At 41.9% G+C, this 60,948-nt stretch overlaps 1 protein-coding gene across 1 annotated transcript; it reads left to right on the forward strand.

Annotated features, from left to right (window-relative positions):
• Positions 1-12,736: 12,736 nt before the first annotated feature.
• On the forward strand, positions 12,737-52,470 carry znf507 (zinc finger protein 507). The gene is made up of 7 exons (XM_061737316.1): positions 12,737-12,826; positions 15,419-17,680; positions 20,541-20,655; positions 20,745-20,853; positions 31,255-31,359; positions 44,067-44,201; positions 48,298-52,470. The coding sequence occupies exons 2-7, from the start codon at positions 15,422-15,424 to the stop codon at positions 48,710-48,712; spliced, it is 3,138 nt and encodes a 1,045-aa protein (XP_061593300.1). The 5' UTR covers positions 12,737-12,826; positions 15,419-15,421; the 3' UTR covers positions 48,713-52,470.
• Positions 52,471-60,948: the final 8,478 nt, after the last annotated feature.

Here is a 60,948-nt window from a genome sequence, read left to right on the forward strand (position 1 = left end):
TGGAGTGCAGTTCTGTTGTAATGACAATAATTTTATAGCTGGCATACGATCGGGCTCAAAGCCAGCTAACAAACTCATTTCTGGGGATAAAACCTTGAGCATGTTGCTGGATATGAGACACTTTTAAGTCTACATGTGACACAAACATGGACATTCACACATTTCATGTTGAAGTCTTTGATTTTCCTCACAAAGCTTTTCTTAAAACACATTTTAAACAAACTTTAACATTCAAAAGAAAAATCAACGGGTTTACCTGCTGATTTTCCTTTTTTGCACATTTGTCAATTTAAAGCTCGGCACACAGTCCCTCCCTCTCATCCATCCTTCCTTCCTTCCCTCCTCTGCCTTTCAGTGGGAGAAAATATCTAGAAAAATAGCTTAAACTGAAGTATGACTTTAATACCTCCATAGAAATAACCTGGTTTCAACATTTTGAAAGGAGCCGGCTCAGTTGCCCGAGGCTACGCTGTAATGTGTGAGTGGAAGTCTGTGGGCTGTCACTTCAGATTAGAGGCCGGCCTCCGTGTGCCTGTGATGGAGAGGCAGCCGGGGTAATAGGAGGTGGAAGGAATTACACTTCATGAAATCATATATGAGTGGCGATAGGAACATTGAAAGATGTCATTTTCAGCTCACGCTTGTTTTACACTATTTGGGTTTGAATTACAATCCATTTATCTGTGTCTGTTATTGTAGTGTGTGTGTGTGTGTGTGTGTGTGTGTGTGTGTGTGTGTGTGTGTGTGTGTGTGTGTGTGTGTGTGTGTGTGTGTGTGTGTGTGTGTGTGTGTGTGTGTGTGTGTGTGTGTGTGTGTGTGTGTGTGTGAGGCTGGAGGGTGGAGGTGGGTTTAGGTTCAGCATAGGGTCAGTGCAAACGTTTTAACTCAGGAAAAGTTCAAAGAAAGTCATTATATAAGTTACTTTCTGCATAAGTATGAATGTCTTCGCATCTATCTCACTTTCTAGCTTCCAAACACGCTTCACTTAATATCCTGGAAAAGAAAAGAAAAGAGAAGAAAACTTGGCATGAAATTGAAAATGTACTGTAGATAATAGTGAATATCCTATGTTTTTATATACAATTGAATTCAACTGAAATTCAAAAAGACTTTATTAATCCCTAAAGTAAATGAATTCATTAATATCAGCTATTGATGAGTGATGGAGGGACTTGAGATCACAGCCATCCAGCTCAGACCTTCACTAACTATTTTATTTTGATTTTGATTTTATTAGGATCCCCATTAGCTCATGTAGTTTACATCAACTACTCTTCCTGGGGTCCGATCAATAAAACAATAAAATAATATGATTAAAAAATAAGAATACTGTTCAGAAATACACTAACAAACATCACAAAAAAAATTACATAGACAACATACAGTCTATAAAAGTAACAACATTTAACAAATCAGCAAATTTAACGAACATCACAAAAAGATTTACATAGACAATGTACAGTCTATAAAAGTACCGGCCATTAGCAAATCAGCAAATTTAGCAATTCATTTAGCAAGCAAATAGCAGCAAAGCATAGTCTTAACATCCAATCAGATATAGTCCATGTGATTTTGTGGGGGATCATCACACATATACAGTGTCTATTAAATTAACTAACTATTAAATTCCTCCAGATTCCTGAATTATGTGCAAAATAGAGGGAGGTTTAGAAAACCCTTCAAATCTGTCTATAAACACCTTTGTTTTAAAATATGTGAATCATTTTCGCCTGCATATGATGACAAAGTGCAGATTTTCTGCCCATTATGTTTAATAAGATCTCAACATGATCCCCTCTTTTACCTCCTGAGCAGCACCAACTGCCCTGACATGTGGGAATAAATACAAGTTTAATGAAGTTGCGTTTCATTCCGTTTTCTATTTTTATATCGTCATTTGCAGGGGTGGAAAGTAACGAATTACATTTACTCACGTTACTGTAATTGAGTACTTTTTATGAGTAATTTGTAATTTTCTAAGTAGTTTTTGAAATATGTAATTTTTACTTTTACTCGAGTACATTTTGACCCACGTATTTTACTTTGCTACATTTGAACCCCCTCACGTTACTGAGTACAAAATTTACGGTGCAGGCATGCAGATTTTTCCCAGTGGCCAGCCGCGGTACTGCAACAAAAAATCCCATGGGGCCCAGAAAGCTTTTTTTCCCATAGACTGCAATAAGAGAAGCCTCTAAAACTGTTCACAGGACACCTCCAGCTGTAATCATCGTCAATTAATAATCTTTGTATTCTATAGTTTTAAGTCATGGACTTTATATCCGTCAAAAAAGTTTTCTAACGGCCAGAAAAGTCAAAGAAAAGTCTCTTTCTGGGCGTGACGTCACGGCTGACGTCACAGCCGTGTCCGTGCACTCCACAGATGTTTATATTAATATATATTATGTCATTATATTATATAAATACATTAATAATATATGTAATACTATACATGTAATAATATACATTAATTAATATATTATATTAATACATAATATATAAAAACTCGCGTCATTGCCCCGGGGCATGATGGGAGGCCCTAGAGCATCATTGATTAAAACAACTTGTGCTGGATTTGATTCGTTACTCGTCCTTTTTTTGCATTAAATAACTAAAAGTAACTTATACTCAAATTACATTTTAAATGAAGTACTTTTGTACTTTTACTCGAGTACATTTTTAGATGAGTACTTTTACTTTTACTTTGAGTAGAATTTAAGCAAAGTAAAGATACTTTTACTCAATTACAATTTTTCAGTACTTTTTCCACCTCTGGTCATTTGTTTGTAACTGAAATCAAATAATTGTGTTCCTTGTTCCAGGTTTTGTATTGAAATGGCCGTTAGGGGGCAGTGTTGAGCTGCAACAGGATCTCCACTGAAACCCACAACTTCTAAAACAAACAGCATCTGTACATATGACACAATACAAATATAATAAACTGTCACTACTTTAAAACACTAATGTTCAGGGGGAAAAAATTAAAATAATAATAATGTTTCTTGGAGGTTAATTTAGATAAACTGTATGACTCCATGGTCTCCGTCCCGCCACTGCTGGCTTCAGGAAAGACAAACTGTAACGTCTCAAATTCACTTTCAGTGTCACCTGGACAGGAATTGTGTTGAATTTAGTTATTTCCTCGGTAGTTGGATCTTCTCTTTGTCCGTGTCACTGATGAAACCACATATTTGTTTGGCCAGTAACCTCTCTCTACACTCAAAGACTTTAAAAAGCTCACTCGTGGCCTTTTGCGCTCTTTTAGAAAACTCCCGGGGAAGTTTCCTCCAAGACTCGCTTTGTGTAACTTTCTCCTATAGAGCCAGATCTCTGCCCTCGTGTTGGCCCTTTTCCAAGCTGAGCCCACCTCAATCAGCCGAGTCAAGGTGTTGGCGCGAGCTGCTGCTCCACTTCGTCTTGTTGCCGTTCAGCTTAGCTTTATAACACAAGTGCTCTTCTGCATGGCTGACTTCAACCTCCCAGCACTCCTGCAAGCCCTTCATCCCACTCAACCCGTTCGGTTCATCAGCCGAGGCTCTTGCGGTCTTCTTTTCCTGCTTGTGGGCACGCAGGCCCGGCTGCAGGGACAGGCATTTTTCATCTCTTTTTCTCAGGTCTTGATTGAGCTCCCTCCCTCAGGCCATTATGTCTGCATAATAAGTCTTCCCTGAGAGCAGGGAGCTGGTGCTGAAGACAGATTTTTTTTCCTGTCTCCTCCATCACTTCTTATGCCCTCTGGAAATGGGCCCTTAGCTCTCTATTCTTTAGTTTGGTGGCAGACAGTTTCTTCTGGGTGGTCCCGTTGTCATTGAGAAGCTGCCTCCTAACTATTACTGAACACGGCTTTTGCTGCAGCCCTTAACATTGGAACAATTTCTTTCACCCGAGACTCTATTTGTCTTATACATTCTCTGTTGAAAGAAAAAAGAATACCTTTTCACAGTGGGAAACATCATATCAACAAAGGAGCCAAAGGTAAAGCTAGCCTCAGCCAGTGATGTGTGTCCACCAGACTGATGTGAAAACGGCGCAGAGAAGGCACTTATGTTAGTTTGCAAATGTGCACATGTTGATACTTTTTACAAAAATAATATGAGCAAACCTTTATTAGTAACGGCCGCAGATCCGGGGCTTCTGGTCAGCAGAAGTAAACAATGCACTAATCAGACAAGTTAAGCAGCAGAACTGGGCTACAAGCCTGCACAAACCTTTTCAAAATGTGCCAAACACAACTCCAATCACAACTAATTATACTTATATAACAATGAAATATGTAGTTTTTCACATGAGATAATGCAGATGGCACAGATGGTGCCAACTGTGGCAAGATGGCCAGCCCTCATTTGGACTTTCTCAACTAAACCTCTCTAATTTAGTTTTGCTTCCCTTTAGTAGAGGAGGCTTTTGCAGCGATTATGTCAACATATTGTAATATGATTCGATAGAGATTTCGAGCACCTGGTGCATCATTCCAAAGAGTTGCTGATCCTGAAATGAGACAAGGCAAGGTTTGCATTTTTGCTGTGTGCCATAATTAATTCTTCACCACACATATACTTTGATTTACACATGCTGTCAAATCTCACAAGGGTTCCACCTAATATGACAAACCAAGTATTCAAATACACCTTGCGGTTGCAGAGATATACTCATTTTATTAGGCGTATGCAATTTCATGCAAAATAGGCTTAGGGGCTGATATTAAAAGCATCTTCCCCTGCTGACTTCATTTTCCCCATGGTGATACCAGATGATGTTGGAAGTGATTCAAATGAATTTAAAAAGAGGCTCAGAAGGGAAAGAAAAACAACAACACGACTTTGACTAAATAACAGCAGGGTTCAACAGGTGTGTTTGAGAAGTAAAGAAACGTGAACTATCATGCAGCATACTCCTGCGTTCTCATGCAGAGATCAGGTGGTGGGGACAGTTGTATACTAACTGTTGGGTCCCCTCAGGGACATTAATAATCCCATAATTATGTCTTTTACATCTGTGTTTAACCCTTGAGTGGTGGTCTTCAGATTTTTGTTATTATTACCTAATAATAAATAGTTATATTTGTATTATTACCAGAATTGTTGTCAAATACGGAAATTTACTACGTACATTTTGGACTTTAAATTAATTTCCCTTGTGAACTTACATTTTTCCTAATTTCACATCTTCTTATTCTGTTTTGTATACTGCAGGTTTGCATCTTGGCCAGCTCCCCTTGAAAAAGAGGCTTTATCTCATGAGACATCCTGGTAAAATAAATAAATAAAAAAAAAAAGTCACATATGTTTGCATATTTTCAGATTCTAAAGTGTTATGAAGACATTAGAAATATTAATTTCTTCCAAACTAAGGGTGGGCAAAAATATTGATATGACAATATATCACAATAGTTTGTCGGCCGATTCGATATCGATATTAAAAATTTGAATATCGATTTTTTTTCTTCCCCCAAATAATAAATCATGTTTCAGACGGGTTGTTAATCCAGTGCGACTTTATTTTATACATTGACTTAAATAATATTGTTAATGTTAATTTCCTGTTATGCAAATAATATGAAAAACATATGCAAATATGTTGCAACTTCCGCTTATAGTTACAATAAAACAGCATGGATAATTTGAATTACATTGTTTTGACTCAGTTTGTCCCATAAATGAATCCATAATCTGATGTACGTGCAACTCGGATTTTAAGATGCGCAATAACTTTTACAGTTTTCAGCAAACTATATCGCAATATATCGCAATGACGTATCGTGACTCAAGTATCGTGATGTGTATTGTATCTTGGCAATACCTCTATTCCAAACCCATTAAAAGGATTCCTTCCAATGGGTTCTGAAGGAGTTAATACCATTTTTGATATTACTGCACAAAAATGACATACCTAATTTGAAATGTGTGTATTTTAGCCACTAGGGACATGGGAGGCTACAACAGGTGTGCAAACTGTAGTATGAATATTAGATTGTCTCAGTTTGACAAGATATTACAAATTTAAAGCGCTTATTTCTTTGGATTAATATAGTGACAACCTGAACCCCCCAGAACTCCATTTGATAATATCTCACTGTTTATACAATCTACATAGTTTTTCCTATTATGATTTTTGGGAATGTGTATTGTTTTTAGATGAATGTTATATATTTTCTATTACAATTAATTCATTTCCCTTTGGGGATTGATAAGGTATTTTTTAATTAGAATTTTGTAAATGGACTTCCAAATTGGCTGTTTTGGCACATTTTCAGTCACATACATACACTGAGGTTTTTCAGTAATCAGATTGTATAACTTTTTTTTTATTTTAAAGTGACTAAAAGTTGTAATTCCTTTAAAATATAACTGTTAATAGGTGTTTCTATCATTTGCAATGTGTTTTCAGTTCACGCATCACTTTTGGCACAATCCAGACTGTATGTTTGTCCAAGATGATTGGAGGTAATTCAGCTTTTGTACTTTCTTGCCAGTATTTGAAGCAGTCTAGGGGATGAAAAGTGATTTTGATCCGTCACAGAGACGTCGTATTATATGAACTGTGTGGAATGTTTCCCTGGAGTAGGATTTATGATGGTGAAACCTCAAACGTAAAACTTAATTCAGAGTTGGGCTGTAGAAAGAGGAGATTTTTCTTTTGTTCAGCGACTGGGTCAGTGAGCTTTTGCTGCAGAGTGATCATTCTTACTCTGTTGCAATCTGTGTCGTCTCAGCTCTCAGCATTTATTCATTCATTTGTTTGTAGAATGCAGCAGCTGGTTTTCTTTTTTATATGATTACTTAGTCGCTTGCTGTTGGATGAAATCTATTGGTTTCCTTAGACAGGCAATAATCATTATTGTTATTTTACTGGCTTTGTATTAATTGCACTGCTTTGGAACAAGCTAAACTGTATTGTTAAAGTGCCTTGAGAGGACATTTGTCATGATTTAGTGCTATATAGATAGGGCTGAATTGAACTGATTTGAACTGAATTGAATTAAGAAGTTGGCCTCCTCACTAGAAACTATTCACTCAACGCACCATCAGGGAGAGAGAGGTTGGTGTTGTAAACAGTAGCTTTCAGTGGGTTCCGGATCTGGAATAGTTGTTTTTAAGGAAATGTGGCTTGTTGATTCCTCCCAATCTCAGGTATGAGCCTGATCTTCAGACCGAAATGGGCAACAAGTAAAGGAATATCCTACCTTTCCACATTGAAGGCAGTCACACGTCTGTATCATCCTCCAGCGCTAAACCCTTCCCGGTTGCATGGGCTCATTTCAGGGTCTGCATCCGCTGGGTCCATGACATATGATGGCCAGACTGTTCTGAACCCAATAGCACACCGCAAACATGTCCACAGTTTAAAGTTGACTAACCCTAAAACTTGCAAATGATATAGAGATTCGGTTGGAGGAACATGCACACACACAGACACATTGAGAGAAAACCACAACAACAGAGTGAACAGGTGAGGAGAAAAGAAAAAGGAAGACATGCCAAGAAACCTGCTGAGACTGAAACACTAAACTGGCTCCAACAATCTGGCTTATTCAATACCAGCTACATGGTTCGTGGGGTTCTTATCTCTAAAAGGCAATTCTCCCAAGAAATTGCTAGAAGGACATTTGCAGTTGTTGCTTGGGGAGCTGATATTCTTTGTGAGATCCTGAGATGGATTTCTCAAGGGGCTCAGCACCCCACGCATTGGCTCCAACTGATGTGTCCTGAGTACGACTGAATAAAAGTAGTTGTAGTTACGTGTTACACAAGTGGATAGATTTGTTGGTACCTTCCTATTAAAGGAATAAAACCTGCAATGCTCAATGAAATGTAGTGGAAAAACAGACTAATTCAATTCTCTTCAATGCAATTTTATTTATTTAGCCAGTCTATTCCAATACAAATTGTCTCAAGGTGCTCTCCGGAGAACAAGACCGTGACCCCTGAGCAAATATTACGAGAAACGATGGGAAGTAAAAAACTAACCTAGTGGTAGAAAAACCTTTAAGGCAAACAGCAGCAAAGAAAATCTCCTTAAGAAACCTTGAGTAGGACCTGGGTGATAAGGGGGGACATTCCTGAAAGCCGGCTAGGTAGAGGAAGAAAAGAGGAGGGGGACAGGACATAGAGGAGAGACAATAATGTGTTGTCAATAATAAATAGGTCCAAATATATTAGTACTCATTATCGGTTAGCTGGAGAACTCGGACTTCTATATACTTAAATCACAACTAATACATGTAAGTTGGTGTACTACAGAGATGGTTAAATACACAGGTGCAGACAGGTAACCCTGGGATAATCAGAGGGGGGACTGCAGGGCAGCATGCAGCTCCTGAAGCTCTGGCCTGCAAACATAAACAGGAGAGAAAAGAGGGGAGGGGGCAGACCCAGTAACAAACTACGAGAACAATGGAGAACAACAAAGCTATGTTTGAGACAAACTATTGTAGTCTTGTTGTATAGCTGCAGCTATGACTACTGACTCTAACACCCTAGAGTTACACTAACTAGAGATTTACTAACACTAACTAGAGGTTTACTGAACATAGGCTTTACTAAACAGAAAGGTTTTAAGTTTAGTTTTAAAGGTAGAGGTGGTGTCCGCCTCCTTAACCCAGATTGGAAGTTGGTTCCATAGTAATGGTGCCTGATAGCAGAACGCCCGCCCTCCAAATATCCAAATGTAGATACATTTGGATACTCTAGAAACTAGGAGTAAACCTGCACTCTGAGAACGGAGAGCTCTGTTAGGAACATACGGCGCTATCAGGTCTTGCAACTATCGCCGAGCTAAGCCGTTTTAGGCTTTATATGCAAATAATAACATTTTAAATTAGATTCTGAGTTTTACGGGGACCAATGGAGTGAGGTTAACACTGGAGAAACGTGGTCTCTCTTGCTGATTCCTGTCAGCACTCGCGCTGCTGCATTTTGGATCAGCTGGAGGATATTTAAAGAATTACTTGGACATCCTGCTAAGAACACATTACAGTAATCTAGTCTAGAAGATACAAATGTGTGAATTAGTAGTCAGCATCACTCTGGGAGAGGATGTTCCTAATCTTTGCAATATTACGGAGGTAAAAAAAAAGGCTGTCTTGAACACCTGATGAATGTGCTGTTTAAACGACAAATCCTGGTTAAAAAAAAACATCTAAGGTTTCTTTAGGTTGTAATGGAGGCCAGCGCAGAACTGGCAAATCCTTTCCTAAAAAGTTTAGGATCAAAAACTCTGTTTTATTGAAATTTAAAAGCATCCAGTCCATTTCTATGGAACATCCATAATTTTACTATTGTCACCAGTGGGATTAAAGGGGTTAATGTCCTAAAGACGTGCCTGAAGTTTGACTAAATGTTCCGTTACACCTGGCTTCATAGACAAATACAGCTGCGTATCATCAGCATAGTAATGGAAATTGATCCAGTAAAAAGGAAAATCAGACATTGCTTTTTGCAGTGTGGTTCAAAGTAGATAGATGGAGCGAGTGAGCTTCTCCAAGCTTGCTCGGACATGAATATATGAGGAGTCTATTGGCATCCCAGTCAATGATAAGACAACTTATTCTGTCTATGATGATTAATTATCATTTATATGTGTACACTACAGTTATTTTAGACTTCATGCTGTTAGTCTGAATAACCCAGTGTTTCACTCACCCACCAACCCTGTGTTCTCTCTGTGTTAGGTGTGTGTGGCTCCTCCCACAGCCCAAAAACATGTATGTCTGGACAATATAGGATTTTAAATCATCCACAGGAGTGAGTGTGTGTGGTTTGTTTGTCTATATGTGTGACCATGCGATGGACAGGGAATCTATCCAGGGTGTGCCCCTGCCTTTCACCTGATGACAGCTGGGAGAGGCTCCAGCAGACCCCTGGGACCCCGAATAGGAAAAAGTGGGTATAGATTATGTAATAATGGAAGGATGGATAACTAATAAGGGAGCAATAGGGAATGAATTGAAGCTCATGTTCTGAGCTGCTTGGTATTTGAATCCGAGTTAATCAGGAATGATTAGTAAAAAGTGCAGGAACATTCAGCCTAAGACTCATTCTGAAAAACTAGTCCGCTGCAACTGGGTCACCACACTTCTTTATAAGTTACATTTCACAGTTTCTCTGAAAATCTTCCAGCTGATCCAGAATGCTGCAGCTGCAGTTCTGATGAGGACTATGAGGACGCATCATATTTCCCCAGTCTGTTTTCTCAGGTCTCTGCCCTCCCTGAATCGAGTTCTGCTGGTGGACTGAGCTTTGATGTTACTTTTTCATCAAAAATAACACACAATTTAAAAGAAAACACCAATATGAACAAAATCAAATGGAAAGACAAACAGAGGAATCTGCACAGGTTACTAGGGCTCAGTCATAAGGTTCACAGTTAAAAACAAAAGCGTCTCCAGGTGATTTTGCTGACACTTTAGTGCTGAATGTTTTTATTGTAGACTTGACTGCAGTTTAAAAAACTGAATGACAATATATAACCTAATCGCCCTTCTGGAAGAACAGCTACAGGGTATTTGTGCTGTGCTCATTAATATATTCATGAGTTCACACATCCCACAGATCCCACAGATCTATAGTACTTCAAAAAGACTTCTGTTAGTCTATCAGTGTGCAATAGACACGTCTCTATCAACTGTCAAAGTCAAACAAACACACACACACACGCACGCACACACGCACGCACGCACGCACGCGCGCGCACGCACGCACACACACACACACACACACACACACACACACACACACACACACACACACGCACACACACACACACACACACACACGCACACACACAAAAGCTCCATCAGGTATAAGGTGTCAATGTTGAAGTATACACAGCAGGGTAAAATCCAGGTTTCTTCTCAGGTTCCACTTCCAGGTGCTAATGTGAAAGACTGTTGTTGTTGTTGTTTGTGCTGATGGGCTGGTTCTGGTTTTAATTAGCACTAAAGACCGTCAATCAAAAGCAGTAACTGCTGGTGAACATCCAGGGCTTGGACATTGAGATAATGGACTCTTTGAAGTACCTGGACGTTCACCAGTAACAAACTGGACTGGTCCATCAAGACCACTGCTTTATACAAGAGGGCCAGAACTCTCTCTCTGTCAGGGATGTGGTGGACAGAAGGATGCTGGCCAAGCTGACATCCATCACTCCGTGATGACATTAAGAAGCCCCTTCAGCACAAGAGTCTTGTTTCCCCAGTGCAAGATGTAACAATAAGGCAGGTATTTCCTGCCCACAGCTATCAGACTTTACAACAGTACACAGCAACACCCATACAAATGCACGTCATGTTCACCAATGGTTCATCTCCTCCCTTCACATGTAATAACCAATGCCATCCACACTACATGTATTTGCATTGCAAATTATTTTTTGTCGCTAATAGCGCCTTTGGAAATATCATGTATACAGGACTGTCTCAGAAAATTAGAATATTGTGATAAAGTTCTTTATTTTCTGTAATGCAATTAAAAAAACAAAAATGTCATACATTTTGGATTCATTACAAATCAACTGCAATATTGCAAGCCTTTTATTATTTTAATATAGCTGATTATGGCTTACAGTTTAATATTAAGATTCCCAGAATATTCTAATTTTTTGACATAGGATATTCGAGTTTTATTAAGCTGTAAGCCATGATCAGCAATATTAAAATAATAAAAGGCTTGCAATATTTCAGTTGATTTGTAATGAATCCAGAATGTATGACATTTTTGTTTTTCTAATTGCATTACAGAAAATAAAGAACAATATTCTAATTTTCTGAGACAGTCCTGTATATATGTATAAAAATATTTTCTGCTCTGTTGTGAATTGTATATTTGCTTAGACATGCATTATATACCTATGTATACACACACACACACACACACACACACACACACACACACACACACACACACACACACACACACACACACACACACACACACACACACACACACACACACACACACACACACACACATATATATATGTATGCATGTATGTATGTATGTATATATATATAGAGAGAGAGATACACACACACACACACACACACACACACACACACACACACACACACACACACACACACACACACACACACACACACATATTTTATTATTTTATTATTGTCATCCTTTCTCTTTTTTTGCTGCTGTGACAACTGATAAACACAGTTTTAACTGATCTTATCTTATCTTAGTTCATCTTATGTACACACATATGTGACGATGCATTAAAATTTTAAAACAAAAGTACACATCTATACATCAGTTATATCTGCTGCCTCTATTGTCAGTGAGGCAGATAATAGTTCACCTCACATGTAGGTCTGTGTGTACAGTAGGCTATTATGCGTGTTTTTGGACTGCAGGGACAGATGGAGACTAGGTTCAAGTCCAAAAACTTTTTGTAGTAATGTAACTTCAAGCATGGGCTCATCAAGTGCACATATTCGGTTAAAGTACAAAATATAGTACAGTATAGTGTTTATTTGCGTCTGGTTGATCAGACCCACTTCAAGAAAGACGTCGTACCTGAAAATCAGACTTAAATATGCTGGCGAGGCCGACACGCCTATATTAATAGGCCATCTGAACGCATGATGGGACCAAGGTCAGTCGCCACGTTGCCGTTTTTCCGAGCAGCACTTGAAAGCAGCCTGCCAATCGCCGGTTCGGCGGCGGTCACCTGACTCAAACTCCGAGTCACGTGACTGATATTCCATCCTCGCCATTTTGCAATGTGGGGCAGAGAGAGGCCACTTTTTATGGCGAGCGAATAAAACCCAGCAGCTTTATGTGTTGAGGACAAAGACCGCCCGAGCGTCTGTGTGTTCGTGAGTACATCCTAACGCCGGCACGGCCACGCCGGCCCCTGTCACTCATTGACCGCACAAACACATAAACCTCCCTCGCGTGTTACAGAGACTCGTGTGTTTGAATAGCAGGCGGCTAACACTGGGCTCAGTCCCGGGCTTTAAACACCACACGCAGCTCAAAGTCCTATCTGGGTCACAGTGGCGTTAACTTACGGGCTAATATTAACCGAGCAGTGCATTTCTGTCGGATGTGTGTTTGGGCTCAGCTTTATGTTGTGGGAGAGAGGGAAAGTGGATGAATATTTTTAGACCCTGACATAACAGGTGCTCTTCTGGGACGGGTTAGAGCACATGATGAGGCTGAGGGGATCCCAGTCTGAGGAATTAAAATGATGGAGATGGTTAGAACATGTGAAAGAGAAAAGTGACTTACTTCAGATGTGCGATCAGAAGTTTGAACGGTTTTAGTGGCTTCAGTCCAGCCCGGTCTCGGTCTCTGCGGCTCCTAACCCTAATATGATCCCGCGTTTCTGGTGTGATGATGTGATGCACAGAAGCAGAAGTGGCAGAGAGAGGAAGGAGAACTGCGGTCAGAAAAGGAGAAGAGGGAAAGTGTCGGATTCGTGAAGATTAAAGGAGTCTGACCGCATGAGCCTTGTAAACAGAGGCACATGGTGTGTGTGTGTGTGTGTGTGTGTGTGTGTGTGTGTGTGTGTGTGTGTGTGTGTGTGTATTGTCTGGCCTTATCATGCACGGATTAGGCTGCTCCTCTTATCACTGTGGTCAGTTTGGTTTTCCTGTTAAAAAAATCAATTCATCCATTAGTCCCTTTAGTAAATACTGGAGACTCGTTGTCTTGAACGTGAACAGATAATGACCTTTCCAGATTCAGAAAAACATTATTTATCCCCGAGGGGCAATTGCAAGAACAACTGAGCAGCAAGACGTTGAAAGTACCAAATAGAATAATTGAATAAAATAAAAGCAGATAAATGAGGTATGTCTCGTATGTACAAAGAATATATAAAATATAAAAATATCAAAAAAATGTAAAATAGAGTGACTTTCCAGCAGGAATACAGCCGCCTGTCGCCATGGTGACAACTCCACTCCAGCAGCAGGCCTTGTTTCATGTCATTTCCATCTGTCTGACAAACAGACAGGCTGTTTTCAACTTTCTCACTCTTTGTTTTTGTTTTTGTTGCACACCAAAACTGCTTCCTGCATGCCTGCAAACACACACACACGCGACAAGTGCACGTAGTTACCATGGAAACGATCTCCCCGTGGTCCAGCCGCAGGAAAGGTGATGGATCATTTCCCCTGACACACTGCCGTTATTGGCGGGGGGTGCTCCGATATGGTATCAGTGAGTGTTTACATCAGCGCACCAGCTGATACCAGCTTTTTGAAACACAAATCCATTTCCTCCATGTCGCTTTGAAGGCCTGGGGAATATTCAATACTGCCCTGGAAGTTTACAGGTGCAAAGCAGTGAAACATGAGCTGTTGGACTCAGCTAGCTGTCTAGTATTAACATTTTCTTGGTATTATTGTGTTATTTTAGGCTGGAAAACCTGACACTGGTTGCACAAGGCTGCAGTTTGCAGACTAAATCCAGAGCAACGATGGACAAAACTAGAGTTGATCGATGATCAGCACCTGTTGAAAATGTAGCTGAACACTTGGACCCATTTGACCTGGAACAGAGTCATCTGTCAGGGGGTCTTGACTGCTTTTTATTTTAGAGATATTCAGATTTTAATGGGGAAAAAACATTGAATTTGTCAGGTAGAGAAATAAAACCTGTCCAAACCTTGGGAACCTATGGGACCATTTCTAACGATGTCTTTTACCTGTTCTCCTCAAGTAACTGATGTTTTTCTATTTTAATCTTAAAACCTGAGTGTGATTATTTATTGTTGGAATCGAAAAATGATTTTAATCGGTAAAGGGAAAAGTTCTTCTAGAAATGATCACTTAAATCAGCAGCTCAGAGTTTTGTATAGTACTAGATAGGGCTGTGCGATTAATCGATTTTAAATCTAAATCGGATTTATTAATCAAGACGATGTTAAAAAAAGGAAAATCGGAAAAACGATTTTCCTTTTTTGCAGCTGGCTGCATTACAGACAGAGCTCGTCTAGTCATCTTTGTTTGGTCAAGAAAATTATAAATGTTGTCACTTTACTAAACTCAAGGAGGATTTACAGTATCTTTCAATTGCACTTCATTCCCAATAGGGAAATTTGTTTGCTATTTTTCTTTAAAAATAAAGATAAAATATTTGAAACAATTTATTCCATTGTCTTTTGTAGTTTTACCAAAAAAATCGAAATTGAAATCGAAAATCGGGTTTTCAGAGAAAAAAATTGGGATTTTATTTTTGTCCAAAATCGCCCAGCTCTAGTACCAGACTTCTGGTAATATGTATATCTAATGTTATTGATCCCAAATTAGTCATATAGGTAATCGAGATAAATCTGATAAGTGACTGAACAAGAAAGATATTGACAGTTGCATTTAAAAAGAAGATATTAGTAATCAGGAGACAACTTGTGCTTGCGTCTGCACTACGACTCACTCTCCTCCTTGTCTGCTTCCCTCCAGGTCATGGATGAGAGCAGCGATGCCGCTGTCCTCGTCACGCGCTCCCCCGCGGCCATCTCCCCCTCCCCGGCCGGGTCGGTGCCGGGGCCTCGGCCAGCCGGGGCCCGGGACGCCCCCCACAGCTTCCAGCAGAAACAAGCCGACGACTCGCTCATCCAAGTCATCGAGAAGCTCAGCAAGATAGTGGAGAAGCGGCCGCATCGCCGCTGCACCCTGGGGGCCCAGAAACGAGGGGTCCACCTGCTCTCCTCCGCCAGGGGGGGAGGCGTGGAGGAAGGGTTGGGCTGTGGAGAGTCTCTTTCCAAGAGACTGAAGGACGACTGTAGCGAGGGGTTTGAAGCCGACGGCAGCCCGGCGGACGGTTCACCTGTATCAGGTGACGATAACAACAACATCAGCTCCGCGGAAGCGGACGTCACCGGCATCTCCAGCAGCAGGCGGACGGTGACGTGCTATCAGTGCAGCCTGTGTCCCTACCTCTCCCAGACGCTGCCCCAGCTGAGAGAGCACCTGAAGCAGCACAACGAGCAGCACAGCGACCTCATCCTCATGTGCTCCGAGTGCCACTTCACCTCCGCGGACCAGGCGCAGCTGGAGGCCCACGTCAAGCTGCACTTCGACGACAGCGGCGGCATCGACGTGGCGAGGAATCCCTCCCACCTGGATCTGAGAGGAGACGTTTTCACCGCCGATCACTGCCCCGTGGGACCGGAGATGGTCAGGAATCCCAAGGAGCGGCCGCAGAAAAAGAACTGGTACAGCTTCGAGGAGTACGGCTTGTACCGCTGCCTTATCTGCAGCTACGTGTGCAGCCAGCAGCGCATGCTCAAGACCCACGCCTGGAAGCATGCCGGCCTCGTGGACTGCTCCTATCCCATTTTTGAGGACGAAGAAGGAGCGGCCAAAAGGAGAGAGGCGCCAAGCGCCGCCGGCAACGTGGCAACCGCAGAGAATTTGGTGGTTCTTCAAGATAAAAGCCTCGCGAAGCTCCCCGGCGCCTTCAAACTGCAGCTGTGCATGCCCGTGGCCGCCGAGCACAAGAAGGACGCCCTGAATATTCCGGTTTCCAACCTCAGCGAAAGTATCAAAACAGAGGAAGACAAGGAAGCCGTGTACCCCAAAGAGATGAAGTCGGAGGACGGCGTGATGGAGGTGCAGGTGACGACGGAGGCGGACGCGGAGGTGGAGGTGGAGAGTAGCGCCTCGGTCGCCGACAGCCTGCTGTCGTCGGCTCAGAAGATCATCAACAGCAGCCCCAACAGCGCCGGCCACATTAACGTCATAGTGGAGCGGCTCCCTTCGGCCGAGGACGCCGTCATGGTGAGCAAGCCTCTCCTCCTCGGCCCAGACGTGGCCAGAGACGAGGAAGAAGCCGATGGGGAAGAGCAGGACCGCATGGCAGGCTTGAAGAACCCGGGGGTTGTCGCCTGCGCCCCAGTGAGCACCGACAGTCAGCCGTTAGGAGGCGACGGTAAACACTCGGTCGGTAAAAGTCCTGACTCCCCGAGGGATGAAAACGTCCCCCCCGCCGGTCGCAAGAGGACGCACTCGGAGTCGCTGCGTCTGCACTCGCTGGCTGCGGAGGTGCTGGTGGCCATGCCCATGAGGACGCCGGAGCTGCCCGCCCCCAGCCAGAAGGTGGAGAGCCCTAACACGGGCCAGGCAACGCACCAGGTGAGCTCGGGTCAGAAGGGCCCGGACCTGGGCTCGGCTCGGCTGCTGGACCTGGAGCTCCGCGGCAGCTGCAAGGAGGAGGACCTGGGACCGCTGGGGATCGGGGAGGGAGACGAAGAGAGCCCCTCCACCAAAGCCGGCATCAGCCTGTCGCTGCTCACCGTTATCGAGCGGCTCCGAGAGCGTACGGACCAAAACGCCTCGGACGAAGACATTTTGAAAGAGCTTCAGGATAACGCGCAGTTTCAGAACGGCGCCGTGGCCGGCGTGGTGGCGGGGAGCGGCGCCGAGAGCTACATGTGCGGCCTCCCCGGCATGGAGGGGTTGGTGGGCTCCCCCGACGGGGGCTTGGTGGACTACATCCCCGGCAGCGAGAGGCCGTACCGCTGCCGCCTGTGCCGCTACAGCAGCGGCAACAAGGGCTACATCAAGCAGCACCTGCGGGTGCACAAGCAGCGGCCGCCGTACCAGTGTCCCATCTGCGAGCACAAGGCGGAGGACAGCAAGGACCTGGAGAGCCACATGATCCACCACTGCAAGGCCAGGATGTACCAGTGCAAGCAGTGTCCAGACACCTTCCACTACAAGGTGAGGCGGCGGCTTGTCCGTCATAGTCATGCAATCCATTAATCCCGTTATCCGCGGTACATTATAACCTTCAGAATATTAAAGTGGTTGAACTTAGGGTTTTCACTATTGTAGGACGGACAGATATTCAGTTGATGCCGATAAATAAACAGCATTCAATTAAATTAAATTTTATTTTATATAGCGTCTTTTACAACAGAAGTTGTCTCTAGGATCTTTCCAGAGACCAGAACATGACCCCCGAGCAATTATTACATAAAAATAACATAAACAATAGCAGGTAAAAACTCCCCTAGTGGTAGAAAAACCTTAAGCCAAACGGTGGCAAAAAAAAAAACCTGGGTCATAAGGGGGGGACCCTCCTGCCGGAGGCCAGACTGGGCAGAGCAGGAAGAGAGAGATCAGACAGAGAGAATGAAGAACGGAGATAGTAGAGACACAGATACAAGGCACAGCATGCAGCTCCTGAAGCTCTGGCCTGCAATCATGCACAAAAGAGAAAAAGAGGGGAGGGGGGCAGACAAGCACACTAAAATACAATACAATGCAGAGCAATGGTGGTGATCAGATACTTATAATTAATAAGTGAAAAAGGAAAGAGAAGAAGGGAAGGGGCACCCCTCAGTGGATCATGTTGGTGTCCCCCTGCAGCGTAGGTCTACAATAAAGCTATGTTTGAGACTAAGTATTATAGTCTTGATCTATGACTACTGACTCTAACACACTAGAGGTTACACTAACTAGAGGTTTACTAACACCAACTAGAGGTTTATTAACACTAATTAGAGGTTTATTAACACTAACTAGAGGTTTACTAACACTAACTAGAGGTTTACTAACACTAACTAGAGGTTTATTAACACTAACTAGAGGTTTACTAACACTAACTAGAGGTTTACTAACTATAACTAGAGGTTTATTAACACTAACTAGAGGTTTATTAACACTAACTAGAGGTTTATTAACACTAACTAGAGGTTTACTAACACTAACTAGAGGTTACACTAACTAGAGGTTTACTAACACCAACTAGAGGTTTATTAACACTAACTAGAGGTTTATTAACACTAACTAGAGGTTTACTAACACTAACTAGAGGTTTACTAACACTAACTAGAGGTTTACTAACTATAACTAGAGGTTTACTAACACTATCTAGAGGTTTACTAAACACCAACTAGAGGTTTACTAACACTAACTAGAGGTTTATTAACACTAACTAGAGGTTTACTAACACTAACTAGAGGTTTACTAACACTAACTAGAGGTTTACTAACACTCAGTAGAGGTTTACTAGCACTAACTAGAGGTTTATTAACACTAACTAGAGGTTTATTAACACTAACTAGAGGTTTACTAACACTAACTAGAGGTTTACTAGCACTAACTAGAGGTTTACTAACACTAACTAGAGGTTTACTAACACTAACTAGAGGTTTACTAACACTCAGTAGAGGTTTACTAGCACTAACTAGAGGTTTATTAACACTAACTAGAGGTTTATTAACACTAACTAGAGGTTTACTAACACTAACTAGAGGTTTACTAACACTAACTAGAGGTTTACTAGCACTAACTAGAGGTTTACTAACACTAACTAGAGGTTTACTAACACTAACTAGAGGTTTACTAGCACTAACTAGAGGTTTATTAACACTAACTAGAGGTTTATTAACACTAACTAGAGGTTTACTAACACTAACTAGAGGTTTACTAACACTAACTAGAGGTTTACTAACACTAACTAGAGGTTTACTAACTCTAACTAGAGGTTAGAGCATAGGGACAGTATTTGTGCGTTTCTATGAACCCAACATCACCGGCTGTCCCCTCGGACGAACTCGCTCACCCCGTGACACTCCCTCTTCACAAAGTCCAGATTTAATTGTCATTGTTCTCATTATTTTTTTAATAAGCAACTTTACAGACAAGGGGACTGGAATGCTGCTGACTTGATTGGACCGAGGTTAAGATAATAAAAAAGCCTTTTCTATTTTTCATTCCACTAAATTGTATTTGAGTAAATGAAGACAGGAAGTGATGCTGTCGGGACTGGGACGTCGGTTGTCATAGAAAACCTTGCAACCCGTACTTGTTTTTGGAAATAATACCGACAACGATAAATGATGACTTGGTAAATCCTCCAGCCGCGTCACGTGCACTCACACCTGTGCATGATGCATGCATTTTCTTTTCCCCTTAAATGTGTCATATTAAAAATGAACTCCTTTTAACACAAACAAAACCAAGGACTCCTGCTGAGGGGAATAAATTACAATAAAATCATAGTAAACTTGCTCAGTATTAATAAGTTAAAGTTCTCTCTCTCTCTCTCTCTCTCTCTCTCTCTCTCTCTCTCTCTCTCTCTCTCTCTCTCTCTGCGTTAGGAACTGGTAAATAAAATGGAAGATTTGTCCGGAGGCGGTGAAGCCGTTTTCTTTCTTGTCAACATCTTTGTGTTTGTCAGTAACTAAACCTTAAGCCGTCAAGTCCTGACTGACCTGTGGGATGTGATTGTGCGTGTGTGTGTGTGTGTGTGTGTGTGTGTGTGGGAGAGAGAGAATGTGTGTGTGTGTGTGTGTGTGCTTGATGATAAGGCAGAAGGATACCACTGCAGCTTCTCTGCTATCGTCTGCAGCAGAAATGATCCGATTAAAACTTCCTACCTGTAGATGTGGGAGATGGGTTCAGAGTTTCCAGCTGTAACACTTGAAGTCCGGAGTGCTGCTGCCACGTCTGCAGCAGAGCCGGTATTAGGCCGTGAGATGACTTAGCAAACGTGCACCGTGAAGATCAACTCCAGCTCGTTTGAATGCGTACATTGTCGTTTCTTTGACACCAAAGTTTGTTTTTCTCGCAGAGCCAGTTAAAAAGCCATGAAAGGGAGCACCACAGCCTCGGCAGGGACGCGACGGCACTGGCAGCAGTCACCGAAACCACCGCCGTGGAGGAACCTGAACAAACAGTGGATGAAGGTACGCAACTGGTCCGCTGGTTTCCCCTCGCACTTAAAAGTGTCAGAGTGGTCCTCCATTAGCTGTCCTGACCTCTCTCTCTCTCCCAGAATGCAGTGTGCCAAAGATGTTTAAATGTGACGTATGCAACTACACCAGCTCCACGTATGTCGGTGTGAGGAACCACCGGCGGATTCACAACTCCGACAAACCTTATCGGTAAGTTGCTTGACCAAGGCTTATAGATGAACATCTACCAACGTAATCCTGGCAGTCGTGATCTTACTGTGGTACTTTTGATGGATGTGCAGTAACCCTCCCCCAAAACTCTGCTTGTCTGGGACCCAAACAACTATCATCTCACCATAATGTAAACAAACCGCAGATTTCACATTTCCTTTCATTTAATACCAAAAGGATTCAATTGGATTATTGTTTTTAAGACCGAGTTAATCAAGCATACATTTATAAATACTACAAACAGGGGGATTAAAACAAGCCAATGTATGTGTCCTGAGCTGCTAAAAGAAAAAAAGGAAAAACATAGGAAGTGGTGTTTTTACTAATGCAAAGTTCATATTTAAACTTTTTACTCAGAAATGTCAAGTTTCTTTTTTTGTTTTTTTTTCTACCTTGTCTGCATATATATTAATGGTTAATACCAAGTTTGGTAAAACCTAAAGTATATATATGCATTTTAATCTTCTTAATGTCTTTAATCTTTTTTTTCTTTTGGAAAAGTTAACAAAGACTTGAGCTGGGCGGTTTTCATTTTTCTATACTGCAGTCAAAAAGCGAAAAAAAAAAATACAGCAGTTAGACTGTAAGACTTTTTTTTTTTTTTTAACCTTTTTTTATTGTTGGCCAATAAAAGGTTTCAGATTTTATTGACATCTTAGCTGCATGGCAACAGAAGACGCCAGGGATCAGCTGATTGATCCAACATCAGCTGTTATCTTGAGACTTGTGGGTATACGATGGAGTTGTGGTGAAACACACACAGAGGATGCAGGGGAACAAGGAACTAAGGAGGTGTAGACTGGCTTTGAGACGCCGTCGGCTGATCGACAAACGTTTAAGTCGTGTGTCCACGCGGACCGCAGCAGGAGGGGCAGGCGGGGGACATGAAGGGTGCTGGGTGACAAACATGCATATAGGTTTACAAATTTGTAGTGTTTGCAGGTGAAATGGGCTCAATTGTTGTGACCACTGGTGATAACCGCGGTACGTGTCCTGTGACCACAGTATGTGTCCTGTGGCCGCGGCTTAGCGGTATTGGGTTACCGCGACCAGCACTACGTGTGCAGCTTTAACTGTCGCAGCCCCAGTGACTGAACTAATACTTATGAACTGGAATTGAGTTCAACGAACATGTTGGAGGTTCTGAAACTCTGGTTCTTGACATTAACTTCATCAGTTGCAAACAGAGCCGGCCCAAAACCTCCATGGGGCCCTAAGCTAAATGTGATACTGATTATTGATCATTCACACAACCACTATAAACTTATTTCATGTTCTTCCCTGTCATTACAAATACACTTTTAAAACTATATGTAAGAACTTTTTATTGTAGTTAGATTGTAATCCACAGTGATTAAGACATGGAAGCAGAACAACAGATTAACAAACTTGCAGAAAAATCTTTCAATTAATATTTTACAAAGTCAGCAACTGCCCCTACTGGCCACACAGAGAAGCAACAGGTCAAAGGTCAAAGAGCTGCACAGTTGCAGCAGTGTTGTTTCCATCATCCTACTGTCAGCCTGGCAGGTTTTTACCCATCTATGGTTTTTAATCTGAAATTGAGCAAATTCAGCTACAAGAGCGGCCTGGGGTTGATTTACACTTAATATTTAATTATTTATTTATATAAATAATAAATTATTTATTTATTTATTTATTTATTATTTAATTATATATTTAATCGCATAGATCATTTATAAACCATTTACTGTAAACACGTTTTCTACTTTATTTTTGGTTTTAAATAAACTGCAACTAAACTAGTCAATATGCCAGCAGTATCTACTCTAGTCTATTAACATAATATTGTTTATGTAATAATATTAATTATTCTGTTTTTGTCCAATAACATACCTTTGATAATGTATGAATCATCACTCACACATAAAAAACTAATTTTATCTTTTTTTTTTTTTTTTCAACTCTTGGGCGCCCCCTAGTGGTCACGGGGCCCTAAACAGCAGCTTAGTTCGCTTATGCCTTGGGCCGGCTGGTTGGGAAACATAATGTAAATAAAGTTTTTTGTAAAACTAGCAGGAGCCAGGCGAGTTGAGAGGATTTCAGATTTTCTATGTTTTTTTCCTGACAGATCTATCTTGGATTGGTAGAATAGTTAGTAACCTCCTGCTGTGTACCGACGAAAATAGGTTTTTCTGACCCAAGTACATTTCTTCAGATTTCTTTATTCATTGACTTTGCACCGAATTTGTCTGGTGCTTGAGAGCACACTCTGCCTACGGTGAGCAGGTATTCTGTATTCTGCAGCACTGAGCTGAGCGTAAGAGGAGCTGCAGGATTGCCAGTCGTGCAGCTGGATTGTGTGGGAGAAGTTTGGGAATCTGTTCACACACGGGGATGCAGGTATTTCTAATAAGTGATCCGGCAGCATTGTCAGACACCTGCTGGAGTGATTGGATTACAAAGAAGTGAATAGAGAAAAGGGGCCTTGAAGAAAAGCCATCAGCTCTGTTTCAGTGCTGCAAGTGGAGACAAAATAAAGCAGCTGAGTGTGACAGTGGGTTTGCTTTGTCAGCACTTGACAAAAGCTTATTGAGTCCAATAAGGAATTGGATGTTACTGATACTTTCATCCTGAGCATCAGCCGGAATAATGCAGTCGCTCATTATAACAAAAACTTTGGTAGATGTGGGGTTATTTCTTTTCTTCTGTCTTGGATTTCACAACAGTCGTTATCATTTTTTGCTTTTATATTTAGAGGAACTCTTTAATTTTATGCAGAACTTGAATTAGCCGCGGCTGATGGGCTCAGTTCGTCTGCCAGGGCTCAGAGCATTTCCAGAGTTGTTATTTTAGAGAACAAACATTCACAGTGACGTTAATCTTTATGGAGCTGCAGCTCTGTTACGACAGAATAAATCCATTTTATGGTTTTTAATAAGATTGCTTGGCGTGAATAGTTTGGAAGAGATATCTGATGTTTAAGAGTCCTCGTTTGATTGTCTTTGGAGCTGGCTGCAAGTGAATGTGGGATTTAGTGCTAATGCTGAGGAGATTTTGGTGGGTTTACTCGGATATTCTGTGAGTTATCCAACTGAAAATAATTTATTAAGTCATACAATGACTCTCATCAGCTCCAGTCTATATAAGGTTACAGACAAAGGCAAACACGAAGGGGAAGAAAAACCTACAACGGTCACTAAAATAACTTGAAACTTACAAAAATTGATGCTAGATAACTTAACCCCCAAAAATAACCAAGGAAAATTAGATATTGCTTTTGAGTTGTAGGTCAACAGGATCATAAAAAAACAGACAAATAAACTAATAAAACTGGCCTGGACAGATTAATCAGTCCCCTGAGCTCAACCTTTTAAGATAATGGCTGCAAGCGAGTGATTTCTGTAGCTTCTGCACCTGGAGACGCGTGTTTTGGTCTAATCGTCATCAACGAGACGCTCCGGTTGTCTCAGGGTTGAAGCGTTTGTTCTCCAGACGGCAGGTTTCAGCTCTCAAGGCCTTCTCACACCGGGCAGCACATCTCACTTCAGAGTCTTGAGATCCCACTGTACCTGCACAGATTCCAAACAGCCCGTACCAGATGCAGCAAAGCAGCGCCAGAACATAACAAGATATGTTGCCATAACTACACACAACTGGACCACATCACTCCAGTTCTGAGGTCTTTACACTGGTATCTCAGAGAATAGACCTTAAAATACTTCTGTCAGTTTATAAATCACCGTGGTTTAGGACCCAAATACATCAGGGACTTGTTGTTTCCATAGCAACCAGCCAGACCTCTCAGGTCTTCTGGTTCAGGTCTGCTCCGTGTCCCCAATTCAGAACCGAACATGGAGAAGCAGCATTCAGCTTCTATGCTCCACAGATCTGGCACAAACTTCAGGTCCTTTAAATCCAGATTAAAAGCTCATTTGTTCACAGCTGCCTTTGGCTGAATAACTTAAACCCTGCTGGCTTTCGTCTAACTTTTCTTGATTATGCCTTTGCACTGTAACTCAGTCTGTTTTTCTTCTCTTTACTTTTCATGTTTTCATTATGTAAAGCACCTGAATCGCCTTGCCTCTGAGATGTGCTACAAACACAATTCCCTTGCCAAACCTGCCATCTGTTCAAGGACATTCCTCCAGAAACTTTGTGGCTAGTAAATATACATTTTGACAAATTCTAGTCGGGCTTCTTTTTTTTTTTTTTTTTTTGATGATTTCCCGTTAACCGTGGCGTGCTCCTCGGTGGTCCACTTTGACTCAAACGGCAGATGTCAGCTTTGACCCCGATGCACCTGGGAGTTGGAGTTCACCTTAACTCTTTGGAAGTTGCTCAGGAGTCCGAGGCTACTGTTCGTATTATCCGTCTCTTCAGTTTGTCATCAGTTTTCTTCTTAAGGGAGTCTAAACTTCTGAATAAAACTGAAGTCACAGGAAGATTAGACCAAGGCGATGGTTTTCGAGCCACTACCTTTAACATGCTCCTCAGAAAACTCCCTGTTGCTTCATCTGGTCCATGTCCAGCGTGGCAAACACCGCGACACTAACAGCAGAGTGACGACTTTTCAGCCTTTACATAGTCAGACTGACTGAAGATTGAAGACCCCTGTGGTTAATTTACAGCAGACACTTTAGATTAACACGTCACTCTGGTCAACTGATTGCCAGCCTTTTTTCTAGGGGTGCCAACTTAATTGTCTCGGCCAGTTTCTTTTATCTGTTCTTTTAATAATTCTGTTGAAACTCAGTTCAAAACAATGTTTTATGTTTATTGTTTTACTATCCCTTTTTTAAGTTCTGTGTTATTTCAGTGAGCGTTGTAGGGTTGTTCTCTTTAATCAAAGGGTTCACGTGATCCTCCGATGGGTTTGATAGAAAGCTCTGATTGTGGCCATAGTCCAAACAGAAGCAGGAGGTGGAGGCGATGCCTCCAGAGACCAGTAGGGGGCGCCTCAATCTGGGATGGAAGCTACAGGGTAGAATGAGGACGAGAATGTGGGTTGGTAGAGAAATGTGAAGAGGACAATGCAGCATGGCGTAAGATTGGGATTAACTCTTCTATGACGAGGCAGATCCAGTACCTGGCCAGCTGACCAGGGGCCTCGTGTACGAAAAGTGCGGCGCACAAAAGACGTGTGTACGCCACTTTCTACGCTCACGTTCGGATGTTCAAAAATGATTTGAGCGTGGAAAGTTGCAGCCTTTCACGCACACATCAAGTTAGTCAGTTCGCGAAACTTAGTGGTGATGCAGTGATGTCCAGAATATGAGGAAATATCCACAATACCAACTATAAGACTCAATACACGTGTACATTGTCTTAATCCGTTAGTTTATTATATGTGTGACAGCAGAACAGAAGGAGGAGCCGTTTTTCACCAACTGTAGTTTTGGTGTCGGTTCTTAAAATAAAGACAATAAAACAGAGTGCAAAGATAAACTAATGCTGGATATAAACATTCACAAACCTGTACGAACATAATAAAACCATGACTCTTCACGGAACGCAGACTAAAAAAGGGAACAACGATAAAACTACTACAACACAACTACAGCACGTTACTCTGGTGTCTTTTACAGCCTAAATCGGAGGAAATGCCCCCAAATAAATTTATATTTCCAGGCTCAACTTCTGACAGGACTGTCTCCAGCTCACGGTCAATGTTTTTTAAAAACTTTTCTTTAACTTGTTTTTCCAAGTTCCTTGTTAAGATGAGCAGTTTTTAATAGATGTTTATCCTCATTTATCCTCATCCTCATATTCTAATTGATCTACTTGAGGGAGGAGTGTTGTGCTCCTGCAACCCCGTTCCATTTCATGTTGGTTGTGATGTTCAAATGAAACGTGCGTGGATTTGGGCGTACGCAGTTTTGAACATCAGAATTCTTTTCTGCGCCCGGAAGAATTCCATGCAAGGATTCACTTTGAAATCCAGGCACTCTTTGTCCGTGAGGCCCCTGGTGTGAAGAGAGGCTGCTCAGGCCGCTGAGGGGGAGGAACAGACGGAGGCCGACCAGGTCGGACTGGTTTCAGGGTGTGACGTCTCACAACACCACACACTAAAATACAAATGTTGCTGTAACAAACTTCACTTTTTTCTTGTAGCCTTTTGCAAATACAAATATTGGCGTTCAAAAGATCAAGAATGGAATAAACTCCAAAAATTACATTTCCATAATTTTTATAACAAAGTAAACACTAGTTTGACTCTTTGAGTGAGCAGCTGTTTAGAATCAAACTGCTGGGGGGTCACCGAATGACACCGTACCATCTATTAAATAAAAATATCAAGGTTTTTGTTTTTATTAATGATCTTTTTCCCTTGAAAAACATACATTTCAATTACCTCTTTCACTTTTCAGTCAGTTTCCTGGGAGAATACTGTTACTGCACTGCACATTATCAAAATCAAATTAGTCTCAATGGCAGTTGGGGGGGAAAGTTATCTCCCGAGTTTTGTTTTGTAATTCTCTGTTTTGAAGGTTTTAGGAGTTAATTGTGTTGTCAGCCATGATGTTTATTTGAATATGCTGTTGCGTGTGTAACTTGTGACACTTCACTGCTCTGACAGCACGTTGACTGCAGGTTCCGAAAAGGAAACAAGTTTACAGAAGTTATTTTGCATAAATTAGTCTTGTCTAGTCTATGAGTCTAGTCACTTTAATGGATTTCATGAGGAGATTCACTGATCTCCACAAATAAAAAAATAAAATAAATTAAAAAAATTCCTTTCTTATTGAAAAAAAATCCTTTCTTATTGAAAGTAAATGCACTATCTTGTTTTAGGTGGATACATCATATGTGCTTGGTCCATTTACGTCAGGTTCTTGATGCATGAGCTGAAGTTGTAGTTCTAGAAATGGCCTTTAGATGGCAGTAAAGACCTGACCATCAGATCAGCATGTGTGTTTGTGACAAGCACACTTGTGTAAACTAAAAGCACGTATTGCTGTTTCTGTCAGGTTTTCCTTTTTCCTTTCAACAGTGTGTTGCACTCCTACAGTGCTGTTATAATCCAGCGGTCCAAAATTAAGGGTAGAATTGGGGAATATTGTCTGATACGGATATTTATCCTCAAACTGGGCCGGTTAAGAAAATTGCTGTAGATATTTGAATCGGCTGTATGGAATTAAACGCAGGCTGGCCAGTCGTGAGATTAAACTGTGTGCGGCATACTTCTTGTTGATTCCTTGCCCCCTCAGTTTACGTTAAGACGCGCTACGCCTAACAAGTCTCAGTGAGTTTTAAAATACTTTATGCATTCACAACTTGATTCTTCCTTGATCACGAACATGAAATCAAAGATGTCCTTGACTTAGGACAGCTTGAAAAGCACTTGAAGAGAGGAAATAAACAATTTTCAGTTTGTTTTTAGTAGACAAATTGATTATATGAGAAAACGGTGAGCAGAATGATCCATTTTGGAGTTGATCTCAATAAAATGTCGACATACAAAGATCATCTTTTTGTTTTTGCCGCGTTCACATGCAGTGCTAGATTCCACACATTTACACTGAATTATCGCCAGAGGAAGCGTTTTTATAAAAGTGTGCATGTCATATCTGCAGGAGCATCAGACTTTCCATCCGCATGGATGTCATATCTGCAGAATCAGTTTTTAGAGCAATATTGTTGTTTGTTTTGGGGGTTTGTTCAGCTGACGTTGGGCATTAGGCCCAACGCTGAAGGATGATGAGAGGGATCTGCCCTGTTTTCCGCCCCGTCTGGGTGTAAACAGCCTGAAATGAAACCTGATGGTCAGCGCTTCACTGTTAGGCACACGGAAATGTGCAAGTGTCAAAATGTATATAGACTGCAATGCATTTCCATTACCGTATTTACCAGAAGCAACAACGTGTCACATTGGCAGTTTGTCTCATTTAAAAGACAGCTGTGCATCTATTTTAGCTGATGCAATAATTAAAAAAAAACTAAATAAAACAAGGGGGGAATTAGTTTAGTACGAGGCTCCAACAATTCACATTTCCGTTCTGGTCCAGTAATGGCGCTTTTCCACTAGTACCTACTCAGCGTGACTCTCCTCGCCTCGGTTTGGTTCTTTTCCACTAGGGGTCTAACGTGCCGGGTAGATACTTTTCTGTAACTATTCTGCCGAGGTTCTAAGCTGCTGAGTTGGCTGTATCTGACATCATCACACTACAGGCCACCGATTGGTCGGGGGGTTGGAGTCAGACGTCTGAGTCAGGATGTGACATCAGTGAAAGAGACTCTGACGGCTTCTTGTTCATTTTATTCAACCAGCAATGGCAGCAAAAGTCTGTTTCATGATCCAACTCTGAGGTGCAGATGTTCATAAACCTGGTGCTGAGGAGAGAATTAAAAAGGGATCTAGACGGGCGATAAGGAACGACCAGATCTGCCAGGAGATCTGTCACTTCTTAGCTGCTTGAGACAAACAAACAAAAAAAAAAAGCTTCGTGTCTTGAAGCTTCGCTCACTCTCATTTTTTAACTTGATATCGTGCACAAGCCACAGACCCAGCAGCACATCTATCATCTCCTCCAGGTTCTACATCTTTAGTGTTGTTGTCTTCTTCGTTTAGATCACACAATCAAATACGTCACAGCAGCTTCGCTCCTACTACTTCTCATCTGGGTATTGAAAAGAAACGAGGGCAAGTCGAGACAAGTGGGGCTGAGTAGGTACTAGTGGAAAAGCGCCATAAGGATACGGTCTTTATGATTACCTGAAATCTTCATCGCTCACCACAACAGGACACCCGCTCCATCACTGCTCGTCCTTAACGACGACCTCAGCGCCGCCACGGCCGCGCTGCCGTCACGTCCGCTCCGAACGTGCAAGACGGACCGAGGCTCCATTGATTTCAATCCCTCTTCGCACTTGAAGCGATCACAGAGAAGATTTAATTCGTGCTTATTTCTCAGACCCCCGCCGCAGAGGTGGCTGTGATAACTCAATCTTTTTTTTACGCGGGCAGTAATTAACAAGATGCCCGACGCTCTGCCTCGCGGTGTGCTCACGCCCAGCTAAACTATTGATGAGCCTTCACATGTGAGCCACTGCTTAAAGAGAAACTTTTTGATTTCACCACCACACTTTTCATCTGCAGTGAAATTGTCGTAGCGTTCCTTTTGATAGCTTCTCTGACTTTGGACAAGAGGGGGGAACGAGACTTTGCATTGTGTGATGTTTTATTCAGGACCCCGCATGTTCTTGTTGCACAAATCTAATTTTGACAGCCTCGGTTAGGTGGAAGCTTTCCTTATTCCTCTGTGACTGTTGGCTCAGACACCAGGTTTGGGAGCATCAAGATTCTGAAATCCAGCTCCTCTCGCCTCCCAGCACCTCTGTTTGTTATGAACACGCCGTTCATTCTGTCTTTAATCACCGGCATGGATAAACGGCAGAAAACGGTTGTAAAGGAGATCATGTTCTCTGCTGTCTTGGTTTTTTTGTTTTTTTTTTGTTTGCCAGGCGAGAAATAATGACCCTTGCAAGATAACAATGCCTGGGGTGACCTTGGATTCAAGAAATTACAATGAAGTCTTGTGGGGGGGACAGGCGGAGGGAACGGAGCAAAGCTGGCGCGTCTGCACCCCACTCTCCACGTCTGCACCCCACGCGGGTCTGAACATTAAAATTTCAACCAGACTACGCTGCCTCCACGTCAACATGAGAGGGCATGTCATTAATCTCCAAACCTTGATGCAAAAACATCTTTTCAAGTTTTCATGAGCTCCCTTCAGGCAGGGCTGTTTCATTTTGTAGCTGCGGTGATCGTGGACTATTTTTAAAAAAGTATTGATTCAAATAAACTCCGTCCTCCCTTTAACTCCATGTTCTCCACATGACGTCGGAATAGTAACGTTTGAAGCGACTCCCGCCTGGCGATTTTTGCCGGGTTTTGTACGTAGCGAGAGAGAAGGGCAACGTGATGCACCAGTTAACCCAGAACACGTGTAGGAGAAGGAGCATGAGGCCGGTTATTTCATATTTAACAAGCAATCTCTTTGCTTTTTATTGGCAGAATGGCCCTCTTTAATGTAAGCCGTTGTACACCACCGAAGAAAACTGTCCTTGAACTTTAAAATCTTTTTTTATTCATCTAAAGGTGTGCAAATGACCAGCAGCTGAGTGTAGCCCGCGTCCGCAGCCCCTTGAACAGCAGCGTTGGCCTCCGAGCAGCAGGTCTCATCTTTTAACCATGCATCTATAGCAGCAAGAAAACACTGTTTTGTTTTGTTTTTCCTCCTAAAGTGGCAATTTCCTTCCTTTTTTTTTGTTGTTGCTGTAAAATCTCTGTCCTCCCTCCAGGCTGCAAGTGTAAAGAAGCATCACATTGACCTCAGAATGCCGCTCGTTAAAATGCCCCTCCGCCTTCGTGCTGTCCTTCTTCTTCTGCTCCTTTAATCTGGGTCCGTCTTCCAGGTGCTGCAGCTGTGACTTCGCCACCACCAACATGAACAGTCTGAAGAGCCACATGAAGAGGCATCCTCAGGAGCACCAGGCCGTGCAGCTGCTGGAGCAGTACAGGTGAGACACGGCGAGCCGACGCTGCACCGACCGCGGTCACGAACAACGGCATCCAGAGTTCTGAATCGTTAGCAGAATGTGACCAGAAGAGGTTTATAACAGATGATACGCATGTGTGTCACAACAAAATACTCAGGGTACCCTCGTGCAGCTAAAGTTGCTTTCGTCAATGAAAATTATGACTAAATATTGTTGTCAATGAACCCTTATCACCTGAGAAAAAAGAGACGAGACGCAACGAAAATGCTGGTTATGTGACGATAACGATGATTAAATGTATAATGGAATATCGTAGAGGATTAAAAAACGAGACTAAAATGTAGATTACGAAATAAAAACTGCTAAAATGGGTCTTCATATTGTTGAGATCTCAGCAAGATGTTCTAACAAAGATCCTAAATATACATTTTTTAGGTAGTTTCCTCTGGTTTAGTTCTGCTGGGTGACATCACGTCCTCAATCCCAGTCGCTGCAGCGGGGAATCAGATCCAGAAGATGCAGCTGCAGAGTTAGAGGCTGATGTCGTTAACGCAGAGCTCTAGTTAACGTCAGTTAAAAACAAAGTTACATAGAGAAACGCGGGGATCTTCTCTGGGGCTGGGAGAAGAAGAAGATCCATCTTTGGATACACTTTCCTACATAGACGTGGAAAAGAAAACCCAAAGTGTCATCGAAAAAGAAAAATATGGGGAGAAATGTGGAAAAATAGATATGTTGTAAACTCAAATTAGAGCATCTTCTGTATCTGGAATGAATGTATTCTTGAGTCTAAGGTAACAATAATATAATATCGGGGGTGGGTGGTAGCCTAGTGGCTACAGAGGTGGGTCTTAACCCTAATTGCTCCATGGTATGTGTGTCTCAGATGTAAGTTGCTTTGGATAAAAGTGTCTAAATGACAGTAGTAGTAGTAGTAGTAAAATAACCGTGTTTGAATTGTAAAATGGGTTTGGCTAAATACAATCTTTGACTAAAACTAGACTAAAATGGTCCTGGACAATTCTAACTAAAAAAAGACTAAAATGCTCAGACTTTTAGTCGACTGAAAATTGACACGACTAAAAGGAGAATGAACGACTAAAACTAATAAAAACCAAAATGATGGCTTGACCAAAAGACTAGACTAAAACTAAAATTGAAGCAGGCTGACAAAAACAACACTATAACCGAGGCGGTTTCTGATTCTTAAAACAACAAAAAAACCAACACTACGTGCAGCACAGCCTTGAGAAATGGGCCTCTGATGGGCAGCTTGGTGGTGACTGAGCGACTAATGTTCTCTCCTTGTTAAATACAATCCGTCCTGAGATGGAGCCTGATTGCTGATTTCCACTTTACTTGGTTCTCATCTTCAGTACCTGGAGGACTTGAGTGCACGTGTCCATGCAGTGAAAATGGCACAGGCGATTCTTTGTCTCTTCTACACGACACACACGTCTCTATAAAAGCTTTTCCGGTGCAGGTTTGGTGAAGATATTTGATGGTGTGAAGCCAAAGTTATGGCTGACTGAGGAAGCTAAATAACATGACTGATTTCTGCTTTAGTGGCTTACTGAGTAGCCTGAATACACACTAGGACACACACACACACACACACACACACACACACACACACACACACACACACACACACACACTAGGACCAGCTTCTTCCATCCTTTCATTATGAAGCCACCCTTTCTGCTCCCTCTCCTGCTGCGCCGTCGCCCGGAGCCTCATCAGTCCAGCGGCTCGGCCATCTTCCTCCACCTGCTCGTCAACGTTTGTGACGAAGTGACAGCCACAACATCTCCACAACGGGAGTGGATATCTGGAACATCCTGAAACCGCCATGTACGCTTGATCTGTTCGCCGCCGTGTCTGTCAGTCGCAGACGGGCATCAGTTTTACGTGGAGAGGAAGTGGCAGGCTGGCCAGGTGTGCCGGCTCCTGTGCGGCGTGTTGGAAGATTTATCTCTAAGCTTTTATATACAGTAATCCCTCGCTATAACGCGGTTCACCTTTCACGTCCCGCTGCTTCACGGATTTGCATTGTGCATCGTGTTCTGCATTCTAATTGGCTAAAGAGTCTCCCCCGCTTCTTCACTTCCTGTGTCAATAACGTTGGTTGCTTAGCAACAATGCTGAGAACGACCAATGAGCTTCAGCAGCAGCTCAAGAACGGGAGCCTTTGATGAATCGTTCATTACAGTTCTCAGATATAATCGATGGTGGCATGTCGGTTTATAAGTATCTTTTTGCCCAGAATGTTCTTCTTGAAAAAAACACCTGCACCGCGGGCTTTAGAAGAAAAAGACGCGAGTGAGTCAGGATGCAGCGGCACCGTCAGAAGAGCAGTGAAATACACGCCAGTCACAATCTGTCCTACTGTACTTATTGTATTTTTTTTAATAATCATTTTTCGTTTTCTCTCGTTAATCGGGTCGTGGTGGGGCGGGGCTGATCTCCGCAATTTGAAGTGTAATGATTTCACCTATCACAAGTTCTTTTTGGAACTTTTTTGAAACGGGTTCTTTTTTTCGCTGGAACAACCCCCGCAAAAAACGAGGGATTACTCTGAGGATATAATTGGGGAAGAAAACCCTCACCAGGTCCGCACCAAGTCCTACCCTCGTATGAACGTCTGCTCACTGTGACACAACTTTAAAACTTTATCATCTATTTACCGGAACAAAGTGCAGAAGCAGTAAAGGAACCTCACTTCTCCCAAAAGCACATGATCAATTCATCAGATGAAGTTAGCACGTATGTAAAAGGGTAAATACTATGGCGTTCAAGAGCACGGACGGGTTTGGTCACGTCAGCACTAATTTACTCCCGCCAGCTGCAGAGATGGGCGGTGAGGACGGGACGATCTGGGCAGATCAGTCAAGCAGCAGGTCTAGAGCTGCTGTGGTTGGACCTTGAAGGAGCCGTGAATGAATAAATGTCTACATAGCCATGTTGTGAAGAATAACCAGCCCAAATCCCCCACAATGTAGTGAAACTCGGATAAAATTCAGTTAAAGTGATCACATCAAACTGTTACTGCTAAACTTGGCTCTGCCACGGCTTCTGTGTTGTGGCTTAGTTTTTGTCAAGTTGATGTCGTTGTTGTTTATGTGGGTATAAACATGTATTTGACTAATATTAAGACCTGGCAAGGACGAGATGTTTTTATATCTTCTTATGCTCGGAGTTAAGAGCTCTGACTTTTCTTTTGGTGTGACGCTTTTTGTTTTACTGAACTTCTTTGCCGAGACGTATGTAGGCGCTCGTGTACCGAAACGCTAGATATCCTTTTAATAACTCTGTAACGAAAACGGACACTGATAAACATGAAGCTTGGTCAACGTACGTGCATGTGCTTGTGTCTACATGCTTATTAGCGTCACTCCTGCAATTGAGTTTTCTTTTAGCTGCTCTCTTCCTTCCCTCCCTGCACAAGTTTACCCCTTTATTTAGTGATCTTTTTATTTTTTTCATTTCATTATTCATTTTCATTTTCCAGTCGTCTTTTTCTTTCTTGACTAATTATTTAGTATTTTTCTTACGCTCACATTGTCACCTCGCTAAGATTTAATCCAGTTTAATCACGTACTTAACTTTTATTTCAATAAATCTGCTTAGCGATGATGTTTCGTTCATTAACTTCAGACACGATAAGGTGATTTATGCGTTGGGCCGTGGATAAACGCGGCTCCCTCCAGAGCCGTTTCTAAATTAAGTCAAAGATTGTTCATCTCCAGCTGGGTGGGAGGGGAGTTACAGGTTATCGGCTGGTTGATCCGCTATCAGCATTTTCCTGCTCCCAGCTCATATTACTCTTATTGTCACACAGGCCGATTAAAAGCGGGCCCTAATCAGATACGAACGCTCCGGTCTGTGGTTTAGTGTGGCGTTCAGGTTCTATTGAGTCGTTTTCGAAGATGTACCCTGACAAAACATTTTCCGACTGTTCACTAATCGATAACAAGTCTCCCTGCATGTGGCGCGTCCCTGACCTGAGTGTGACCTGCGGCGACAAGAGCCATAGTTTGTTCTTAGTAAGAATAATCCCAATGTTAAGGTAAAGTGTTGTCTTTCATCCTTTGATGGGGGAAGTTGAAGGTCTTTGTTTATTTTATTGAATTTTACACTGTTACTCGGTTATTTCTTCATCCACCAAGCAACTAAAACGGCCAGGGTTGATTGACAGGTGTGTGTGAACCAACAACACACCATCAAAGCTCTCAGCTCTGTTTCTGCAGGAAAAAAACAAGTTCGATTAGAGGGGGCGGGAACGTTAAGAGGATCCAGATATTGGTGATATGAAGTTCTGATGGGATAATAGCCTCGAGCCAAACATCAGGGTTTCATGCAATTTCAGAATGACAAACAGAATACAAGAGGAGGCTCTTACTGCCGCTCCGACGTGTGTTTTCAACCCTTGAATACGTTTTTAACGCTGCATTTTCTAACATTTCCCTGCAATCACCTCGGTACCTGAAATCCTTCCAGACACGTTTGAGCCAAGAAACGGATTACGAGTATAGAAGTTGAACTCCCAATGAACTGTGACTACAGAGTCTGATGTTTTCTGTGCTCATTACCTGGTATTGTGTCCAATTACAGATTACATTGACTTTCAGTAACTCGCTGCCTGTCCGCGTGTTCCTGTGCACAGGTGTGTTAATACGCGGTTGGATACTGACCAAGTACAAAAACATCTGCAGCCGAGAGATGGAAAAACTGTTTTATGAGATGCTTTCAGAAAATGACTTGATTTTTTTTTTTTTTTTTTTTTTTTAACGATGCAGTTTTCTTGCCACTTGCGGTGCAGACTGGCACGCTTCTTGCCTTTGAAAGAAACCAACTTACAACTTTTACGTATCTTGCGGCGCATTGAGCCTAAAAAACAAAAGTAGGCAAGGCAAGTTTATTTGTATAGCACAATTCAACACAAGGTAATTCAAAGTGCTTTACACATTAAAAGCGGCAAGACACAATTAAACAGTAAATAAAATATAAATGAGATAAAATGATAAGAAAAGAGGTAAAATAATGAAAAGCACAAGTTGTTAAAAAGTAAGGACAGTAGAGTGCAGCAGGTACATTTCATTCTTACAATGGCAAGAATTACAAATACATTCAAATACAGTATTACAAAAGTAACAATCTGTAACAATTTGTACAGTGAATTAAACCAATTTGACAATGTTATGCCACAATGCCTGTTTCCAGGTCTTATTTCACACAACTGACAAGAATTACGATTCCATACGGTCAAAACGTACAAAGACCGGGTCAAATACAGTATTACAAAAGTAATTTGTGGATTCGTGCGGTGAATCAGACCAATTTGACAATTCTACGCCACAATGCCTGCATTCAGGGCTTATCCATAACTTTGCACGGTTTTCAAAAATCATAAGTATTTAATTTAAGAGTATGCAACCAAATATAAATAGAACAAATAATATAAAATAGAACAAAAAAACAAATGCGTTCGGTGCATTGCAGTCCTGAAAAAAACCAACAACATTGGATCCACTGAGCTAAGATCAGCTAAAAAACAACCTGAGACTCAAAGTCATAAACCTGGATCCCAAACTAAAAGCACAAGGCAGATGTTCCCTCAGTACGATCAGACCCTCCAGGGTGGAAAACATTACTGATCCTGGCATTGCAGTTGCAAACATCTGCTTTTAAAATGACGCTGTTGTTCTTGCGGATGTGCATTTCCTGGAGAACACGACTGTAGAAAGAAATTCCACCTGCTTTAATCATAGGGAGACAATATTAGTGGGGAAGAAAAGCATTCTTATTGGCCTACAAATCAAGTGTTTGTGCTTTTAGATACTATAATAATTTGTTTTTGAGCCTGTAGTCAGTTCTAAGATGCTGATTCTTCAAAATATCACCGAGACGTACTCTGGTGATCGATATAGTTTCATGCATAAAACCTAAATATACCAGTTCCACTTAGTTTCTGTAATAAATAAAGGTCATCTATTGAATCCTGTGGTCAATAAAGTGTTTGAAAGGATGCTGACGTGAAGGTTACATCTAATCAAGCGTTTACTTGAAATGTCTGTGACGCGCTGACGCTTTAAGGGCCGCTTAACTTACACCCTGACAGGAAGTGAAACACTCAGTTTTAACAAATGACGCTGCAATTTAACAAAGAGGCTTTTAAGAAAGAGGCTGTAGCAACAGGAATGCAGTCATGTGGGTCACAGTGAACACCAGCAAAGGCCTAAAAGCTACACATTTTGTGTGTGAGTGCACATTATTACATGTTAATAACTAATGTGACTAACATAAATGTGAGCGATTATTACCATAATGATTGCAGGGTGTACGATGCATGTCTCAAACGCTTGATTTCCACAGTTTGTCTTTGACAAAACTGTCTTAGTACAAAGGTTCCTTTTTAAACTTGGTCTTTGTGATTTTGTTCAAACCTGCTGGTCTTGCGAGGTGGACATAACTGCTGATGTCTTTTTCCTGTGTTGTGCCTCTTTCAAGTCCTACACTGCAAAAACTCTAAATCTTAACAAGAATACTTGTCTTATTTCTAGTTAAAATGTCTCATTTTTAGTCAAAACAAAATCTCATTACACTTAAAACAAGACAATTTAAAAACGAAAACAACAATTTTCACCTGTTTCAAGTAGATTTTCACTTAAAATAAGTAGAAAAATCTGCCAGTGGAACAAGATTTTTTTACTTGTAGTAAGAAGATAAATCTTGTCCCACTGGCAGATTTTTCTACTTATTTCAAGTGAAAATTTACTTGAAAAACAGATGAAAATTGTCAAATAAGTTATTTTTCTGGTAATGACTCTTGTTTTAAGTGTAATGAGATTTTTTTACTAAAAATGAGACATTTTAACTAGAAATAAGACAAATATTCCTAGTAAGATTTAGAGTTTTTGCAGTGTATTCAGATCTGCGCGAGCCACTTTCTCCTCTGATTAGCGTGTGTGATATCACAGCTCCCTGAGAATGTGGATAATCCAGTAAACTACCTATTTCATGTTGAGGTGGCAACAGGGTGACATCAAACGCGGGATATATGCCCTTATTTTTGGATGAACCTAAAAACACAGCTAATCTGATGGCGGTCCTGCATCTCCACTCACCCTTGTTGTAAACATCATTTAAGAGCTGCTGCTGCTTTGAATTCAGCAGCTGATCATTAGCATGCCCTGCACAGGGTGTTTGTTTGTTTTTCCCCTCCGTGCGTTCAAAAAAATCACAACAGCTTTATTCAAATTCCACGTTAATAAGGAAAAGTTCAGAGGGTTTTACCTCCTTCAGTCCTCGCGAGCAGCTGACTGATTGCACAAACGGTGAAGGAGGGGAGCGTCTCCGCACTGGGATGTCTGTCTTTGATGGTGGTGTGATGGAAAAGTTGAGCGGTTTTGAAATAGTGATATTTGGAAAGTGTCTTCTTTTTTTTTTTTTTTTTTTTTCGTAATTCCTTGAAACCAGAAACCGGCTCATGCCTCACTGCTGAGCTCATCTGCGACTGGGGCGTCCACAGAGGATCACAGCATCTCCTCCACAGTGGAGACAAGGCCCAGAACACGTTGGATGTGATGGAAGACGTTGGCTTAGACGAAGGAAAAATAGCGTAGTCAGATCGGACCGTATCTGTTCGTACAGGAGACGAGCAGTTTGCCATGTAGGAGTCAGTTACCTGATATCAGCCTAATGAAAGAGAGATACTAGGTCTGGGGATCGATTCAGATGTCAAGAATCGATTCCGATTCTTAAGATTCAGAATCGATCATCAAGATTCGATTCGATTCCGATATTGATTTGGGTAAGTGTTATTAAAACTGTTTTTTGAGCTGTTGCATGAATTATATGACTGTAGCAAAATATTACTACTAGTATTATATTGAGATTAAACAGCAAGTATTGGCAGCTAATGATGCTGTAAGGACCAATCAGCTCCCAGAATGCTGATAGAACTGCTTTCAGAAACATCATGTGGGTCAGAATTACCAAACAGATCCAGGGAGGAAACGGAGACGGATGAAATCGGTTTCATTTTTTCCCACATTCCGTTTTTATTTGTTCCATTTTCGGTCTATTTTGGTTTTTAATTTTTGAGTATTTGGTTTTTATCATTTTTTGCAAATGTAACCCCAAGACAGTATATAAAGTAATATAGACAATATATAGACATAAGCAAAATATAAACAATTTAAGCAATTATAACCTAACACTTTAATGTTTTCATACCTTTAAACATATTTAAAGGCAAAAACATGGCACCAGTTATTCTCGTGTCCAACAAAACATTCCTATTTTGGGGATAAACAAAAAAATACCAAAAGTTGTAATGTAATGATGAAAAAAAAATACATAAATAAATAAAAATCTATCTTTAGACATATGAATCAATTTTTAGGAATTAATATGAGAATCGATTTAGAATTGGGAAATCGATTTTTTTCAACACAGGCCTAATACACACACCTCTCCACCACGAAGGATGGCCACGGCTCCAAACTCCAACTACCTGCAAAGTATTCCCAACAAAATGCTTGAAAGCAACACTTTATTAATGATTTAGTTCATTCATCCAGTTACACCTGAGCTGGATGTAATAGAGAGATGTGATTCTAAGGTATGACTTCAACTCATGCACGAATGCCCTCCAATTAAAACTAAAAAGTATGTTAAAGTATTTTTTTTCGGTGAGGTGCCTGAAATACGTTGTTTTCCTTTTTGTCCAGACTACACAGCGATATGCAAATGCAATTAATCCACTAGACGGTTTAGCAACCATCATCGTAAATCATCATCTTCATACCGCTAATTGACTGTCAGTTCTGCAGCACTTTACCCAAACTGTGCTGATTTGACTCCTGCAGCGACGGAGGCTCGTGAGCAGAAAAGTTGCGTCAGCAGTCGGGGGCTACACTTTGCTCTTATCCGTCACGATTATTGACAATAAAGAAAGAAGCCTGATGCAGGAGGGTTTTGAACATGTACTGCTGTTGTAGAGTCGCAGTGCCACGTTGGATCATTGGATCTCTTTAAGCCTCCGTGTGAGCAGCAGCTGTGTCCGGGGGTCGGCTCTCAGGTCGGCTCTCGGCTCTGTCTCTTCCAAATTAATAATAATAAACTTTATTTATATAGCACCTTTCTTAACAAAGTTACAAAGTGCTTCCCAAGAACAATAAAATACATCAAGATAAAAATACAGTGCATAGTGGATAAGAACATTAGACAGCAATAACCAACAATATTCACACCACAATAAAAGCTTTTCTAAAAAGGAATGTTTTTAGTAAAGATTTAAAAGCAGTGGGGGATTTAGCTGACCTGATCTCAGCAGGTAAAGAGTTCCAAAGTTCGGGGGCCCGGACTGCAAAAGCCCCATCACCTTTGGCCACAAGCCAGGCCCTGGGAATGATCTGAGGGAGGCCCTGGCAGGTAGGGGGTTAAAAGTTCTTTAAAATAACTAGGGGCTTGGTTATTTAGGGCCTTGAAAGTCAGCAATAAAATTTTAAAATCAATGTGATATTGAACAGGAAGCCAGTGAAGCATGAATTGACATGATCTTACAGCCATCATCTGTGAACAGGTTGTTTTAATGGCCAGAAGTTATAACTATGTTGCATAATCTTGGATGAATTCCATAGCGCCACCTTTTGGTCAGGTATAATTTTTCATCCCATTATGTGCTGTATTTCCTGTTTCCTCTATCCAATCACAATGAAATCCACACACATTATTGTCATAAGGGTCCTTACTGACTGTATCATGTATCGTGGTCATAACTTGAACGTAGCTGCCATCCTACACCATTGAATGGGAACTCTGGATTTCTGATACCTACATATTAAAATAATCATAAAAAATCACTGGTTTATGGGCCGCTCGGTTGCACAGTGGGTTCAGCAAGCGGCTCATATACTGAGGCTGCAGTCCTCCTGCAGTGGTCTCTCTCTACCCCCTTCCTGTCTGTATACTTTGAATAAAGGGCCACTAGAGCCCAAAAAAATCGAATTACTGGTTTATCTTAGGACAGTGAAATTGCAGGATTAATTATTCCGAATTAAATAATTCCTAATTAAACTATTTTCCTTCGAGTTTACATGGAAATAGTAATTCTGAATTGAGGTTTACATGGAAAACACGTTTGATCGGCTTTCTCCAATTCCTCTCCAGGTCTGGGGGTTGGGAAGGTTCTGATTGGATACGGGGGCGGCCCGGAAGTTACGTCTACCGGAGGAAAAACAAACTTAGCCGCTACAACTTTGAAAAGCTCACAATTTAGATGTTTCCTGCCATCTGTTCTTCTAATTATTTCCAGGTCCTCCAAACTATTTATTAAATAAATCATCTCTGCTCTTGACCAGCGTTTACTGCGTGCTGCCATCTTGAAACTTTGTTTGGAAAACAAGCCCAGCGTGGAATATAAGCGTCATGGAGACAGACGGGCGAGGGAACGAGCAGAAAGAAAGACCGGAATTAATTTAAAGCAAATTAATTAATTAAAAAATGTATACATGATCGCAGAATTATTCTATTCGGATTTAAAATCAGAATAAACCAGCCACTTACTTTGGAATTAAGTTTAATTCGGAATGGCTATTTTCATTCAGAATTAGGTGTTTACATGGTAATTTTTACTAATTTTAAATCGGATTTAATTTTACTTCTGAATTAAAGAGGAATTAAACTTCCCATGTAAACGCACTCACTGTAACACATGGTGTCTGGGACAAGAACAACTTTATGACATGTTGACATCACATTTCATTGTAATATTTCAGCTCCAAATATCCTCATACACAAGTGCTGGTGTCTTTTTCTAATTACCATGTATAAAACTTTGTTCTTTTTACCCCCTTGCCCTGTAAATCGGTATACCGTAGAGGTGAACACGTATGATACAACTCTGATGGATGCAGAACATCGCCCTTTAAAAAAAATACATACACCCTTGAATAAAAAGTTTCCCATCACGGGGTTATAGTCCACCATTGCCCTTTCTGCAGACTGCAGCACGGACACATGACCAGCTGAGACGCCAGAAGGACGTTGCATAATGTCCATCTCTGCTGGGAGCGCTGAGGGGAATGAGGGGGGGGGGCTTTGCTTATTAACTGCAATATCAGCCAGGTTAAACTTGATGAGTAACAGGAGGCTAATTATTTCAGATGATGGCAAAAAAAAAAGTTGGTGAGCCGTGACGGAGGAGCAGCATGTTTGGAACTGTACAACCACCCCAAATAAAATCAATGCAACAGTCGGAGCAGAACATTTAAGTAATTAAGTATTTATGTAACAGGATGGATGTGATGAGGTTATCTTGGTTCACTTGCAAGGTGAGATTACAAACATCACAATCATGATCCTGTGGGGATTTTGTCAGTGTGTAGGTTTTGTGCTAAAATTTCTGATTTTACTATAAGCACTAAAAACTTTAAGCATGAAGGACGGATGCAGCAGGAGACGACTGACTGATTTATAGCTATAGCTTAATTATAGCATCACTTTTTCTTTAATTATTGACCAGTACATCCACTCTTATCTATGTCTGATCACACCGTCAAACCGAGAGTGAAATAAAAATATGTATTTTATTTTAAAAACGCAAGATCAGCATTAACAGTTGATGCAGTTATTGTTTTATTTATTTTTTAATCCAACATCTTATCAGTATTTCTTCAGGAACTGGCCTGGACATTCTGACACGTGACTTTTGACCACTTTAGCGAAAATAAGCTTGTCTCATCAGCAGGGTGATTTATCTTGATTGAATGGGGCAACATGACGCCATCGCGCACATTGCATAGCTTAAGCCAGCAGTCAATAGAAAACATGGCGCCAAAACGGTTCAAACTTTCAATACTTGTTAAGTGGATATTTCGTCAAAGGGTTGCAGATTTGAAAAATTACAGTTTGATTGTATTTGACTTGATTGTATTTGTCACTGGCTGACAAATACATGTTTTATTTTTGAGTGCTCAGTTCACTACAAGCAGGTCAACAAAGCCATAAACGAGGCCATCTCTCTCCCTGAGCAGCCGGTAAGAGAACACATTCAGCGCCCGTGATAGCAGCTGCACATATCAAGTAGTAGTAGTAGTTCTGGAATGCCCAGGACTGTCACTTAGGTAGGAGCACTGGGTGATGGGGAAAAAATCGGGGATGAAAAATAAAAAGAATTTTCGAGAATTTCTATTACAAAAAATGTTGGACATTCTCGTGGAATTGGCACAGAATAATTGATGTTGTATATTGTTCATTTCTACAGAAGAATATTTAATTTATTATTATAAAAATGGTATATTGGTGATGCTAATCAACCTTTTATTGTCTTTTTTTCCAAATGAGAATCAATAAATAATATAATAATAACACAATCATATGCTGTGACAATGCACCTTCCAATAATCATGTCTACCTCATACTGCTGCACCTTTCACTTTTTAAAAATGTGTCTATATGTTAATAAGAGCTGTCATTTGTCTATTACCTATTTACTGTAGAGTGAGTGAAAATAACCGAGTCAAATTCCATGTCTTGTCTGACCTGGACAAATAAACGTGATTCTGATTCTAAAGGAACCGATAAGGAATCGTATTGTTGAGCAAAATCCAAAATGGAATTGTAATCATAAAAATCGTATCAATTCCCATCCCTTCCGGTCTACTTGATCTGCTCCGGCTCCGTTCCTCACCCTCCTCTCTTCTCCCCGTCCCCCCTGCCAGGTGCTCTCTGTGTGGTTACGTGTGCAGTCACCCCCCGTCGCTCAAGTCCCACATGTGGAAGCACGCCGGGGACCAGAACTACAACTACGAGCAGGTCAACAAAGCCATCAACGAGGCCATCTCCCAGAGCAGCCGGTAAGTCACACATTCAGCCCGTGATAGCAGCTGCACATAGAAACAGCCCGTCCACAGGTTTACGCAGGTCCTGGAGAGCTATTGTGATTAAGAGAGGCATCTTTAATAGGGCTAATTATGCTGTTCTTTTCACATAGTCAAGACTAAAGCCCTTTTTCCACCAGTCAGAAATGCCCGTTAACACGTGGCCATATCAGGCTTTTAACTGCAGTGGGAAAGTGCTTCATCAGCAGCGTTTGCTGCTTCAAATGACTCTGCAGTAATCTCAGGCGTTTTACGAATCTGGCCACCGCCGCCATCGATGAGGATGGATGAAACATCCAGGTGCTCCTGCTGAGTTCACTATTTGAAGCACGCACTGTTTTCTGACCTCAGCATCTCACCTGCAGACTCTGAAGCTCAACAACTCCCACATCCATCAATCTGATGCCAGATTGATCGATTGATTGAGTTTTTTTTATTCTTTAAACCTGTCTGCAATACAGTTTTCTGCTCTCTCTTATGGCACTTTTGCACTAGTACCAACTCGGCTCTACTCAACTCAGCTCGACTCAACTCGGTCTGGTTTCTTTTCCATAACAATTCAGCACCTGGAGCAGAAGTAGGAGGTTGTAGAGAAGCTGTTGTGTCGTATTTTATTGTGTGATCTAAACGGAGAAGACAACAACACTAAAGATGTAGAACCTGGAGGAGATGATAGATGTGCTGCTGGGTCTGTGGCTCGTGTTGGATATCAAGTTAAAAAATGAGAGTGAGAGAAGCTTAAAGCGGCTACGCTTTTTAATTGTTTTAGTCTGTCTTGGTCCGAGCAGCTATGAAGTGACAGAGCTCCTGGTAGATCTGGTCGTTCCTTATCGCCCATCTAGATCCCTTTTTTAATTCTCTCCTCAACCACCAGGTTTATGAGCATCTGCACCTCAGAGTTGGACCATGAAACATACTTTTGCGCTAGAGCCCTGTTTTCTTTATACCGCTGAATTTCTGACCATTACCACCCGCTCCTGCAGCGTTTATATCCACTCCCGCCCGCACCCGCAAAACTCTGACAATTCATGCCGCACAATAATAGAGATGCATTGATTTATTGTCTTCACCCGTCCCACAAGAGAAATGTCTCAGACAAATCAGTCTAATTTAATGTTAACATGATCATTGTGGAGCTTGATGGATAATTGACAGTTCACAGGTCACCTGATGCAAATCCATCATTGTCATCATCACACACACATCACCTTTCGCGCATCAATTATGTGATTGAGGTTATAGCAACGAGAGTAGCTGTGAGTGGCTCAAATAACACTAATAAATAACATAAAACAAAGTAAATGAATGAAACTAATTAATTTAACAAATGAATCACTTGGCCATTACATTGCTGTGGAGGAAGAGAATGCTGCTGACCGACTGTGGTCCCAATCCCTCGTCTCTACCAAGATGCTCCACAGACACTAAACACAGTTTCTCCAAATATCTGACTGGCCTTGCTTCGTCTTTGTTTTGTAAAGACCTTGTTTGAGGTTCTTTTCCACGTCATTGATTTCCATTTTGTCGCTAGACTACATCCCGATCCCGCAGTGGTTTTTTTAGCTGCCCGCAGCAAAGTTCAACCCGCCCGCTCCCACCAGATTTGCGTTGTGACCCAATCCTAATGTAGCCCTCTATTTTGCGCTGGGAGTCAGACGTCTGACTCCAACCCCCCGACCAATCAGTGGCCTGTTGTGTGATGATGTCAGATACAGCCCGACTCAAGTCAAATTTTATTTGTATAGCACATATACAAAGACTCATGGCGCTTTTCCACTAGCACCTACTCAGCCCGACTCGCCTCGGTGCGGCTCGTCCCGGCTCCACCCGTTTTGTCCCTGTTTGTTTTTCCACAGCCAGGTGAGAAGTGGGCAGGTTGGGCTCCTCCGGCGGCTGGAAGCTGTTGTTAGACGTCTCTGTGCTCTCTGTCAGAGCTCTGAGCACACTGGGGGTAAAAACACTGCAGCTGCTACTTGAAAAGGATTTAGCTGACTTGATTTAGCGGGTTTACGCACGTTTAAACAAACAAAATATTACGCTTGTTGTTGGAAAGGTATTAGAGAGATTTCCCGTGAACAAACAAGAAGTTATGTTTACATTAAGCGATACTACACCACATTTGTAGGATGTGTTCCCTGCCTCACAACCCGATTTCTTTTTTTAGTCTTTAAATCTTGCATTAAGACCTCCATCATTTGGCTTCTCTGTTTCCACCACTTTAAATAGATTCTCCTGCGTTTAAAGCAGGTTTTATTTCAAACAATACGTTTTATGCCTTTCTTAACAAGTCCATACAATTTCCCGACGTCGTAATGACATTTCTTTGGTCCAAATACCACAGATGTGCAGTACAAACGTCTCCCTCCTCCGCCGTCTTCACTGCATTGTTCACAGCAACCGCTAAATCCAGTCCACCCACGTCTACACTGTCAGTGGGTCTCACACTGGTAGTTTTATGCAAACAGACAAACACATTATTCTCAGTAATACTGAAAGCACATTTTTAAAAAGTGATCCCTCTTGAGCTGATCAGCTTTTGGACCCGTGTTGAAGCAGGCCATGCTGTTAAAACACGGGATCGCAGACGGGAATGCTGAAGGGACCATGACAGCCAGCCAGTTGAAGAAGTGATCGATTAATTGATTAATTATTTCCGTACTTACACGAAGAACTGTTCCTCACAATACTCTGCATTGATGTTATTATTGAGTAGCTGACTTTTCCAGCTTCCAACTGGGACCAGAAAGCTCAGATGAAACACCAGCAATAAGTTGAGGTGAAGCGTTATTTCTTCACTAAGTTAAGGGGATTTTATAACTGCTGATGAGAACTAACCAGTAATATGAAAGCAGAAGTGTTTTGGTGTATCACTTATGAGAGAATGAGGCGCATTATTAGTTTGAAGTGGTGTGAAAACATAGATGGGAAGGCTAATGGTGCTTTTCCACTAGCACCTACTCAGCTCTACTCATCTCAGCTCAGCTCCACTCAACTCGGCCTGGTTTCTTTTTCATAACAATCCACCTGGAGCAGAAGTAGGAGGTTGGAGTGAAGCTGCTGTGACTTATTTGATTGTGTATCTAAACGAAGAAGTCAACAACATAAAGATGTAGAACCTGGAGGAGATAATAGATGTGCTGCTGGGTCTGTGGCTTGTGTTTGATAAGTTAAAAAATGAGAGTGAGAGAAACTTCAAGCAGCGACGCTTTTTAATTTTGTTAGTTTGTCTCGGCGCTGCTGAAAGTCAGCTGGAGCCGCGAGCAGCTATGAAGAGACAGAGCTCCTGGTGGATCTGGTCGTTCCTTATCTCCCGTCTAGATCCCTTTTTAATTATCTCCTCAGCACCAGGTTTATGAACATCTGCACCTCAGAGTTGGAAACAGACTTTTGCGCGGCCGCGAGTCTCTGTTTCTCTGATGTCACATCCTGACTCAGACGTCTGACTCCAACCCCCCGACCAATCGGTGGCCTGTAGTGTGATGATGTCAGATACAGCCGACTCAGCAGCTTAGAACCTCAGCAGAATAGTTACAGAAAAGTATCTACTCGGCACGTTAGACACCTAGTGGAAAAGCGCCGAGGCGAGTCGAGTCAGTCTGAGTAGGTACTAGTGTAAAAGCGACATAAATGACCCCCTCTGATCCGGTTCAGGGACCCTCGGCCAGTCCTCAGAAGTAATCTCACTACTTCTCTCAGCATCATCATCATCAGACTGCACTGGCCGCCACACGTGTCCATAACATAACCAGAAGGTTCCCTTTCTTTCTGGCAAATGTACTTGATTTCATTTGTGCAACAAACCTGATACCAGAACATTTTAATAAATTTTCTGGCAAAGCTTAATCCATCTTTTCTTGTTATGGGTGTTAGGAGTTGTTTCACCCTGCTGTAAGCCCTCCGTGTTTACATTTACCCACTTTCTTTGTGTTCTGCGGTCTTCCGGGCCCTGTGATGTTGTTTAGCTCTTATTAGCGGCGTCTGCCTCTTGGGAATTTCTCCTAAAGTGGGATTTAAAAACTCACTGGAACTCACTTTACATCTTGTCTTCCTTGTGTTTCTGCCGTTTCCTCAGAGCTCCCCAGAAGCTGGAGTCGGTGACCGAGTGCCCGACGGGGGCCTCGCGCTCAAAAGAAAAAGCGAAGGCTCAGGCGGATCCCCCCCCAGCGTCCACACCGGCGGCCCCCGCCGACGGCCCGGCGGGGCCCCCCCCAACCCCCACCACGGACACTACGCAGTGCCAGGCCGGGTCCCCGAGCCCCGAGGGGAAGGAGCCCCAGGGCTACTCACGGACAGGCCCCCTGCCGGCCCCCGGCCCCGGCATGGAGTACTGCGTCCTCCTGTTCTGCTGCTGCATCTGCGGCTTCGAGTCCACCAGCAAGGAGCGGCTGATGGAGCACATGAAGGAGCACGAGGGAGACATCATCAGCATCATCCTCAACAAGGAGCAGCAGGCGGACGCCCCGCCCAGCCTCCAGAGGGTGGAGTGAGACACGCCCTCCCCTCCCCTCCCTCACCCGGTGCATTCACAGTGCTGCTCACTAAAGCATTTCGTCGTTTATTTACCTCAAGGAGCTTACGGGGGTGCAACCGTTTCCCACCAGGCATCAGTTTCAGCTGCCACATCCCTGTCAAACGCAGGTTCCTGGAGCAGGTTCCTGGAAGAGGTACCCAGGGCAGGTTCCTGGACGGATATTAGAGGATTTTCGGAGTAAAAAGGAACATTTATAAGCTTGTGCTCCCAGTTTTGAGTCACATTAAGAAGCTTTGACCCAAGTTAGTTCTCTCTTTTTTTTTTTTTTCTTTCTCCCCCCTGAGATTATACCTCATAAAACCACACAATCCCTCCGCACAAAGTGAACATATTCCCCCGTTTTCCAGGCTAATTTCTGTAATCTTGACTGTAAGGCAGCTCTTTATTTGCTACTGTAATATTTAATACTTAACACAGTTGAGGCTCTAATCTAGTAAAAAGGAGGTACGTGCGCTTATTCACTCTCGCCTGAAGGCAGCAACCACAACTTGAGTATCCTCTAATATTTATCAGTTTATTTTTATTTGAAGTAGTTTCAGTTTGCTGATTTAAAGAGGAGCTCCGTTCAGTTTTCTTTGTTTGTATCCTTTCTTGTAATTGTCCTTGTAAATTGTTTTGAGAGAAAGGAGAAAGGAGTAGTTGTTGGAGGAGCCGGGGAAAGTGATGGAGGTACGGAGGAATCGGCCTCTTGGTGACTGTAATACACCAGCAAAGGAGGTAGTTGGAGCAAAAAGGGAAGTTAGTGTTGATGGAACAAACCGATTGGTGCCAAAGTGTTTGAAAATAGGAATTTGTTCTGTTGAAAGGAAGAAAAAAAAAAAGATTGTCTCTTATTCTGGTGCTAGGTTCATTTTTTTAGATTTTAAATCTGTAATCTGTTTTTTTATATACTTTGCTGTTAATGTTGTACATAGTAATATGTTTTCTATAATCTTTCCAGGTTCTTTTAAACGTTGAGAATTCCTCGTGTCAGGTGGGACTTGAAATAAGGGCAGTACACGGAGAAAATGAGAATAAAAAGCTTGACGTAGCTCTTCCTCTTTGACATGACTGAGTGGAAGCAGATAGGTAATGCGATTACCACAAACTTTATCTTTAAAAAAACAAAAAAAAAAACAATTGGCACAATGAAATGATGACAAATTGAAACTTGGATCCAAATCGAACCCTCATATCTCAAAAGATGTTGACAGTTCGGACGGAAACAAACGGTGCTTGAGCTTACCTTTCGTCCCCCACTGCCCCGCCAGTACAGGAAAGTCACGGTTGTAAATCCACAGCACTCTCGTATCCTTTTAATGTCTGTAAATGGAGCAGAAAAGGAGCCAGCTGTGCCTCGCAGAGATGCACTTTCATCCAGGTAGCTCCTGCGTCTCGGGGCTCTGGTCGGAAACGAGCGGAGACGCCGAGTGTTAAAGATGTTCATGTTCAGACCCCCATCGCCCACAGGGTGTGTGGAGAGGAGAAAATGTTCACATCACTGAGTGCCACGACCGAACCTCCCGGTTATGAGCTGAAAACGACCCCGAGGCCGTTATCATTGCCTCCCGGACCGGACTTACGGGACGCGGCTGCAGCCTCTGCAGTGGGCCGTTATCACCCAGATCAGCACACTTTAATTAATGTCAGAACTGTGCCGTTCATGTGGGAAACAAATGTTTTTAAAGAAAGGAAATTAAGATAATGTGTAATATCAGTAACCCCCCCTCCACCTGCACATGTCAGCCCCACACCATGTGTGTGTGTGCGTGCGCAGCAAGATGGATAAAATAAAATGAGATGTCTGAAAATCTGATTATCAAAGCAGATAATTATTACTTTAATTTGCAGAGCAGTATAATGAAATTATAGATAACACTGATGTGTGAAGAAGCAAAAGAATGAATAAAGGAGCACAAACATCGTAGGAGTTTAAAGTCCAGGCCAACTGCAGTCAAACGCAGCGCTTTCCTCATCATAAATAGATAAAAGCTTGTAATTATCCGGCTTCAAACACGAGCCTACTGAGTTTGGGTTGTTTTTATCGGAGGCTGTTTTTGCTGACATCCCTCGGCGCCACAAACCTCCGCAAAACAAAGAACTTTGCTCAAAGTCCAATTAGCGAGTGATCCACTCAGATGAATTTGAACAATACCCGAAGAAAAGACTCCAAGCTGTGCTCCTCTGTTTCAGCTCTCATCTGTGCGACGCGCCGTCGCCGGTGAGAACGCGCTCTGCCTTTTATTCACCCTCTTCCCCCTTTAGCATGTGTCAAATCTCAGAAGTCTTACTAAATTTTACTGTTATGACTGTGTGGCACTTTCAGGTTTTTTTCTTTGTATGTGCAAAAAGCAACAACTTGCATTAGTGTGTCAAGACCCCCCCACCCCATCCCACCGCCAAGACGGTAAAGGTGAAAGGTGAAGCACAAATGTTTTGCTGGGCTGTTTGGTTCATCTGTACCGAGGGATCATTTCATTTAGTTGTAGATTTATGTTGGAGGTGGATGTTTGGATCCTAACTGTGTCTGATCCTCTTTGAAAACCATCCAGACATCCATGTCTCCGTATTTACAGGTGTACTTCCCCCCTCCGTTAAACGAGGCCGTCAGAAGAACCTGAAATTCTTACAAAAGAGGGGGAAGTGGCATTAAATATGACCGCTGACAACTGAAATGAGGCATAATTTGTTTATTTTTCGTGGGCTGTGAACTCAGCTCTGAGCTCAGCGCGCTTCGGGCCGGTTCTTCTGTAGTTTCCGACTGAAAAGGTGCGCCGTCATCGCTGGAAACAGCTGACAGGCTCTGCAAAACGGTGCATTTCAGCAGAAGCCTGACAGCAGACCAACACGCAGCGTTGACGCCACCTGGAAAGAGCAGAACAGGCCCGTGGCGGCGTTTCAGGTCGACGGAGGCGTCGTTGTGCTGCCTCTCGTTGCCTGGTAACAAGAAGACTTGATGGTAAATACCTCAAAATATTCAAATATCCTTTTCGGCACACGTTAGTGTGGACGCATGTGTTCACAGCCGTCAGGGTCTCCACTTCTGCTACCTACTGCCAACTTTTATTTAACTCTCACCTTCTTTCAGTTGTTTCAGACGTCTGTGCCTTTTGGTTCAAGGTTTTCAAATTTGTCAGTCAAACATCTGTCAGATTGAAATGGTTTGTTCTTGACGGGCTGAAATACCCAGTTGGTGATAGTACCGGGTACGATCAGCGTACCGGCTTCCCGCCAGCAATTCACCCTCTTTTTTTTTTTTTTTTTTATCGTCATTATTACCGTTCTGAGCACAGTTGGGGGGGGGGACACGTGCAACGCACCAAGTATGTGAAACGGCTGACTCTTTGCATTTTAAGTGTACATAGGCCTACAGCAGAACCTTAAATAAACTGACTTTTTCTTCAAAGTATATTTGTAATGATCTTGTTAAAAAAATAGAAATGTAAAAAAAAAAAAAAAACACTTTTTAAAAAGTCGATTTGTTCCGTTTTCGTGCGCTGCCAGTCATTTTGAAGGGAAATGTTGGTTTTTAAGCTAAACGCAGCAAAAACGAGCTGCGTGCATTTCAACCAAAACAGGTGTTTATTCGGATGACCCTATTTTTATGCTTGTATCAGATTTTGTAATGGAGATTCAACATGTGGTGTGACACGCGCTTTGTGTTTATTTATTTTTGGAACATCATGGGCAGTATTATGTCACTTTGCCATTGTATTTTTTGGTAATAAAAGTCAAAATCAGTGTGTGTGTGTTTGTGTGTGTTGTTTCCGAACAGTTCAGAAGCTTCTCTGAAATGTTTTCCTTTTACAAGAAAATAACGCAAGTTAATTTAGTTAGTATTGTAGCTTTTATAAGAAAGATGTTATTTTATCATCTAGTTTTAGCTTCTTTCACTTTAGTAATGAAAATGAGGCATCTTTATTGGTATTTATTGGAGGGGTTCATGTGAAAGTTCAAACGTAAGAACTGAAGTCTAATTTAATAATAATTATCTTTCAACCAGCTGAAGAATAGACCAACTAGTTTGGAGCCAGGATAAATGTTTTATTTTTTATGACTGCCATTTGAGTGTTTAGGCATATTGAGCTTGTTGAAAAGAAAGTAATATAAACTAAGAATTAACACCAAAGTCGAGCCAGAGTGGTATGTTTGTCAGATCCTTGTCAAACGCAGGTTCCTGGGGCAGGTTTTTGGACAGATATTAGAGGTTTTTTGGAGTAAAAGGAACGTTTATAAGGTTGTGCTCTCAGTTTTGAGTCACATTAAGAAGCTTTGACCCAAGATAGTTCTCTTTGGAAAAAAAAAAACCTTTGATGAAACCATCTCTGTGCACTAAAACTAACTAAGACTAAAACTAAAACTGAATATCAAAAATGAAAGCAGAAATACATATATATTTTTTTCCTTTTCCTTATACATGCATTCCTCTTTTTACATTCCCTTTCCTTTTTTAACTTTACCTCATACATTTCTGCCTCATTATATAAATGAGGAGGGCTGTCCTTGTTGGTCCAGCTCCTCTTCTATTGGTCAATAAACAGGAAGAAGCAGAATTGGGCCAAATAGATATATTTCTGCTTTTATTTTTAACTGTCAGATTTGATCCTCCACATGCACGATGGTCATTGATGGAAGTACCAAAGAAATGTGAACTGACTAAAACATTGTTACTTCTTTTTGTTTTTAAAGCTTGTAATGCAGCTGTTAATGTTTCAAAACTGCTGATGTGATGCATAAAAGAACACCCACACTGGCAGGTGTGGTCTGAATTTAAAAACGGCATCTGCATCAACTAAACATTGTTGGGTTTACTAGCTGCCATAGCACAACACCAACTATCGCCCACGACAACCTTTGTAAACGCAGACTGGCAATGTTTAGACATAGATTGAGCAATAAAAAGATCAACTAAGCTCGTGTGCAGAAATTCAGTGCACTAAAAGAGAGGTTCAAACCAGATGAGGAGAGATGTGTGAGATAATGACGTGGATCTGTGTATTTGGAAAAGAAAACTAGCTCTTAAAATGTCCCTGGCTCTGACTCAGCACCAGAACCTGGTTTAAATTGGTCAAAAAAGGTGTATTTGAGGTGAGGTGAGATCCACAGTGCACCGGTGACAAAAAGTGGTTCTGCTCCATCTCAAAGAAGTCGATGCTAATTTGATATGATGCAGTTGTGTTGTCCTAACCTTTCCCTGCCTCGCCTTCTGGGGGGACCAGAGCACACGTGGTTCAGGATCTGTAGAGGCTCTGTTTGCTCCGTGCTGCCCGGAGGACGCACAGATCACCTGAGCTCAGCCTAGCAATGACACAGAGGCTTTTTCACTTTCCCTCTCCAGCCTTGAAAGGTTTGTCTTCAGTGGTGATGTGTTGCATCATGCAGAAAATAGCCAGCAACCGCGAGCTGAGATGATAAGGATGATAAATGTAATGTGACTTGTTCAGCTCCTGTAAGAAAAAAAAAAAAATGGCTTTCAGGATTACAGTTTAAGTGTACATGTTTTTGCTCATAGACGTCTAAACGTTATTGAAAAAAAACATAGAACTAAAAGAGAATTCAAATCGTTTTTTCCTCAAAACCATTGAAGTTTGATTGAACATTTTCCATTGAGCTGCTCTGAAAAACTGTTCACAAGGTTAACATTTAATTAAATCTCCGGAGCAGCGGAGGAAAATAATTCAAATGCAGTTGAAGCAGAGCTTTCATAAGTCCTCTTGAAAAGTAGATGGGGATCAACTTCGGTTTCAATGAAAGAATATCTCTGACTAGCTAGTTCCTTCCACTGCTTTACACACATGTGCATCTTCTCTCTTTGAAAGGAAAAAGTCCCGGCTCTGTAATCCCTTTTACTTTTACATGAAACCCCGACCAAACAAGCAGGGAAAGAAAAATCATCCCCGGCTATTCATTTCTTTCTTGGATCACGTTTTCTACCTAAGCCTTTTAAGGGCTCACCATGAACGTAAAGCTCAATGAAAAAAGGAAAAAAAATAATCAAGAAATGAGGGGGGAGGCAAGGTTAAAGACGCAGCGAATAGATGGAGATACTTCGTACTCAGTTCAAGGGACTCGACGGCAGTCTGCTTTTCAACTTAATGGTTATTTCTCAGATTTCCTCGCTCGATGAACCTTGTTTTGTTACGTTGAGTTAAAAAGGACGGGGATTTTCAATCCACGCTGGTTTAAAGGAGTTCAATTGGGCGCAGTGGGAGAAAGGCAAGGGTTATCTTTAATAGGCCACCTTCCTGCAGTCTCTCTCCCCGGCTTGGGATGACAAGACTTTAAGAAAGAGAAGAAGGGAGAGGGGAAGAAAGCGTAATCTTCCTGTTTGTGCACCAACAAAGACGTGGTTCAAGAGCTAAAAGGCCAGATTTAGAGAGGATGGTCAAAAACAAACATGTTTTTCTTCTCTGATAATCCTTATCTCCCGGAAGAGTCCGGCCAATTTATATTCTTGAATCTCTTTGATAATCTTCAGCTCTTCCTTGTTAGCCCATGTGCATACGCAGTGCCCTCTCCGTCCGAATACTCTCAGCATCCTTCTGCTTGTTTGCTGACGTAGAGGTGCTCAAGTTTGTCAGCGAGGTTAACCGACTGACAGGATCTTTTTGCAGTGCACGTATGTGTGGATGCAAGAGGATAACATACAACCTCCGATTATTAAAACAGTTTCTGCTTCCGAGTGATATCCAACAGAGGGATACATTTTTATGAGAAACAGGTAGCACTAGACTGGTGTCATATAATTTGAGATCACCTGAAGAACTGGTCCTCTTTCAGAAGGTACAAAGACATTTAGAGTCTGCAAGTACCGTACTGTTTAATGCCAGCTCTACATGGGGGTAAAACAACACGTGAAAAAGCTAGCTGATGCCCTTTGTTACATGGTGAGGGAAGGATTGTCACAGACCCAAAGAAAACAGACAGAGGTAATCAGTATAATTACATAAATTGTGTTTATTATTACAAAAAACTCAAGACTCAAAGAGGTTTCTCCTTTCTCCTCCAGAGATTAGAGGGAAGTCTCTGGTGGAGGCAGGCAGGCATGTAGATGAAATCCAGGAGGACACTGTTAGGATTTTATGATTTTATTCAAGAGTTTGAAGGGTTTTTCTATAAAATTATACACTGGTGGTTTTTCTCTATTAGCAGGGTCAGCTCTTGTTTTATGATTAGGCTGTTTTCTCTAGTTGCAGGGTCAACTCCTGTTTTATGACTAGGCTGTTAAAATAGTTCAGATATTTACTCTTCGTTAAGTGAAGACAATGAAAGGAAACAGATGTTTTAACACTGATGGGTCCTATCCGTTATCTGGGTTGGCATCTTAAGTAGGAAGCAATAAACAGGGACATACGGCTGAAGGTCTGATATGTTTGGCAGATGGGGTTTACGTACAAAGACCATGGTGTGCATTTCTCTCCTACCTTTGTGGTTTGAGAGAAGTGTACCTCCGGCCGGAAAACATTGTGCATGATATAATAAAGTTTGTAATAACTTTGATTCTGTTCACTAGTTTTCTTATGGTGCACCAGACAAAAGAACACAAGGATCTTTCAACACCGAAAATTTGATCCACAGGGCTATGAATGTTCAGGTATTCCTGGGGGTTAATCAAAGGTTATCACCAGGTACACCCTTGAGTTGCCACTTAGGAGGAGCAGAAATGACCGCCAGGGCCGGTTGCTCTGGCTGATCTTAAATAGTGGCTGAAGAGATTGGTTAATTCCGTCTAGGTGCGCAAGCCAAACTCCGCCTCAGGATCCCAGCAAGCCCTTTTGCCCCACTGAGAGCTCAGAAATAAGCTCAGCCAGGGACATGATCATGCCAATAATCACCTCATCTTGAACATGAACAAAACAAAACACAACTGTGGTTTTTGGGAGGAACGAGCCGAACATTATTTCTTCCCTCAGAGAAATGAGGATGGTGGTGGTGGAGGACTACAGACGCCTGGGGTAACTGAGACAGACGGACCGGAAAAACAATACCTTGGCCATAACTAAGGAATAGAGCAGTGTTGTCCTTGAGGGCAGTGCTCTGCACGTTTTAGATGTTTCCCTGCTCCAATTCACCTGATTCAAATAAATGGGTCATTACTAGACTTATTCAAGCCTCGATAAACTGATGGTGATTCATTTGAATTAGGGTTGTGAAGAAGGGACACATTGAATGCATGCAGGGCTTTTGCATAAAAAAAAAAAAAAAAGTTGCAAAACGCCCATACATCTGATTTTTTTTCTTTTCTTACAACTGTCTGAATATAAAGCTTAGCACAAAAAGTAAGTAAATTTGTGTTTGGTATATTATTTCTTTGTTGTGACAATGCTTCTTGGTAATGAATCTTATATCGTTTGTAAGCCTGTTTATTTCCCTTTAAATGGTGCCACATTTGTAAGGAACATGCATTTGTGGGATGAGCAGCAGAGCTGAGTTTGTGGGTTGGGCCCATGAAAAATTTGCCAAATCTTCTCTGCCAATGCCAAACACCTTTGACTCTTGTTTGGTGTTGGGTGGATGGAATGATTGAAGTTTAAAGAAACAACACATATTGGTAATTTAACCATTTATCCACTGAACACAGAGGAACCTCAGTAGCTTGTGGAAGAACCAAACACACCCACAACAGACTGGGACCTCCTCCTCATGCTGGTCACACTGCTTTGGGATGCGACCCATTCTTCAACCAGCAATTGTTGCCGGTCAGCCAATGTGGTTGTGTTGGTCACTCTGGCACAAACAGCACCCCCAAGCTGATCCCACAAGTGTTCAATGGGTTTGAGGTCATCACTGCTGAGCATACTCATCTTGGAGGATAGAGTTTGGTCCCAGACTGTGGAGATATGGGACTGCAGCTAGTTGTCAGAATCTCCATATCTCTATGCATTGAGATTGCCTCCAATAATGACTAGCCTTGTTTTTCCAGTGAGGGAGATGCCGCGCCACACCATCACACTGCCTCCACCAAAACATGTTACTCTATCACTGCCGCAATCAGCATAGCGTCATCTCTCCACAATTTGACCCTATGATGCAACAGCATTGCTGACCATAACGTTCCTCCACATGTTCAGACTCCAGTGCACCTGTCGCCAACACCAGCGCACAGGCCTGGCGGTGAAGGGCAGTCATGATGGGTGTCCTGGCAGCCCGGAGAGACCGTAGATTGGCTGCTTTCAGCCTGTCTTCTTGGGACTCCCACTTTGGGCCCTGTCTCTGACATATGGAACATTACCTCAGTTTAGAGATTGTACTTGGGCTCACTCCACACAATGCCACAACTTGGTTTTCCGCATCAGCTTGAAATTGCCCCATGGCACGGGTCCTATCCAGATCAGTCAAACATGGCATGCCGATTCCTGGAGCAGACACCTAATGACCACTGTAGCAGGTCTTTGCGCACAAGGGCTCCCAATCAGGTGACTCACTGGCAGCAACTGGGGATACCAAAAGCTAAAAACAAGAGTCAATAGTAACAGCAAAATAAGCTGTTTGCATTTCTCTGCATTGACAGAGAAGATTTGGCAATTTTTTCCTGAGAACAACCCACATACTCAGCTCTGCTGCTCATCTCACAAATGCACGTTTCTTAAAAGTGTGGCACCATTTAAAAGGGAAATAAACAGGCTTTCCAGCGGTATAAAAATATATTGGCAAGAAGGATTTTTACAACAAATAAATAATTTTCCAAACACAAATTTCCTTCCATTTTGTGCTAAATGTCTATTAATGTATAATACCATGATTTGGTAAAAGCTTTATCAATAAGATATATGCATTTTGATCTTGCAGCAGATGTTAGCTTTTAAAACGTGTGTGTGAGTGTATCCTTCACCATAGTATCATTATTGCTTCTATTATAGTTGTTGGTAGTAATACAAACAAAAACAACAGTAGTTATTATCATCACCACCACTGCCAGTGTCCTCCACCATCCTCTCCAGCTGTCCCATATAACCCCCTACGGGCTGCCACCAGGCAGCCCACTCTCCTGTCACTAATCCCCAGCCTCCCTCTTTCTGCGTCATGTAGAGTCTCATGGTGTTGGACTTGAGATGAAATCCTCTGTGCCTTCTGGAGGTTCCTTATCTAGATATCAGTGGGTTCCATTTCTTCCTGTAGCCAGGTTATAATACCAGCGGGACACCTTATTACTGGCAGGGCATGTGTGTTGATGGCCCGGACTTTGTTTGGCTCTTCATGATCTACCCCTTTTCAGGTACTTGGCTGTGGTCGACTTCCTTGTAGCCTCTTTGTAGTTGCCATTTGTCTGCAGAATCCCCATGTATTTGTAGCAGTCCTGAACATCCGATATATACACTCTGGTAACTCAACCCCCTTAGTTGTGATCATTTTGCCACTTTTGGACACCATTCGTGCGCATTTATCCAGCCTGAATTACATTCCAATATCACTGCTGTACATCCCAGTCAACGTGGAACAGTGAGTTGATGTCTTGCCCACTCTTGGCATACAGCTTGATATCATCCATGTAGAGGAGGTGGCTGATCATTGCTCCTCATCTAAACCGGTATCCATAGCCATGGTTTGGCTGAGAGGGTTCAGGCCTATGCACCTGAGACGTAGGCCTTCTTCTTGTCAATTCAGGAGGTGCACAGATTGGTTTGCCTCATCTTGCAGTCCTTGGCAACTGCTCTGTCGACCAGTTCCCTTCTGATATATATGTATATATATATGTGTGTGTGTGTGTGTGTGTGTGTGTGTGTGTGTGTGTGTGTGTGTGTGTGTGTGTGTGTATGAAATGAAGCATCATTTATCTAGGAGTGAATAGTTCATCTTCATCCATGTGGAAGTAAACAGAGCTCTTTTCAACCATTCATCGCAACATTTTTAAGTTAATCGAAATTAAATGTATTTTGGATTCTCTGAATCATGAGCAGTGTATACAGGGTTTTTTTTTCCCACAATGAAAAAAATAAAAAATAAATAAATAAATAAAACTTTTCTCCGCTCAACCCAAGCTCTCTTTGAAGGCAATTCAAAGAAAGATCCTCTCTCCTCTGATATCTGGGGGTGTGAGAGGAGCTTCAGGAGGAATGTCCAATAACCATGAGATAATATCCAATATAATAAGTCCAATATCAGTTTTTCACATCATTTCATCTCCAAGGTGAGGGGTTTGGAGAGTAATGAGTATGGCTTCAGGGAGTGTGGTTTGGAAACTGTTTATAAATAAAAGACTGAAGGAAGAAAGAGGGAAGGGTTCAAAAAGGAATAGCATATATTGAGATGAGTAGAGGAGCCAGAACACATGGTCCAGCAACCTCCTCTGACCACACAGCTGCAGAAATGTGGAAACCAAGTAACACACAACTTATACAAGTTGTCTGGATGATCTGTGTACTATTAAGACTATATAAATTCAAACTAATACCTTGCTGTTATAACATTTTTGAAAATCGTGGGATTGTGATGTTTGATATGAAAAAAAAGAATGCCATGTTTATTAAGCAGAGCTTCCCTTTTTTTAAATTTGCAACTGACTGAACAAAACGTGCAGAGCTGCACTTGTCCTGTTAGGTAAGGGGGCGCAGGGAACTTTAAATTTCGTTGACAAAGATCCGTCTTTTCATCCTGCAAGTCCTTGCAGCAAATGGAAATATGCATATTTCCCAAAATATTCAACAAGTGCTTCAGAGCAGTTCCCTAAACCAGAAGTTTCAATTACTTCTTCTAAAACCCCAAAATATATCAATTTAATTTAGTCCTGAGAAGAGGATTTTCAACTGACAAGTACAATAAAGTCTCTAGCACTTGAGCCAGCTTATAATTCATACAATTATTTCCTCATGTAGATTTCAAATTGTCTGAATTTTCTGCAGGAGTGTACATGCTTGATACTCTGTATGACCAGGGGACGGACTGGTGGCCTGCCTTTTACAGATGGAATGATTTGCAGACCTGTGTGACCCTGAACAGGATGAAGCAGGTAGAGAAAATAGATGGGGTTTAAATGGGGTTTAACTGCTGCTACTGATTACTTATAACACTGCAAATGTTTTTAATGATACAATATATACAAATTCCATTGTGTATTATACAGTTTAACATGTGAAAGAAAACGACAAACATCTCTCAAAGGCTTGAAACAAGACAACTGGTCTTCCTTTTGTTTTGCTCTTGCATGTGTTTCACCTTCAATTTAGAAGATTTTAAATTGAAGAAAAAAAAATAAAAGGACGTCCAGTTGTCTTG

The sequence above is a fragment of the Cololabis saira genome, chromosome 2 (genome assembly GCF_033807715.1).
Source record: "Cololabis saira isolate AMF1-May2022 chromosome 2, fColSai1.1, whole genome shotgun sequence".
Classification (NCBI taxonomy): domain Eukaryota; kingdom Metazoa; phylum Chordata; class Actinopteri; order Beloniformes; family Belonidae; genus Cololabis; species Cololabis saira.

Coding starts and splice junctions, on each gene's coding strand:
- znf507 (XM_061737316.1), top strand. CDS start 15,422: ATGGATGAGAGCAGCGATGCCGCTGTCCTCGTCACGCGCTCCCCCGCG. Junction 17,681..20,540: donor CAGACACCTTCCACTACAAG/GTGAGGCGGCGG, acceptor TTTTTCTCGCAG/AGCCAGTTAAAAAGCCATGA. Junction 44,202..48,297: donor GCCATCTCCCAGAGCAGCCG/GTAAGTCACACA, acceptor CCGTTTCCTCAG/AGCTCCCCAGAAGCTGGAGT.